Consider the following 70,660-nt stretch of genomic DNA (forward strand, 5'->3'; position numbering starts at 1 on the left):
TTGCTGTGCCAAACCAGACAGCTACACAGGTACAAATGACAGGCTTCAGTTATTCTTCTGTAAAAACTGTATCAGCAGATCCTTGCTGATCAAGCTGATCTTTCTGAGGTTGGGAAAGACCTTGGAATCCATGCCTAAAGTTGAAGATCCCCTGCAACCTGGACTTTGGCTTCTGTCACGGAAGGAACCCTCTACGGCTTCTGGACGGGGATAATTGAGCTTTTAATATGCCAGGACATTCCTTGGCAGCCAGTGAGTCAAGCTCGGGCGAGTTTGACGCCAGTTCTCACATTCTCTCCTTGAAGGTTTGCACTCAAGCGGCCGGCCGGGATTTGGAAGACACGCTAACCTGGATTGTTGCACCACGGAAAGAGCCGATGTAGTTTTGGGACGTATAATGGGACGAAGCTGGATTGCAAAGGCTTGACTGGCAAAACCACCGCCCTGCTTTTCGAGCTTCGATTCATCCGCTGTATTTTGGGGGAATTGCGTTCCAGCAAGCAGCATGACAATGGAGAACATGCGGGTTTTTTGCAGACACCTTTCCTTGAGAGGTAAGTGGTAGAACTGGGAAGAATAGAATAGAATAGAATAGAATAGAATAGAATAAAATAGAATGGAATGGAATGGAATGGAACAAGAACAGAACAGAATAAAATAAAATACATTAGAATATAGAATGGAACTGAACAGAATAGAATAATACAGAACAGAAGTATATTAGAATATAGAATGGAACTGAATAGAATAGAATAAAACAGAATAGAATAGAATAGAATATATTAGAATATAGAATGGAACTGAACAGAATATAATAAAATATATTAGAATATAGAATGGAACTGAACAGAATAGAATAATACAGAACAGGAATAAAATAAAATATATTAGAATATAGAATGGAACTGAACAGAATAGAATAATACAGAACAGGAATAGAATAAAATATATTAGAATATAGAATGGAACTGAACAGAATAGAATAATACAGAACAGTGCAGAATAAAATATATTAGAATATAGAATGGAACTGAACAGAATAGAATAATACACAACAGAACAGAATAAAATATATTAGAATATAGAATGGAACTGAACAGAATAGAATAATACAGAACAGAACAGAATAAAATATATTAGAATATAGAATGGAACTGAATAGAATAGAATATATTAGAATATAGAATGGAACTGAACAGAATAGAATAATACAGAACAGAACAGGAATAAAATAAAATATATTAGAATATAGAATGGAACTGAACAGAATAGAATAATATAGAATAGAATAGAATAAAATACATTCGAATATAGAATGGAACTGAACAGAATAGAATAATACAGAACAGAACAGGAATAGAATAAAATACATTATAATATAGAATGGAACTGGACATTCGACATACCCAATTCCAGCAACTGATACCATTTTTTCCTCTGTTCTCCTGACAGCCTGTTTCCTGGCCCTATGGGTCATTCTGGCCCAAGCCAGCAGGATCCGTATAGTGTCCATCCCAGAGACCCCGGCCGAAGGCCAGAATGTCACTTTCTCTGTGGAAAACGTGCAAGGCGACATCCAGGAAGTCAACTGGTACCGAGGGGCAGCGTCTCAGGGATCTTCAAGGATCTTCAGCTTTTTTCCCGGGAACTATCGTCCTCAGCGCAATGGGGTTCAATTTACGAACAGGGAAACTGGTTTCCACAATGGATCCATGTCGATCACTGGGCTCAAACCCAGTGACGTCGGCCAGTACAATGTTGGCATTCTACTGCGGCCCAGGGAACTTCTCAAGGCCTCCATTAATCTCAAGTTCGCTAGTAAGTACGGGTCCTTGACTTATTTAGCAGTTTGTTTAGTGGCCATTTGGAGTTACAAAGCCCCCCCCCCCCCCAAAAAAAATGACATGACAATTTTTCATACTGATGATTGACTGTCTAAAGTCGAGTTTAAGATGAGTGGTCTTAAAACATGCTGTCTAGGGAATTCTGGGAGCTGAAGTCCACCAATCTTAAAATACCCCAGCTGGGGGATTTGGGGAGTTGAAATCCACCTATATTAAACCATGTTGCTTGGGGGATTCTGGGAATTGAAGTCCATCTATCTGTCTGGGGGATTCTGGGAATTGAAGTCCACCCATCTTAAAGTACTCTAGCTGGAGAATTCTGGGAATTGAAGTCCATCCACCTTAAAATACTCTAGCTGGAGAATTCTGGGAATTGAAGTCCATCCATCTTAAAATACTCTAGCTGGAGAATTCTGGGAATTGAAGTCCACCCATCTTAAAATACTCTAGCTGGAGAATTCTGGGAATTGAAGTCCAACCATCTTAAAATACCCTAGCTGGAGAATTCTGGGAATTGAAGTCCATCCATCTTAAAATATCCTAGTTTGAAATTCTGGGAACTCAAGTCCACCCAGTGAAGGGCTACCAAAATTTTTACTACCACACTGTGGGCATGGCTTATACAGGACATCCTACATTTTCTTTCAACATCTTTCAGTGCAAATTGGGTGCTCTGGGGTGGATCTCCATTTTCGCTATCCCACTGCGTTCCCCCCCCGGTCCGGGCAGTAGCCCACCCCTTAGTTGGGGAATACTGAGTGTTAAAGTCCACTCATTTTAAAATTTCCTAGCTGGGGAATTCTGGGTGTTAAAGTTCACTCATCACTCATTCTCCTGGGAGGAAACAGTGCTGGAAAAGGTGGGAAGAAGCCTCCGTGGGGCCTCTCTAGGAATCTCCTGGGAGAAAACAGGGCTGGAAAAGGCAGGAAGAAGCCTCCGTGGGGCCTCTCTAGGAATCTCCTGGGAGGAAACAGGGCCTCCACCCTCTCTGTGGAAACAGGGCCTCCACCCTCCCTGTGGTTTTCCCAATCAAACGCCTTATTTGCTTTTACATTGATTCCTATGGGAAAAATGGCTTCTTCTTACCAACTTTTCTACTTAAGAACCTGGTCACAGAACGAATGAAGTTCGTAAGTAGAGGGACCACTGTATAGGAATGGTTGACCCTGACCCTTCCATCCTTATTCCCATTCTAGCTTCACCTCTAGCCACGTCAGCAACTTCAACAAATGCAACAACGGCGACCACGACAACAACAGGAATCCCACCCATTAAAGAGGTTCCGAAAGAGCCTTCGAAGATGGGCTGGATCGTGGCCGGAGTGCTGGTTGGCGTTTTGCTTTGCGGGGCTGTCGGAGCTATTATGGTTTACCGGTTTGTCTTACGGAAATCGGAACCCAGCACAGGGTAGGGGTTTCCCCCCTCCCCCCTCCCCACATCCCACTCCAGTTGTTTGTGAGATTCTAATCAGGTCTCTAAATGTTGAAATTCAAAATTACAGGCTGGTTGGCCAAAAACATTTCTGGCATTCAGGTCAGAGGGAGAGTTATGCCTTTCAGGTTCAGTTCCAGGCAGGAGGGGCGCCCCTCCCTCCCCAACAATGAGTAGTTGTGCAAGAGGTCAGACGTGTTGACCGGTCTTCATTCTCTTCCAGCTCACTCTCTCTCTCTTTTTTTTAGGGTAACAGGACCATCAAAGTCACCTCCATCTAAACATGGTAAGCGTATTACTGGTAGTTCTTGACTTATGACCAATCACTTAGCCACCATTCAAAGTTAGCATCCGTTCGGAGTTACGAGGGCCCCGGCAAAAATGGCATGGCCATTTTTCATACTGATGATTGACCGTTGACCTCTGGGAGCTAAAGTCGAGTTTAAGTTGAGTGGTCTTAAAGCACGCTGGCTGGGGAATTCTGGGAGCTGAAGTCCACCTATCTTAAAGCATGCTGTCTGTGGAATTCTGAGAATTGATGTCTATCTATCCGTCTGGGGAATTCTGGGAGTTGAGATCTATCTATCTGTCTGGGGAATTCTGGGAATTCAGGTCTATCTGGGGAATAATAATAATAAATAATAATAGTTATTAGATTTGTCATGAACTGTTTTATTTTGTTGTGAGCCGCCCCGAGTCTGCGGAGAGGGGCGGCATACAAATCTAAATAATAAATAAATAAATAAAATCTATCACTCTGGGGAATTCTGGGAGCTGAAGTCCAGCCATCTTAAAACACCGTTCAAAGTTATGATGGACGCCCCTAACTTGTTGCCTGTATCCTTAAGATTTTTATTAATATTGTTTCTTCATTGTTTATTTGACCCCCTTTGACAATCATTAAGTGTTGTACTACATGATTCTTGACAAATCTATATTTTCTTTTATGTACACTGAGAGCATCTGCACCAAAGACTAATTTATTGTGTGTCCAATCACACTTGGCCAATAAAGAATTCTATTCTATTCTGTTAACTAGATGACAAAGAACCCATTTATGAGGACATAGAGTCCCCAGTGGAAACACCCAAGGATCCACTCCCTAACTCCGACCCTCTTGCGGTGAGTTCCTACCTGTCTTCTCCTTGGTCTCTTCTGAGATTGAACAGCGAAGGAGGTTGATGGATCAGGAGATGGGCCAGTTCTTGAGTTGGCGACCTCCTTGGAGTAGAAGATGGAAGAGAAGGTTCCACAGACCAATGTCCCATTTCTTCCCCACTGGAAGCACAGATGCAAAGAGCAACTTCTGGTTTTGAGTTTCACTTTCACTTTTGGGGTCTCCAAACGTGACAACTTTAAGACTTGTGGGCTTCAACTCCCAGAATTCCCCAACCGGCATGAATTCTGGGAGTTCAAATCCACCAGTGTTAAAGTTGCCACGGTTGTGGAACAATGTTGCCTAGGCATTGGATTTATTCCTGTTTTCCCATTCTTTCTTTGTGGTAGGATTCCTTCCTTCCTTCCTTCCTTCCTTCCTTCCTTCCTTCCTTCCTTCCTTCTCTCCTTCCTTCTCTCCTTCCTTCATTCCTTCCTTCTCTCCTTCCTTCTCTCCTTCCTTCCTTCCTTCTCTCCTTCCTTCTCTCCTTCCTTCTCTCCTTCCTTCCCTCCTTCCTTCCTCCTTTCCTTTCCTTTCCTTTCCCTTGCTTCCTAACTGCCAAAACAAAAGCCTGCACTAAATGCCTCCATGTAATTTTTATTTTATTTATTTTATTTATTGGATTTGTATGCCGCCCCTCTCCGCAGACTCGGGGCGGCTTACAACAGTGGTAAAACAACATGAACAATCCAATTAATAAAAACAACTAAAAAACCCTTATTCTAAAAAAACCAAACATACACACAAACATACCATGCATAACTTGTAACAGCCTAGGGGGAAAGGATAACTTAACTCCCCCATGGCTGGCGACAAAGGTGGGTCTTAAGTAATTTGCGAAGTAATTTGCGAAAGACAAGGAGGGTGGGGGCCGTTCTAATCTCTGGGGGGAGTTGGTTTCAGAGGGCCGGGGCCACCACAGAGAAGGCTCTTTCCCTGGGGCCTGCCAAACGACATTGTTTGGTCGACGGGACCCAGAGAAGGCCAACTCTGTGGGACCTTATCGGCCGCTGGGATTCGTGCGGTAGAAGGCGGTTCCGGATGTATTCTGGCCCAATGCCATGTAGGGCTTTAAAGGTCATGACCAACACTTTGAATTGTGACCGGAAACCGATCGGCAGCCAGTGCAGGCCGCGGAGTGTTGCAGAAACGTGGGCGAATCTAGGAAGCCCCACGATGGCTCTCGCGGCCGCATTCTGCACGATCTGAAGTTTCCGAACACTTTTCAAAGGTAGCCCCCTGTAGAGAGCGTTGCAGTAATCGACCCTTGAGGTGATGAGGGCATGAGTGACTGTGAGCAATGACTCCCTGTCCAAATAGGGCCGCAACCCGTGCACCAGGCGAACCCGGGCAAATGCAAATGTCAATCAGGCACATCAAAGCTTCACCCATTTTAAAATATGCAAGGCAATTTACATAAAATCAGCCAAGCTTTGATCGCACCATGTGGCTACCATCTTGATTTTTATTTTTATTTTTTGTCCTGCTTGGTTTAACAGCTCTTTAACATTTCTCTTAAAGATGCAAACTCAAAAGGAAAGGGAAGAGTTTATTTGTTTTGGGTTTTTTTAAGAATCTGGTTTTCCAGCTTTAAGGAATTCCCCACCCACAACAACCCTGTGGTTATATATTTGTCTCTCTTTACAGCCTCTCCCAGGGACCTGCCCCAAGCTGGACTCAAACTACATGGTATGTTTCAACCAACGAAGGGCTGCACATTTTTTTTACTACCACACTGAAGTGACCGGAAACTAATGGGCAGTCAATGCAGGCCATTTGCATTTTGCAATTGACTGATAGCGATTTTGACAATGCCAAATTATTATTATTATTATTATTATTATTATTATTATTATTATTATTATTTATTGGATTTGTATGCCGCCTCTCTCCGTAGACTCGGGGCGGCTAACAACAGTGGTAAAAACAACATGCGACAATCCAATACTAAGACAGCTATAAACCCTTATTTTAAAACCAATCATACATACAAACATACCATACATACATTGTAGAAGCCTAGGGGGAAAGAATATCTCAGTTCCCCCATGCCTGGTGGCAGAGGAGGGTTTTAAGCAGCTTATGAAAGGCAAGGAGGGTGGGGGCTATTCTAATATCTGGGGGGAGTTGGTTCCAGAGGGCTGGGGCCGCCACAGAGAAGGCTCTTCCCCTGGGTCCCGCCAAACGACATTGTTTAGTTGACGGGACCCGGAGAAGGCCCACTCTGTGGGACCTAACTGGTCGCTGGGATTCGTGCGGCAGAAGGCGGTCCCGGAGATAACCTGGCCCGGTGCCATGAAGGGCTTTATAGGTCATAACCAACACTTTGACTGCGGAGTGTTGGTGTGACATGGGCATATTTAGGGAAGCCCATGATTGCTCTCGCAGCTGCATTCTGCACGATCTGAAGTTTCCGAACACTTTTCAAAGGTAGCCCCATGTAGAGAGCATTACAGTAGTTGAGCCTCGAGGTGATGAGGGCATGAGTGACTGTGAGCAGTGACTCCCGGTCCAAGTAGGGTCGCAACTGGTGCACCAGGCAAACCTGGGCAAACGCCCCCCTCGCCACAGCTGAAAGATGTGTAACTATATTTATTGATGTGTTTTTCTTTCTCTCTCTCTCTGTCTCTTTTAGGATTTACTCTACAGAGACAAGTCCGTTTACTCGGAAATCAAGAGATGATACTATTACTGAGAAATTCCTGAGTCATCTCGGATAATGACTCATCCAAAAATGTTGGGATGAAAAGTACTGTAATGCAAATATTTCTGTCTTTATGGGATCAAAGACTTTCTCAGCCACACTGTGAGCACAACAAATAACTTTAACCTATTGTCAAATCCAGATTTTAGTGGACCCAAGGCTGTCTCTTGGTGGAATGGAGTCGAACAGAATTGGGCAGTCAGTTGGCCATCCTCTTTCGCCCAAATTTTGGCCTACGATTTAGAAGAGCTTGGGGATGGTAGAAGAAATGGACACCTGGGGCAGTCACTCAAGATAGACTTGATCAGAGAGGTTGGACTACAAGACCTCCAAAGTCATTTCCAACTCAATCATTCTGTGATTGTGCAATTCTTCTAGACATTCTGAGGACCCCAAATAATTCAAAAGGCATAAACTCCAGATGTGTCTCTCAAGATCTCGCACAGATGTCCGACTGACCTCAACGTTTGAGACCAAGTGGTCAGCCTAGAAGATGGGCTGTTCTGAGACAGCCAAAAAGTAGTGAGGACCTCATAGGACCTCTGAGGATTTCACCAACGTTGGTTTTCTGTCTCCAAGAGGAAGCGAATTTAAACCCATCGTATGTCTGTAGCCATCTTCCATCTGATGTTCGCCTTGTTTTTCTACAAACTCAATTCCATTGAGGACCACATCTGGGCTGTGGTTGACCTTGGAGAGGGCGTGCATGCGCAGCCGACTGGGTGGGCGGGCCATCTTGACGCCACTCACTGGACGTGGCTGATTGGATGGGTGAGATCAGCTGGGTAGGCGTGGCCATTTTGACACCATTCCCCAAACTTCTGGCCTGATGTTTCACATTGGGTAGACCGGACCGAAGCAACAAATGAGCCTTGGTGGCGCAGTGGTTGGAGTGCAGTACTGCAAGCTGCTTCTGCTGACTGCTGGCTGTAGTTCACCAGTTCAAATCTCACCAGGCTCAAGGTTGACTCAGCTTTCCATCCAGTGAAGGGCTGCAAATTTTTTACTACCATACTGTGGGCGTGGCTTATTTTGTGGGTGTGGCTTGCCGGCCATGTGACCAGGTAGGAGTGGCTTGGTGATCATGTGACCGGGGATGGATTAAAGGTCATGTGACTAGCTTAAAGGTGGCTAACTTGATGTCACTCATGTCAAGGGTTTGGGTTAGGGTGCCTGGCCTCTCTTCGCCTCAAAGAGATACAATTTCCCTTACTATTACTATTACTGAACATCTAAAATATACTATTCAATTCTATGTGTATATGGCATATGTGTACATACATATTACACACAGACACACAAAAATATACATTATGTACTAGGCAAATAAACTGTATGTACACACAAGCACGCACAGTTCTAAAATTGTACACATTCAACCTCATTTACTGCGATAGGAAAAACAGACCCAGAGCCCAGAAGGGATTTTTTTTTTAAAAAATCAGATTTTTTTCTACTTGTTCTCCGTACCTGACCAAAATTTTCCTACCGGTTCTACGTACCTGACCATACCCATAGGAGCCTATCACTGCTCCATCCTTCCAAGGTGGGTCAAATGAGGATTATTTATCTATCTATCTATCTATCTATCTATCTATCTATCTATCTATCTATCATCTATCTATCTATCTATCTATCTATCTATCTATCATCTATCTATCTATCTATCTATCTATCTATCTATCTATCTATCATCTATCTATCTATCTATCTATCTATCTATCTATCTATCATCTATCTATCTATCTATCTATCTATCTATCTATCATCTATCTATCTATCTATCTATCTATCTATCTATCATCTATCTATCTATCTATCTATCTATCATCTATCTATCTATCTATCTATCTATCTATCTATCTATCTATCTATCTATTCCAATACTAAAAACAGCTAAAAACCCTTGTTATAAAACCAATCATACATACAAACATACCACGCATAAATTGTAGAAGCTCAGTTCCCCCATGCCTGACGGCAGAGGTGGGTTTTAAGGAGCTTACAAAAGGCAAAGAGGGTGGAGGATATTCTAATCTCTGGGGGGAGTTGGTTCCAGAGGGCCGGGGCCGCCACAGAGAAGGCTCTTCCCCTGGGTCCCGCCAAACAACATTGTTTAGTTGCGGGACCCAGAGAAGGCCCACTCTGCGGGACCTAACTGCTCGCTGGGATTTGTGCGGCAGAAGGCGGTCCCTGAGATAGTCTGGCCCGGTGCCATGAAGGGCTTTATAGGTCATAACCAACACTTTGAATTGTGACCGGAAACTGATCGGCAACCAATGCAGACTGCGGAGTGTTGGTGTGACATGGGCATATTTCGGGAAGCCCATGATTGCTCTCGCAGCTGCATTCTGCACGATCTGGAGTTTCCGAACACTTTTCAAAGGTAGCCCCTACCTTTGCGAACATAGGCAGGCCTCTTACATTTTCCACTGCAGGTCAGATATAACCACGTGGTGGACCGGACCCTGCCCACGGGTCTTGAATTTGACACCCCTGCCCTGCACCTCCTTGTAAACCCTTCGAAACTGGTTTATTTTCATTCTATAATTTTGGGGGTGGGGTGGAGGTTGAAAGAAAGGTCAGTTCTTTTTTTAAAGGATGGGGCACTTATCTTGACCGCTGCCTGTAGTGTCCTTCTAAAGAAGATGAAAGGATAAAAGACATTCTGTTCAGGCTAGGGAATTTCCAAGCCCAGATCAAAGGGTAAGACTCCATTAAAAAGGGTCACACAAGTCATGTTTGAGATTTGGATAAAAAAAATATGAGGTTCGCACCTTTCAGTTGAGAGAGGGCTTCGCAGAGGAAAGAAAAGTTTGTACAAGTTCAAGGAATATTACTAATTTAACCACTGCACTGTGAGTCGTGGGTGGAATGATTGATGTGGGGAAAAAGAAAAAAGGAGAGAGAGAAACATAGAAACATAGAAGACTGACGGCAGAAAAAGACCTCATGGTCCATCTAGTCTGCCCTTATACTATTTCCTGTATTTTATCTTAGGATGGATCTATGTTTATCCCAGGCATGTTTAAATTCAGTGACTGTGGATTTACCAACCACGTCTGCTGGAAGTTTGTTCCAAGGATCTACTACTCTTTCAGTGAAATAATATTTTCTCACGTTGCTTTTGATCTTTCCCCCAACTAACTTCAGATTGTGCCCCCTCTGTTGTTGTTATCACTATTATTATTATTATAATCAAGGAGAGAAGTAACCTGGAACGAAGGAGGAATTTCCTGAGAGTTAAAACATGAATGAATGGAATAGTTCGTCTCCAGGAATTGTGGGTGCTCCAACAGCTGTTTAAGAAGAGATTGGCCAAACATTTGTCCAAAATGGTATCAGGGTTCCTGCCTGGGGTTAGACTTGAAGACCTCCGAAGTCTCTTCTGCCTCGGTTATTCTGGTGTCCATTCTCCCCCTTAAGTTCAAAACTGCCCTATTCTGACTTCTTAATCTTGATCGCAAATGAACCTTTCCCTACATTCGTTTTGCTTCTCCAGAGCGTTTACTTCTGCATTTTTTTTTTTAGTGGGTTGGCTAATAACCAGTGCTTGCAATTTGAAAACTTCCCGAAAGCAGCTCATCCCATCGCAGGGCTTGTCCCCAAAACTGGAACTCATCCAGTACGAGACGCATGATTAAATTGCAGGCTGGGCCTTGCCAGGTCTCAGGCGCTTGGAATGCATGAGTGCCTTTAAGAACAGGTTGGCAAGACATTATGTAGGTGCAGCCAGGGATATCCACCACCACCCCCAGCCTGGAAAAAGGGCTGAAACTATTTTCTCTGCATGAAGAAATGAGGTAGTTTGTTCTTAAGCCTTGTGATCTGTGCGGGTCTGTTTGACCTCAAATGAAATTGGAGATCCTGTACGATGTTTTTTTCCCTGCAGATCTGAAACTTGTGATTAAAGGATCAGCGGAGGCACCAGCACATAAGTCGAGCGCCGATTCTCCCAACAGAGCTTGAAGCTGATTGGCAGGAAGGTTAGAGGGACACTCCCACTGTAAACGCCTGATTGGTCGGATTGTAAAAATATGTTCCAAGGCGCCAGAATAGAAGCTTTAGTTCCTAACAGGCAACCTCTGTGAAATGGTCATTCGACCCCCAAAAGGGCTCCCGACCCCCAACTTGAGAACCACTGCACTCCCCTCTTCTCTATGGCAGCCCTTCAAATATTGCACTGCTATTGTGATATCCTTCGATGAGCACTGTGAAGTCCACCAGAACCTGAAGTTATTTCTTTACAGAAGGGGTTCTTCTGAACTTAATTGAAAGGGAGGTACAGTGGTGCCCCTACTTACGAACTTAATTCGTTCCGTGACCAGGTTCTTAAGTAGAAAAGTTTGTAAGAAGAAGCAATTTTTCCCATAGGAATCAATGTAAAAGCAAATAATACATGCGATTGGGGAAACCACAGGGAGGGTGGAGGCCCTGTTTCTTCCCAGGAGATTCCTAGAGAGGCCCCACGGAGGCTTCTCCCTGCCTTTTCTGGCCCTGTTTCCTCCCAGGAGATTCCTAGAGAGGCCCCACGGAGGCTTCTCCCTGCCTTTTCTGGCCCTGTTTCCTCCCAGGAGATTCCTAGAGAGGCCCCACGGAGGCTTCTCCCTGCCTTTTCCGGCCCTGTTTCCTCCCAGGAGATTCCTAGAGAGGCCTCACAGAGACTTCTCCCCGCCTTTTCCGGCCCTGTTTCCTCCCAGGAGATTCCTAGAGAGGCCCCACGGAGGCTTCTCCCTGCCTTTTCCGGCCCTGTTTCCTCCCAGGAGATTCCTAGAGAGGCCCCACGGAGGCTTCTCCCTGTCTTTTCCGCTTACAGTTTCGGAAGCTCGGGTTTGTAAGTGAAAAATGGTTCTTGAGAGGAGGTAAAATTATCTTGAACACCTGGTTCTTATCTAGAAACTTTCGTAAGTAGAGGTGTTCTTAGACAGAGGTACCACTGTATACGTATTTTGAAAAATTAGATTTAGGTTTCCCAGGAGAGCAAAGCAAAACCTGGGAGCATTTCATTTATTACTTATTTTATTTATTTATTTATTAAATTTGCATGCCGCCCCTCTCCGTAGAGAGGTTCTCCAACTTGTTGGCTTGAAGATGGGTTGGACTTCAACTCCACAGAATTCCTCTGGTTGCCTAAGGCATTTGGGGAGATGGGCCACATATCTTAAAGGTGACAAGTCTGAGCAACACTGATTTAATGCTCTGATTTAATGCGCTGAATTGCTACTTGTCAAATAGGCAAGGCTGCCAGAAATAAAATGTCACACAGAAACAGCAAGTTTTGATTGATGGGCAACCTTAAAAAAATCTAGAGAAATAAAATATCCGGTAGAAAAACTAAAAGGTTCCTGGGAGAATGTCAGTAATAAAAGCCAGAAAATGAACTCGGAATTTTTAGGAAGATCAGATCTGGGAGCTTGAATTTCCATGTATAAAATATAATAATAATAATAATAATAATAATAATAATAATAATAATAATTTATTGGATTTGTATGCCACCCCTCTCCGTAGACTCAGGGCGGCTAACAACAATAATAAACACAACATGTACAATCCAATAATAAAAAACAACTAAAAACCCCTATTATAAAACCAAACATACACACAAACATACCATGCATAGCTTGTAGTGGCCTAGGGGGAAGAGCTATCTCAACTCCCCCATGCCTGGCGGTATAAATGAGTCTTGAGTAGTTTACGAAAGACAGGGAGGGTAGGGGCAGTTCTAATCTCCGGGGGGAGTTGGTTCTAGAGGGCCGGGGCCGCCACAGAGAAGGCTCTTCCCCTGGGGCCCGCCAAACGACATTGTTTGGTCGACGGGACCCGGAGAAGGCCAACTCTGTGGGACCTTATAGGTTGCTAGGATTCGTGCGGTAGCAGGCGGTTTTGGAGGTACCATGGAACCAACATGAGATCTTCCTTAAATGTTCACAAGAAGTTTAAATTAAAGATTGACGAAGATTGTACAGGCAGCAGTAATGCTATTATATAAGAGGGAACGGCTGGGTCTTGTCATTATAAATAAATGAGCACATCTTGTAGCAAAAGCATTGGGTCAGTGTTATTTACAGAGTCTGGAAGGAGTTGGGCGGCATATAAATCTACTAAATAAATAAATCTACTAAATAAATATAAGAGACAATTTGGTCCAGTGGTGAAAGAATCAGGTTAGAAACCAGGAAACTGTGAATTCTAGCTCTGCCTTAGGCATGAAAGATGGCTGCGTGACTTTGGATCAATCACCAGGAGATGCTGAATTCTAGTCCCACCTTAGGCACGAATGCTGGCTGGGTGACTTTGTGTGAATCACCAGGAGTCGGTGAATTCTAGATCTGCCTTAGGCATGAAAGGTGGCTGGGTGACTTTGGGCCAATCACCAGGAGATGGTGAGTTGTAGTCCTGCCTTAGGCATGAAAGGTGGCTGGGGGACTTTGGATCAATCACCAGGAGTCGGTGAATTCTAGTCCCACCTTAGGTACAGAAGCAGGCTGGGTGACTTTATCTGAATCACCAGGAGTTAGTTAGTTAGTTAGTTAGTTAGTTAGTTAGTTAGTTAGTTAGTTAGTTAGTTAGTTAGTTAGTTAGTTTATTCTTTGTCCAATATACAATACTGTACATATGGAAGAGAATAGACATTGAGTAATATATATAAAGATAGTAAGTAAAAAAGAAGAGAAATATATGAGAGGGAGAGAATATATATGATACACCCCTTACTGGCCTCTTAGGAACTTGGAGAGGTCAATCGTGGATAGTCTAAGGGAGAAATGTTGGGGGTTGGAGGTTGACACTATTGAGTCCGGTAATGAGTTCCACGCTTCGACAACTCGATTGTTAAAGTCATGTTTTTTACAGTCAAGTTTAGAGCGATTAATATTAAGTTTGAATCTGTTGCGTGCTCTTGTGTTGTTGCGGTTGAAGCTAAAGTAGTCGTTGACCGGAAGGACGTTGCAGCATATGATCTTGTGGGCAATACTTAAATCGTGTTTTAGGCGCCGCAGTTCTAAGCTTTCAAGACCCAGGATTGTTAGTCTATTTTCGTAGGGCATTTTGTTTCTAGTGGAGGAGTGAAGGGCACTTCTGGTGAAATATCTTTGGACGTTTTCGAGGGTGTTGATGTCCGAGATGTGGTATGGGTTCCAGACAGATGAGCTGTATTCGAGAATGGGTCTGGCAAAAGTTTTGTAGGCTCTAGTCAGTAGTGTGAGATTGCCGGAGCAGAAGCTACGTAGTTGGTGAATTCTACATCTGCCTTAGGCAAGAAAGGTGGCTGGGGGACTTTGGACCAATCACCAGGAGTCGGTGAATTCTAGTCCCACCTTAGGTACGGAAGCAGGCTGGGTGACTTTATCTGAATCACCAGGAGTTGGTGAATTCTATATCTGCCTTAGGCATGAAAGGTGGCTGGGGGACTTTGGCCCCCCCGAAAGGGCACAAAAGCCTCCCTAGCTATTTGCACAAGCTCGTTTTTCTTGCAGCCTCAAAACTCGACTACCACCCCTTCATTCTGCTGTGGATTGTGGTATTTGCAATATTTAAAGGTTGCAAAATGTTCTTGTAACCACAAGACATGGCTTGCATTTTTAACCACCTGAATTGGCAAACTGGTGGTTTTTGTGAGCCAATGCTTGGACTGTGCTAAGGCTGGTATTAAGAAATTATTGAGAAGGACTCTAAAAACAAACTTCAACTCATTGGTGACTGGAAAGGAGATATCTATCTATCCATCTATCCAATCTATCCAATCTATCCAATATCTATCCAATCTATCCAATCTATCCAATCTATCCAATCTATCCACCCACCCACCCACCCACCCACCCACCCACCCACCCATCTATCTATCTATCTATCTATCTATCTATCTATCTATCTATCTATCTATCTATCATCTATCTATCTATCTATCTATCTATCCTATCTATCTATCTGTCATCTCTATTTATCTTTCTCATTTTTATCTCTCTCTCATTTATCTATCATCTCTATCATTTCTATCTATCTATCTATCTATCTATCTATCATTATCTCTCTCCATCTATTTATCTCTTTCTCATATCTCTCTCTCATTTATCTATCATCTCTATCATCTGTCTGTCTGTCTGTCTGTCTGTCTGTCTGTCTGTCTGTCTGTCTGTCTGTCTGTCTGTCTATCTATCTATCTATCTATCTATCTATCTTCCTATCTATCTATCTTGTTTTGGGTGTTTGTATACTCTGTCTCTCATCCGGATAGGGACAGGATTGTTGCAAAAAGATAATACAGACATCCTTGACTTATAACCATAACTGAATCAAACAATAAATCTGTTCAGTGAATTTTGCTCTGTTTTACGACCTTTCTTGCCACCGTTGCTAACTGAATCACCCCAGTTGTTAAGGATGGCTTAGCGAGTCTAGTTTACCGATTGAATTTGCTTGTAAGAAGGTCGCAAACCATGACCCCGAGGCACTGCAACCCTCATCAGTTGCTAAGCTGTGATGGCTGTTGAGTGTGAAAAATATGTCACTATGTATAACTTCGATCAGTCACTAAATGAACTGTTGTAAGTCGAGGACTACCAATAGAAGGGTTAAAACAGGGAGGTGTTGGGGAGTTGAATTTCCAGCTGTTGTAAAATTACCTTGCAAAAGCTGCTGGGATTGTAGTTTAATAATCTCTCAAGTTCTTCCTTCCCCCCTAAAACATATGCAATCCAATACCGAAAGATTCATTTCAAAAATTCTTCACACTCGTTTAATTTAAGTGAAAAAAAGACCTTTTATTTTGATCAATGTTAGAATGTATAAAGGGAATTCATAGATATTTTTTTGGGGTGTTCTAAACTGGATAACATCACATTGACTTCCTAAAAAAAAAAAAAACCCTCAGGTACTTAATACAAAATGCTATAATATTTTGATTATGTGCCATCATTTTTTTGACTCCTAGATTTATTTATGCATTCACTGTTTTGTAGGTTACAAACATCCTCAAGGTTTAAAGCTGAGAATGACTTAGGCTTTGTTCATATAAACAGAAATAGAGTAAGAAGCTAATATACAGTTTGGGTCGAAGTTGAGCTTCAAAAGAAATCAGCATCAAATCCGAAAGCTTAATATCCGAGCACAACGCTGTTCAGCTTTACACACCCAGCCGCAGGATAACTTGTGTCTCTTCTCTGCAAATATCCGCAGAAAGATTTAGTGGGGAGAAAGCAAAACATTAGACAATTATTATTATTATTATTATTATTATTATTATTATTATTATTATTATTATTATTATTATTATTTATTAGATTAAAACAGTTCATGACAAATCTAATAATTTACAATTTAAAATATTTAAAAAAACCATTATTTAAGCAAACATACATACAAGCATACCATACATAAATTGAATTGAATAGGTCCAGGGGAGATGTCTCAGTTCCCCCATGCCTGACGACAAAGGTGGGTTTTAAGGAGTTTACGAAAGGCAAGGAGGGTAGGGGCAGTTCTAATCTCTGGGGGGAGCTGGTTCCAGAGAGTCGAGGCCGCCACAGAGAAGGCTCTTCCCCTGGGGCCCGCCAACCGACATTGACAGGACCCGGAGAAGTGACTCTGCCATGACCGGTACGCACCCTGGAAGGCATCTTCGGAGACCTCTCGCAAGGTCTTCGTCACGGCTGATTGGATCTCTTCTATAGACCAAAAACGGGTTCCTTTCAGGGATGGGAACAAAAAGAAGTCTACTGTGGCAACATCAGGACTATGGGAGGGGGGCAGCGTTGGCACCTGGTGTTTGGCCAGAAACTCGTGGAATCGTAGCACGTTGTGGCCAGGCGTGTTTTTCATCCATAGAAGAGATCCAATCAGTTGTGACGAAGACCTTGCGAGAGGTCCCTGAAGACGCCTTCCAGGGCGCATACCAGTCATGGCAGAGTCACTGGAAAAAATGTGGGGAAGCCCAAGGACAGTACTTTGAAGAATTTTAAGTGTTTGTGCAAATCTGTTCAATAAATTACTTTTTAAAAAATAATTGCATTACTTTTGGAATGCACCCTTTATATATTAAACTCCATCCATCTGTCCATCCGTCCATCCGTATATCTATCTATCTATCTATCTATCTATCTATCTATCTATCTATCTGCTATTTTATTATTGACAAAAGTGTTTGCAATTAAAATGAACATTGTACTCAACAAGAATTTGAAATGTAACTCTAACTTCAAGTGAATAATCTCTTTGAAGAAAGGAAAGTTAATTGTTTAGCTCAGTCGGAGATCCTCAAAACTATATCCCATTATCCCAAAGAAAGACCTGTCGAGAATCATCTAATGAACTTCCATAGTTGTGCAACGAACCTTTGTCTCTCTAATCGCAATTTGGCAGTTTCGAATCTCACCAGACTCAAGGTCGACTCAGCCTTCCATCCTTCTAAGGTTGGCAAAATATGGACCCAGATTGTTGGGGGCAAGAGGCTGACTCTATAAATCACTTAGAGAGGGCTGTAAAAGCACTGCGAAGCCGGTATATAAGCCTAGGTGCTATTGCTATCTTAATCTCTACTCCATCCTAGAAGGAGATCCTGGAATTCTTAGAATGTTAACTTCAGCAGAAGAATATAAAGTTGTTTCTCTCTCTCTCTTTCTTGGTTTGCAGGCCATTCTTCAAACATTTCCCTTTCTGGGCAAAATTAGCTGAATTGTTCATTGGTCACACATACTTACCTTTTACAAAGAAAGGAATTGCTTCCAGATTCATCATTTAGCAAAGGATGGTGACAACATGCCTACAGGGGGGAAAAATGCAATTACTATTCCAGGTGAGATGTTCCTTTTCTTTCCCCCTTTGTTTTCAAGTTGCCCAAGATCATTTTAGCATCGGAAAAAACTGAGGATGACTGTTGTTCTAAACGAAAGCAAAAGAAGGGTGAAGAAACTCACACTTCTCATCTTGATGCTGCCTGGGAAACCTTTTTTGGGAACTCTGTTTCCCCCCCCCATGTTAAGAAACAAAGGAAGGGAGAGAAGGAGGAGAGAAAAGAGTGGGGAAAAAGAAGTGTATTGGTGGTTATTGAAACGGGTGTCCAAGTGCCGCCTCTATGTTGGTTGAGGCAGGCAGGGTTCCCTTGGGTCCCATTTGTTGGGGGTCAAGGAAAAGGGAGGGTCTTGCCTTCTCTTTCTGCTCAAGATCCCCATGGACAATTGGTGGGCCACTGTGGGACACAGAATGCTGGACTCGATGGGCTTTGGCCCGATTCAGCCTGGCTCTTCTTATGTTCTTATGATAGATAGACAGACAGATATGGGTGGAGAGACAGACAGATAGACAAGTGACAGATAGAGATGGATTGATGGTGTATGAATGGATGGATGGGTGGATGGATGGGTGGATGGATGTAGAGATAGATGATAGATAGATAGGTTATTAAAACAGATGTCCAAGTGCTGCCTCTATGTTGGTTGAGACAGGCAGGATTCCCTTGGGTACCATTTATATACCTGGAAAGGGAGGGCTTTGCCTTCTCTTTCTGCTCAAAATCCCCATGGATAATTGGGGGGCCACTGTGGGACACAGAATGCTGGACTCGACAGGCTTTGGCCCGGTTCAGCCTGGCTCTTATATTCTTATGTTCTTATGATAGATAGACAGACAGATATGGGTGGAGAGACAGGTGACAGATAGAGATGGATGGATGGTGTATGAATGGATGGATGGATGGATGGATAGATAGATGATAGATAGGTTATTGAAACGGATGTCCAAGTGCCGCCTCTATGTTGGTTGAGGCAGGCAGGATTCCTTTGGGTACCACTTGTTGGGGGTCAAGGGAAAGGGAAGGTTGTGCCTTCTCTTTCTGCTCAAGATCCCCATGGACAATTGGGGGGCCACTGTGGGACACAGAATGCTGGACCCGATGGGCTTTGGCCTGATTCAGCCTGGCTCCTCTGATGTTCTTAGAATCCTATGTGCTTGGTGGTTTTGTTTCACCGTTAAACCATCCTCCCAAGCATCCTCCATCTTTCCAGTGTCTTTCCTCCAACTTGGAACTGAACCCAGATGGGTATTTCTTCCAACAGATCCTTCTCTCATTTTTCTCTGGATCTCCAGGTGTCTACCCCTGACCTCACCTTACCCAATCCCACCCCACCCCAGGCAGTGGATGGAAACATAGAAACATAGAAGACTGACGGCAGAAAAAGACCTCCTGGTCCATCTAGTCTGCCCTTATACTATTTCCTGTATTTTATCTTACAATGGATATATGTTTATCCCAGGCGTGTTTCAATTCAGTCACTGTGGATTTACCAACCACGTCTGCTGGAAGTTTGTTCCAAGGATCTACTACTCTTTCAGTCAAATAATATTTTCTCATGTTGCCTTTGATCTTTCCCCCAACTAACTTCAGATTGTGTCCCCTTGTTCTTGTGTTCACTTTCCTATTAAAAACACTTCCCTCCTGAACCTTATTTAACCCTTTAACATATTTAAATGTTTCGATCATGTCCCCCCTTTTCCTTCTGTCCTCCAGACTATACTGATTGAGTTCATGAAGTCTTTCCTGATACGTTTTATGCTTAAGACCTTCCACCATTCTTGTAGCCCGTCTTTGGACCCGTTCAATTTTGTCAATATCTTTTTGTAGGTGAGGTCTCCAGAACTGGACACAGTATTATTCCAAATGGGGTCTCACCAGCGCTCTATATAAGGGGATCACAATCTCCCTCTTCCTTCTTGTTATACCTCTAGCTATGCAGCCAAGCATCCTACTTGCTTTTCCTACCGCCCGACCACACTGCTCACCCATTTTGGATCTACTTACCAAAGAGCAATGGCATGAAGGAGAGACTGCTGGTCCAGGTGAGGGATCCGAGCAAAGCCACCGCAATGATTCCTGCACTATATTTCACAGAAGCAGATCCTGAAACGACAAATCGGTGTTAGGTTAGCTTGCAGGCATGTCTGCAATTTGCCTACATCCGCCATTGAACAAGGATTTGGGTCAATGTCTATGGAGCTTCTATGTCATCCATGTTGTATTTATTTGGACCCAAAGGTGCTTTTTTGTCCAAGAGGATTTTTTGGTTTTTTTCTTTGAAGATATTTCCCTTCTCATTCAAGAAGCTTCTTCGGCTCTGACTGGATGGTGGGGAACAGAAAGATTTATAGTCTTTGGAAAAAGGGACCAAAATTCATGTCGTCCTTGTCTTACGACCGCAACTGAGCCCAAAATTTCGGCGGCTAAGTGAACCATTTGTTTAAGTGACTTTCGTCGTGTTTGACAAAGCTTTCTTGCCGTGGCTGTTAAACGAACTACTGCATTTGTTAAATTAGCAACACAGTCATTAAAACCACCATTTGTCTGAATTGGTAGAGGGTCACCTGCTGGAGAGCAAGGGACTAGAAGACTGTGAGTTAACCATCCATGTCTACAAGAATGTGGAATGCCCTCTGTGGATATGATAGGATTAAACCTACATACAAGTAGTGGGTTTCACTTATCTTTCGTGCTGGTTCTGGAATGGGAGTGTGTGCGCACAACACTTCTGCGCATGTGCTGAAGCTTCTGCACATGCACAGAGCATTTTTGCTGACCTCTGGGCGAGTGGGCGGAGCACACTCCCACCGCTGCTACCCACCCGAACCAATGCCAGTCGGTAGCAACCCTCCAGAAAAACAACAAAATTAGCGGGGTGGAGAACATGCTGCCCCCATTTACCAGTGGTCGAGTCACAACTATTTTGGGACAGAGATACCTTCCCCCTTTGGCAGCCATTCTGGGAACATTTCCATCCCACAACAAGCTCTCGGGAACGTGTCCTGCGGCTTAGAGCAGTCACCTATTCTGTATGTTGTCCCTTTCCCCCATATGCAGAGAAAATGCAAATCTAACTATTATTCGTGAGCTTTGGACAGGAAATTCTTTATGGCTACAACGTTCTATTGAACATGCTCCATTGAACTCAGTGGCAGTTATTTTTCTGCAGATGTGACTATAAGTATGAGAAGCATTTTTTTTTTTAGTGTGTTTAAAATTAGGTGGAAGGCCTTGAACTATTTGAGAATAAGTTTGCTTTAGGGCAAATGAAACTGCCGCATACATTTAAAAGTCGGCAATTGTACGGTATAACTGAGTTGTTAGGGCACTTCAAGCTAGGACCATACCACCACTAGAATATTTATCTCTGGGTTCAGTGAAGGGCTACCAAATTTTTTACTACCACTGGTGTTGTGGTTAGCTCTGGCCCAGCTCCTGCCCCAAGGACTGTGGATGTGGGGGAGACATCCACATGCTGCAGGCCTGTTTTGCCCCCCCCCCTGGTGGAATCTGCTGATGAAGGCTCCTCTGACCAAGAAGACATGAGTGACAGGGAGGAGGAGAGTGGGGCAGACAGCTCAGAAGGAGATCAATTATCTAGCTCCTCCTTGGATTCAGAACAAGAGTTAATGATACAGCCACGCATGCGGAGAGCGATGCATAGGCAACAACAACTGAGAGATTATTATCAAAGAAAATGAGGCAGAACAAAAAAACAATACATACCACTTTTTGCAACTTTCAACACCGTTTGGCTTCTATAGCACTTCGACTGCTCTCTGTTCCCTCTGGCGGAGTTTTGGTCTGAAAGCACTTCAGCATGGAACGAGTAGTCTCCAGAATTATCTTGGGTTAACTGGTTCAGTTGCAAGGAGCAATCTGGTTTGACGAACTGTTTTGGGTTCTGCTGTTTTTTGGACTCTTGTTCTGAATGTTCGAATACTATCTCCTTTCCCGATAGAGTTCTTTGCTTCCATTGGCAGAAGGCATTGGTTGGCATTCCGTTGGGAGTCAGAACAGCGTTCTGGCCAACTTTTGGATTTTGGGGATTAATATTGATACGGATTTGTTTCACATCTGCAAATCAAGTTGATTAAAAGAACACTGCATTATCTCGGGATGGAACTAGGAAAAAGGAACACAGATGTATTTGTTTCTCATACTTTTGATCTACCTTTATAAGAGCCCTGGTAGTGCAGTGCTTTTCCTAGAGAGGCCCCATGGAGGCTTCTCCCCACCTTTTCCGGCCCTGTTTCCTCCCAGGAGATTCCTAGAGAGGCCCCACGGAGGCTTCTCCCCGCCTTTTCCTACCCTGTTTCCTCCCAGGAGATTCCTAGAGAGGCCCCATAGAGGCTTCTCCCTGCCTTTTCCGGTTACAGTTTTGGAGGCTTGGGTTTGTAAGTAGAAAATGGCTCTTGAGAAGGCAAAAAAATCTTGAACACCCACTTCTTATCTTGAAAGGTTCGTAAGTAGAGGCGTTCTTAGGTAGAGGAACCACTAAATAGATAGATAGATAGATAGATAGATGGATGGATGGATGGATGGATGGATGGATGGATGGATGGATGGATAGATAGATAGATAGATAGATAGATAGATGAATAGTTAGATACGTGGATGGATGGATGGATGGATGGATGGATGGATGGATGGATGGATGGATGGATGGATGGATAGATAGATAGATAGATAGATAGATAGATAAATAGATAGATAGATAGATGAATAGTTAAATATATGGATGGATGGATGGATGGATGGATGGATGGATGGATGGATGGATGGATAGAAAAAATTAAATGAATTAAATAAATGAATTAAATAAATAAAAGAAAAGAAAAATAAATAAAAGAAAAAAAAGAAAAAAGAAATAAAAGAAATAAAAGAAATCAGATAAATAATAAATTCAATAAATTCAATACATTCAATACATAAGGTGGCTTTTGAAAACTTACCACAGAATGTCAGATTAATGGAACCAAACAAGATCTCGGGGCCTTTTGCCCCGGGCTGCTTTGAAGCAGGGTAAGTGACTTGGATTGTATACCTCCCTTTATTGGATGACTGCAAACGTTTGATACTCAAGGAACAATTCCGATGCAGCTCTACCATTTTGGGATCAACAGTCGGGGTTATTTGTGAATCGGGAAAAATGACTTGCCCCCCGGAGGGTAGCGTCCAGACGCATCGTTCAAACCCCGCCCGGACATTCTCTAGGTTCAGGAGGACACTTTCACCCTCGGAGGGGAGTTGCGGTAGAGCCCCGACAGTTAAATTTTCCTGAGCTGGCACCAGCTGTAACAAGCAGCTTAGGATGCAACCTGCAAAGAGGTAAGGGGAGGAAAAACCAAAAGACACAAAGTTATTTTATTCTAGTAGCATCTTCTGTATAGTCTGGAGGACAGAAGATTAGATTACATTAGATTAGATTAGATTTATTGGATTTATATGCCGCCCCTCTGCAGACTCGGCGCGGCTCACAACAATGGTAAACAATACATAGTAACAAATCTAATATTTAGCAATCTAAATTACAGTAGTCCCTGGCTATATCGCGGCTTCACTTCATCGCGGGTTTTCAAGAAATATTAATGAGAAAAATCATTCGCGGATCTTTGCTGGTTCGCAGGTTTCTGAGGAAGTCGATCGGCAGGTTTTTCAAAAAATATATATCTAAAATTGTAAATACTGTATTTAAATACTGTATCTAAAATAAATACTGTGTGGGAAGGGTTTATAAACACTTAAAACAATGAAAACTTACCAAACAATTACAATATAAATACTTAAATAAGTACTATCAGTCGATAAATTCCTCATCGCGGATTTCACCTATCGCGGCCGGGTCTGGAACATAACACCAGCGATAGGTGAGGTCTTACTGTACAGTTTTAGGTTAAAAGATCCGAAAGAAACCCCAATATATATAAAACAAGCACACAGTCGAATCATACACAGAAACTACATGGGCAAGGGGGAGATGTTTCTGTTGTGGTTCAGCCTGAGTCAGATGAAAGACCAGCTGCATCTCTGCTGGCTCCATGCCCGGGGGAGGATGAGAGCGGAGAGGAAAGTGACGAGGAAGAAAGGCCTGGGAGCCCTGGGGAGGGGCTCTCTCAAGCCAGTAGCTTGGAGTCTCTGGAGTCATTGGATGACGAAGCACAAGCTGTCATGAGTATGCGACAGAGATGCATAGATCAAAGGAGGAATCAATTGAAGAGATATTATCAGCGTTGAATGAGGAACACCAGGGGGTTGGGTGTGGTCCTCATTAGCAGGGAAGGGTTTATAAGGCAGGCAAACTCTTTCGGCAGCGTGGAGTGTTATCAGAGTGGAGTTGCTGTTATCTGCATTGTCTCTCAGCATTTCTGTTCCTGGCTCGTGGCCCAGCAGTCTTGAAGACCCGTGGGAGGTGTATGTCTGTTATCTCAACAGTCTCGTCTTGGCATTAAGGATCCTGTGTTTCTGTATGAACAATTGCCTTCATGTATCTATTTGGAGTTCCAGTGTTTTCCTGATTTGTAAGGACATTTTCTGTTGGCTTCTTTTCTCTTTACCATTATAAAACTGTGTTTGGATTCTACCGGTGTGTCTGGCTTATCTTTTTGGGTTGGTCATAGCTTCCGGAGTGACCCAGATAGATCAGTTTCAATTCCCCCATGCCTGACGGCAGAGGTGGGTTTTAAGGAGTTTCCGAAAGGCAAGGAGGGTGGGGGCAATCCGAATCTCAGGGGGGAGCTGGTTCCAGAGGGTCGGAGCCACCACAGAGAAGGCTCTTCCCCTGGGTCCTGCCAGACGACATTGTTTCGTCGACGGGACCCGGAGAAGGCCAACTCTGTGGGACCTAACCGGTTGCTGGGATTCGTGCGGCAGAAGGCGGTCCCGAAGGGAAAGTGGGAGAAATGATCAAAACATTTATATATGTTAAAGGGTTAAATAAGGTTCACGAGGGAAGTGTTTTCAATAGGAAAGTGAACATAAGAACAAAGGGGCACAATCGTCAACAGGAAGTGGCTAACCTAATCCTATGTAGTTTCTGCTCCGCTAATGTCACACTACATACAAAACTTTCACCAGACCAATCCTTGAATACAGCTCATCTGCCTGGAACCCACATCGCATTTCGGACATAAACACTCTAGAAAATGTCCAGAGATACTTTACTAGAAGAGCCCTCCATTCCTTCACTTGCAACAGAATACCCTACGCAACTAGACTTACAATCCTAGGTTTAGAAAGCTTAGAACTACGTCGCCTTAAACACGACCTAAGGATAGCACATAAAATCATCTGCTACAACATCCTTCCTATCAATGACTATTTCCGCTTCAACCACAACAACACACGAGCACACAACAGATCCAAACTTAAAGTAAACCCCTCTAAACTCGACTTCAGGAAATACGACTTTAGTAACCGAGTAGTTGACGCATGGAACTCACTTCCTGACTCTGTAGTATCATCACCTAACCCCCAAAACTTTACTCTTAGACTCTCCACTGTTGACCTCACCTGATTCCTAAGAGGTCAGTAAGGGGCGTGCATAAGGGCACCAGGGTGCCTTCCGTCCCCTGTCCTAACGTTTCTCTTTTACTAGTATCATGTATATAAACATGGTTAAATCTTTGCATACCACCAATATGTACTTGACAAAGCAGGTATATAAATATAAATAAATAAAATAAGGACGTTGGAGCAGATGATTTTATGGGCTAAGGTTGTGTTGAAGGCAACGTAGTTCTAAGCTTTCTAAACCTAGGATTGTGAATCTAGTTGTATAGCACGGTGTTTCCCAACCTTGGCAACTTGAAGACATTTGGACTTCAACTCCCAGAATTCCCCAGCCAGCAAATGCTGGCTGGGGAATTCTGGGAGTTGAAGTCCAGATGTCTTCAAGTTGCCAAGGTTGGGAAACACTGGTATAGCATACTCTGTTGCGAGTAGAGGAGTGGAGGGCTCTTCTTCACTCTTCTCCATGCCCCACCCTAAAGTTCTCCGTTGAAAGAAGGAAGGTCTGAGAAGGCAACTCCATACATGGATGCTCTCTTGAGTTGGGTCCAGCCCATTCTGCTAGACTTCCCCTTCTATTCTCATCTAGGAGTTTTGACATATTTTGACATAGGATTGCGTGTCAGTGTTTGAGTCAAGAGAACAAGGGATGGGCCCTCAGGTTGGGTGGAGAAGCAAACACCCAAGCCAATGGCTGTTCTGGTTTCTGGTAGAAGTTTAGTAATTACAAATAACTCTCATTAAATGCATCATTTCATGAATAAAGCAACTCCGTTTATTTCTCTGCTCTCCTGTACTTCAACACAATCCAGACATCAACCGGTCCGTTATCTCTCTCTTAGCTGCATTTCTCCTTTTCCTGCTTCACTTAGACAAGATTTATTTCCTAACTACATAGCTTTAAAAATACAGCAGCACTGACTAAATACAATACAAGATACTTTGGCTTACTTTAGCGTGGCGAAAACACATCCATATTTCCTTGCAGCAACGTTGAACCTCCACCCTTCTTCTCCACTAGCCCCCTGACGTGCCAAATATCTCACTACAATATTTAACCCATTCCTCTCCTTAATATCTTCTTCCAGACCTTTGCTCTCTACGTTTCTGAATCCTTCTGAATTTAGGGTTAACCCAGCGAGCATCTGATTCTCCCTCGCTAGATCCTGAACTCATAGCCCCATCCTGTGGCTGGCCTCCCACCTGTTCTACTACCTGTAACCCTGGGCCCTCCACTAATCCATAAACACTATCTGAATCCGAGTCCTCAATATCTTCATCATCCTCCAACTGATCAAGAGTATGTACAACAACGGGCAAGTTATTTGGAGCCATAAGCCAGCCACTCCACAAACAAACCAACCAACAGCCTGGTATTTTGGCAGTATTTGTATATATTTGTATTTGTATTTATTAGATTTGTGTGCCGCCCCTCTCTGAAGACTCGGGGAGGCTAACAACAATTAAAAAAGACAATGTGAACAAATCTAACATTAAAAATAATCTAAAAAACCCCCAATTTAAAGAACCAAGCATACCAGGTATAAATTCTATAAGCCTAGAGGGAAGGGAATATCTCAATTCCCCCGTGCCTGACGACAGAGGTGGGTTTTAAGGACCTTGCAAAAGGCAAGGAGGGTGGGGGCAACTCTGATATCTGGGGGTAGCTGGTTCCAGAGGGTCGGGGCCGCCACTGAGAAGGCTCTTCTCCTGGGTCTCCTGGTAAAAGCTACCAGGCTGGAAACCAGAAAAAAGTCATTTCTCGTCCCACTTTAGACATGAAAACCAATTGGGTGTTTTGGGGCCAATCACCAGGAGGCAGTGAGTTCTCGTCCCACCTTAGGCATTAAAGTCAATCAGGTGTCTTTGGGTTAATCACTAAGAGGCAGTAAGTTCTAGTCCCATCCATTAAAGCCAATTCATGACTTGGCTGATTTATTATTATGAGAGAAGCAACCCTAGAATTTAAGGATAAATTTCCTGACAGTTGAAACAATTAATCAGTGGAGCAATTAGCCTCCAGCAGTTGTAAATTCTCCAACACTGGAAGTTTTTAAAAAGATGTTGGATAACTATTTGTCTAAAGTGGTGCAGGGTTTCCTGCCTAAGCAGGGGGTTGGACTAGAAGACCTCCAAGGTCCCTTTCAACTCTCTCATTTTATTCTATTCTTCTCTAACTTTTTCAGAATATGAACTATTTGCCTTCCAAGGATGCTAAGAACCTGTTCCATTTTTATCCCCTTTTAGCTGTATGGAAAGATGTACCAATTTTGTCAGATGCACTAATCCGGCAAAAATCATTTTGCTGCATTAAGGCATTTACTGTGTTCAGTTCTGGAGACCTTACCTACAAAAAGATATGGATAAAATTGAAGATCTAAAGACGGGCTACAAGAATGGTGGAAGGTCTTAAACATAAAACGTATCAGGAAAGACTTCATGAACTCAATCTGTCTAGTCTGGAGAACAGAAGGGAAAGGGGGGACCTGATTGAAACATTTAAATAGGTTAAAGGGTTAAATAAGGTTCAGGAGAGAAGTGTTTTTAATAGGAAAGTGAACACAATGATAAGAGGGCACAATCTGAGGTTAGTTGGGGGAAAGATCAGAAGCAACGTGAGAAAATATTATTTGACTGAAAGAGTCGTAGATGCTTGGAACAAACTTCCAGCAGACGTGGTTGGTAAATCCACAGTAACTGAATTTAAACATGCCTGGGATAAACATATATCCATTGTAAGATAAAATACAGGAAATAGTATAAGGGCAGACTAGATGGACCAGGAGGTCTTTTTCTGCCGTCAGTCTTCTATGTTTCTATCCTAAGATAAAATACAGGAAATAGTATAAGGGCAGACTAGATGGACCAGGAGGTCTTTTCCTGCCGTCAATCTTCTATGTTTCTAAGACGTCTTTAATCAATGGGCAGCCTTTATGCACCTCCAACCAAAAGAATACTTTGATGAAAAATAGATATTATAGAATATAACATTTGCTATTTTGGACTGACCTGCAAGTAAAATAGCTGCTTGAGATCCCCGGTGGTTTCTGGAAGGCTCCATGGATTCTTAGTCCTCCGGGCAAAATCAACGGGATCTCCTGAGATCTTTCTGCTTTCGTATCCCTTGGGGTTGATGTGATAAAGATCCTCAACCTTCTGCTTTTGACAACAGAAGACGGGAAGGAAGGAAGAGCCGTTACCCAAGGGGTGTGAGTGATGCTATATTGATCACAAGAACTTCCTCTTAAATTTGGGTTGTTTTGAGCCATTACCCCACCTAAAATGACTAAGGCAGAATCGTAATATATCTGCCACCCTATTCCACCTCCAGTGGAAATGTACCAGCAATCCCCTTGTATTTATTTTATTTGTCCGTTTGTTTTGTCAAGTACATATTGGTGGTTTACAAAGCAATTGTGGTGCTGTGGATATTGCCTACCTGGACTTCAGCAAAGCCTTTGATACGGTTCCACATAAAGAGCTGATAGATAAATTAGTGAAGATTGGACTTAATCCCTGGATAGTTCAATGGATTTGCAGCTGGCTGAAGCGTAGACATCAGAGAGTTGTTGTTAACGGCGAGTATTCTGAGCAGAGTCAGGTTACAAGCGGTGTGCCACAAGGGTCTGTTCTGGGTCCTATTCTTTTTAATATGTTTGTGAGTGACATAGGGGAAGGTTTGGTAGGGAAGGTTTGCCTATTTGCCGATGACTCTAAAGTGTGCAATAGGGTTGATATTCCTGGAGGTGTCTGTAATATGGTAAATGATTTAGCTTTACTAGATAAATGGTCAAAGCAATGGAAACTGCAGTTTAATGTTTCCAAATGTAAAATAATGCACTTGGGGAAAAGGAATCCTCAATCTGAGTATTGCATTGGCAGTTCTGTGTTAGCAAATACTTCAGAAGAAAAGGATTTAGGGGTAGTGATTTCTGACAGTCTCAAAATGGGTGAACAGTGCAGTCAGGCGGTAGGGAAAGCAAGTAGGATGCTTGACTGCATAGCTAGAGGTATAACAAGCAGGAAGAGGGAGATTATGATCCTGCTATATAGAATGCTGGTGAGACCACATTTGGAATACTGTGTTCAGTTCTGGAGACCTTACCTACAAAAAGATATTGACAAAATTGAACGGGTCCAAAGACGGGCTACAAGAATGGTGGAAGGTCTTAAGCATAAAACGTATCAGGAAAGACTTAATGAACTCAATCTGTATAGTCTGGAGGACAGAAGGAAAAGGGGGGACATGATCGAAACATTTAAATATATTAAAGGGTTAAATAAGGTCCAGGAGGGAAGTGTTTTTAAAAGGAAAGTGAACACAAGAGCAAGGGGACACAATCTGAAGTTAGTTGGGGGAAAGATCAAAAGCAACAATGAGAAAATATTATTTTACTGAAAGAGTAGTAGATCCTTGGAACAAACTTCCAGCAGACGTGGTAGATAAATCCACAGTAACTGAATTTAAACATGCCTGGGATAAACATATATCCATCCTAAGATAAAATACAGAAAATAGTATAAGGGCAGACTAGATGGACCATAAGGTCTTTTTCTGCCATCAGACTTCTATGTTTCTATGTTTCTACATAATAATATTCATATACCGTTAACCCCTCGCTCCTCACAAGAGCCTACAAAACTTTTGCCCAGACCCATCTTAGACTACTGTTCATCTGTCTGGAACCCCATACCACATCGCAGACATCAACACCCTTGAAATCGTCCAAAGATATTTCACCAGAAGAGCCCTTCACTCCTCCACCTCGAAACAGAAGACCCTACGAGACTAGACTTTCAATCCTGGGGTCTAGAAAGCCTAGAACTACGGTGCCTAAAACACGATTTGAGTATTGTCCACAAGATCATATGCTGCAACGTCCTACCAGTCAATGACTACTTCAGCTTCAACCGCAACAACACAATAGCACGCAACAGATTCAAACTTCATACGAAACCGCTCCAAACTTGACTGTAAAAAATATGATTTCAACAATCGAGTTATCAAAGCGTGGAACTCATTACCGGACTCAATTGTGTCAACCCCCCAACCCCCAACACTTCTCCCTCAGACTCTCCACGATTGACCTCTCTAGGTTCCCTAAGAGGCCAGTAAGGGGCGTACATAAGTGCACTGGTGTGCCTTTCGTCCCCTGTCCCATTGTCTTGTCCTTTCTTTCACCTATCTTATATATTCTCTTTCCTTTCATATATCCTCTCCTCTAAGTTCACTTTCACCCTCTTTTATATTATCACATGTCTATCTTTCTTCCTATGTATTTGTGTATTGGACAAATGAATAAAATAAAAAAATAAAAATAAATACTTCACGGTTCATCTTTTGTGGATTCGCTATTTTGTGGGTTTTTAAAAGGGGCTTAAATCCATTAAAAAATTTAAATCCATTAAAAAATTCATAAAATTCTTCCACAGTACTACTGTACTCTATTAAAGAAGTGGTAGGATATCACATGTAGTTCCAGCTGGGAAACATTATAGAATGACTGTTTAATGCAAAGGGTGGGTTTTAAAAGTCCAAATACTCATTACATACATAAAAAAATATCTTTCCTCTACTTCACGGAAATTCGTTTTTCACGGGTGGTCTTGGAACGCATCCCCGTGAAAATGGAGACATCATTTTAACTGTTGTAAAAAGGAAACATTGGGGCAGTGGACGGAAGGCATTCTGGTGCACTTATGCACGCTCCCTTACTGACCTCTTAGGAATCTGGAGAGGGTCAACAGTGGATAGTCTAAGGGTAAAGTTTTGGCTAAGCTATTTGGGGCCATTAGCCAGTCACTCCACAAATAAACAAACAAATAGCCTGGTATTTTTGGTGGTAAAAGCTACCAGGCTGGAAACCAGGAAACAGTCAATTTCTCGTCCCACCTTAGACATGGAAAACCAATTGGGTGTTTTGGGGCCAATCACCAGGAGGCGGTGAGTTTTCGGTCCCACCTTAGGCATTAAAGTCAACCAGGTGTCTAGCCTCCAGCAATTGTAAATTCTCCAACACTGAAAGTTTTTAAGAAGATGTTGGATAACCATCTGTCTGAAGTGGTGTAGGGTTTCCTGCCTAAGCAGGGGGGGTTGGACTAGAAGACCTCCAAGGTCCCTTCCAACTCTGTTGTTGTTGTTGTTATCATTAATCATCATCAAAGGAGAGAAGCAACCTGCAATGAAGGAGGAATTCTAGACACTCACCTGCTCAAGTATCCTGACCTCAACATGAATCAGTGGAACAGTTTGCCTCCAGGAATTGTGGGGGTGCCTGGCGGCAAAGATGACTTTTTTAAAGCTCTTTCGGAAGGCGAGGAGGGTGGGGGCAGTGCGAATCTCCGGCGGGAGCTGATTCCAAAAGGCTGGGGCCCCCACAAAGAAGGCTCTTACCCTTAGGTCCCGCCAGCCGACATTGTTTGGTCAACGGAAGCCCTAAGGAGACCGATTCTGTGGGACCTCACTGGTCGCTGGGGATTCGTGGTGGCAGAAGGCGGTCTCGGAGATAGTCTGGTCCTATGCCACGCGGGGTTTTATAGGTCATAACCAAAACTCTCACAGTTGTGAATCGGTCAGGAAGGTAAATAAATAAATTCCACCCCCTGGTAACAAAGCTAACCTCAGCTTTAACGATCCCCTAATACAGTTTTATCGACCTTAGCAAGATGAAAACCAGTGGACTTCCACTCCTAGGACTCTAGGAGTTGAAGTCCACCCGTCTTCAGGATGCCAAGGTTGAGAAATACTACCTTAGTAAAATGCAACCCCGTTTTCTCATCTCCTCCTCACCCTTCAGCCAGTTGCACAATTGCAACCCGAGGTCCATGGGGCAAGAAGTAGCTACAAGCTTTGCAGATGGAATTGAGCAAGGCGTTTTCTGTTAGTGAGCTGGTTGCTCCATCCACTGTCCCCTTCGTTTCAACCGCAGACCTGGTGAATGTTGGGCAAAGAAATGTCCATCAGAAGCGTTGGAAAGATGAGACCCATCTGTTGGGTCATCTTCACTAACATCTGAAGTCAGATTCCCCACCTGGTGGCCATGTTAGACGGTGGCCTTGTTGGTAGTAATTTGTGTTGAGTTGGGGCAAAGTTTAGACTGTTGGGCCAACTGGAAAAAGATGAACCATGGAGGCCTGTCAGAGCAAAACATAGTTTCCTGTCAACGTTTCTCTCTCCCTCTCCCTCTCCCTCTCCCTCTCTCTCTCTCGTTGGGTCTTCTTGAGTTGTAGAACCCAACCAGACAGTGACAGAGGTGCAGATGACGGTCTCAATTATTCCTCTCTCTCTTCCTCTCCTCCTTCTCTCTCTCTCTCCCTCTCCCCCTCCCTCCCTCTCCTTTCCTCCCTCCCTCTTCCTCCTCCTCTTCTTCTTCTCCTCTCTCTCCCTCTCCATCTCCCTCTCTCTCTCTCGTTGGGTCTTCTTGAGTTGTAGAACCCAACCAGACAGTGATAGAGGTGCAGATGACGGTCTCAATTATTCCTCTCTCTCTTCCTCTCCTCCTTCTCTCTCTCTCTCCCTCTCCCCCTCCCTCCCTCTCCTTTCCTCCCTCCCTCTTCCTCCTCCTCTTCTTCTTCTCTTCTCCCTCCCTCTCCCTCCCTCTCTCTCATTGTGTTTTGTTGGGTTGTAGAACCCAACCAGACAGTTATAGAGGTGCAAATGACGATCTCAATGATTCCTCTCTCTCTTCCTCTCCTCCTTCTCTCTCTCTCTCTCTCTCTCTCCCTGTCTCTCTCCCTCTCTCTCTCTCCCTCTCTCTCTTTTCCTCCCTCCCTCCCTCTTCCTCCTCTTCTTCTCCTCTCTCTCTCTCTCCCTCCCTCCCTCTCTCTCGTTGGGTCTTGTTGGGTTGCAGAATCAAACCAGACAGTTATAGAGGTGCAGATGACGATCTCAATTATTCCTCTATTCGACTAAATAATGTCGTTTGGCGGGACCCAGAGGAAGAGCCTTCTCTGTGGCAGCTCCGACCCTCTGCAGTCAGCTTCCTCCAGAGATTAGAACTGCCCCCACCCTCCTTGCCTTTCGTAAACTCCTTAAAACCCACCTCTGTCATCAAGCGTGGGGGAACTGAAACATCTCCCCCTGCCTATGTAGTTTTTTGTGTATGATATGACTGTATGTATGTTTTTATATATTGGGGTTTCTTGTTTTTTAGACTTTTTAAAATGTATTATTGTTATTTTAGATTCTAACTATTAGATTTAGAAACATAGAAGTCTGATGGCAGAAAAAGACCTCGTGGTCCATCTAGTCTGCCCTTATACTATTTTCTGTATTTTATCTTAGGATGGATCTATGTTTATCCCAGGCATGTTTAAATTCAGTTACTGTGGATTTATCTACCACGTCTGCTGGAAGTTTGTTCCAAGGATCTACTACTCTTTCAGTAAAATAATATTTTCTCACGTTGCTTTTGATCTTTCCCCCAACTAGCTTCAGATTGTGTCCCCTTGTTCTTGTGTTCACTTTCCTTTTAAAAACACTTCCCTCCTGGACCTTATTTAACCCTTTGACATATTTAAATGTTTCGATCATGTCCCCCCTGTTTCCCTCTGTCCTCCAGACTATACAGATTGAGTTTGTCATTGTATATTGTTTTTATCATTGGTGTGAGCCGCCCCGAGTCTACGGAGAGTGGCGGCATACAAATCTAATAAATAATAATAAAATAATAATAATAATCCAACTGTGCTGCAAAACACAACAGTGAATTGTATCACCCCCGGGTGACTAAGGCTCTATTGCAATCAGGACAAATCTAAAACACAAAAATTGCCAACCTCCCATCCTGGATAACACGCAAAGCTTGCTTCACTTCCTTTAAAAAAAAAAAAAATATTATTAGTATATAAACTTTAAAAAGATACAAAAAAGAAAAAATAATACCCAAAAAATTATACAAAAAGCCCAAACACCCTCGCACAAACAAAACATATGTACATACATTAATACCTTTTACGATACATATATCGATTTTAATTTTATGCTTATTTACTATTTCTATTTCTACTATTATTATAACATTTATATCTTTAAGGAAACATAGAAACATAGAAGACTGACGGCAGAAAAAGACCTCCTGGTCCATCTAGTCTGCCCTTATACTATTTTCTGTATTTTATCTTACAATGGATCTATGTTTATCCCAGGCCTGTTTAAATTCAGTTACTGTGGATTTATCAACCACGTCTGCTGGAAGTTTGTTCCAAGGATCTACTACTCTTTCAGTAAAATAATATTTTCTCACGTTGTTTTTGATCTTTCCCCCAACTAACTTCAGATTGTGTTTATTATAACACATATTAACACACACTTATATAACACATATATACACACTGCTCAAAAAAATAAAGGGAGCACTTAAATGAGTCTGCATAGAGGGGCGGCATACAAATCTAAATAATAATAATAATAATGATAATGATAATAATAATAATAATAATAATAATAATAATAATAATAATAAATAAGACAATATAACTCCAAGTAAATGAAACTTCTCTGAAATCCAACTGTCCATTTAGGAAACAACAGTGATTGACAATCAATTTCACTGGCTGTTGTGCACCTTCAACTTTGTACAGAACAAAGTATTCAATGAGAATATTTCATTCATTCAGATCTAGGATGTGCTATTTGAGTGTTCCCTTTTATTATTATTATTTTATATTTATTTTCAAAGAATCAAATATTTTCAAATATTAATTTTCAAATTCAGCAAAAACATGTCCACACACACACATATATAGAGATATTGATCTAATATAGTAGTATTACATTCATTTGCCCTTACTTGCATAGTACAGTGATAACTTGTCTTACGAACTTAATTGGTTCCGGGAGGAGGTTTGTAAGGTGAAAAGTTTGTAAGACGAAACAATGTTTCCCATAGGAATCAATGGAAAAGCGATTAATGTGTGCAAGCCCAAAACTCACCCCTTTTGCCAGCCGAAGTGCCCATTTTTGCACTGCTGGGGTTCCCCTGAGGCTCCCCTCCATGGGAAACCCCACCTCCAGACTTCTGTGTTTTTGTGATGCTGCGATTTCGCTGAGGCTCCCCTCGCTGGGAAACCCCACCTCCGGACTTCCGTTGCCAGCGAAGCGCCCGTTTTTGCACTGCTGGGATTCCGTTGCAGCATCACAAAAACACGGAAGTCCGGAGGTGGTGTTTCCCATGGAGGGGAGCCTCAGGGAAATCCCAGCAGCGCAAACATGGGCGCTTCACTGGCAACGGAAGTCCGGAGGCGGGGCATCCCAGTGGCGGCAGCTTGGGTTTGTAAGGTGAAAATAGTTTGGAAGAAGAGTCAAAAAAATCTTGAACCCTGGGTTTGTATCTTGAAAAGTTTGTATGACGAGGGGTTTGTAAGACGAGGTATCACTGTATTAATATTAGTGCTAGTGTGTTCTTTCTTTCCCTTCTTTCAAGCCACTCATATAACTGTTTTAGAGTATTCCAAATCTTCTTTTTTCTTTAATCCAACATTCAATTTATCTAGTTCTGCGCAATCCAAAATCTCTATTTATCATTGTGTTTTCGGTATGTACCCCTCCTTATTTCCAATACGGTGCCAGTACAATTCTTACAAAGCTTGCTTCACTTCTATTTCCTTTCACTGATCTTGTTTAACCATTTCTTTCTCACCGTACTTCCTCCTAGGTGTTGCTCATAGCTTATGAAAAAGGATCATTTTCCTGTTACTGACAGCTGGATGTGAATCAAGACCATGGTGGTTTATGGTCATAATAAAGAGGGGGGGCTTGATAACTTGGGGAGAACAGTAAAAGAGGAAGGAAATGTAATCCATCTGCTCTTTACAGATAGTTCCTTCACTTACAACTGTTCATTTACCGTGTTTCCACCAAAATAAGACCTTGGCCTTATTGCCATGCCCTCAAAAGCCCTGTTGGGCTTATTATCAGGGGATATCTTATTTTTGGGGAAACAGAGTAGCTAGACAGACAGACAGACAGAGACAGACAGACAGATGGATCGGATAGATAGAAAAAGAGATGATAGATAGATAGATAGATAGATAGATAGATAGATAGATAGATAGATAGATAGATAGATAGATAGATGGATATATTATTATTATTTATTGGATTTGTATGCCGCCCCTCTCTGTGGACTCGGGGTGGCTAACAACAGTGACAAAAACAGAATGTAAAAATCCAATACTAAAACAGCTAAAAACCCTTGTTATAAAACCAATCATACATACAAACATACCATGCATAAATTGTAGAAGCCTAGGGGAAAAGATTATCTTAGTTCCCCCATGCCTGGGTTTTGAGGAGCTTACAAAAGGCAAGGAGGGTGGGGGCTATTCTAATCTCTGGGGGGAGTTGGTTCCAGAGGGTCGGGGCCGCCACAGAGAAGGCTCTTCCCCTGGGCCCCGCCAACAGACATTGTTTAGTTGACGGGACCCGGAGAAGGCCCACTCTGTGGGACCTAACTGGTCGCTGGGATTAGATAGATAGATAGATAGATAGATAGATAGATAGATAGATAGATAGATAGATAGATAGATAGATAGATGGGTAGATAGAGATATAGATAGAAGAGAGATAGAGAGACAGAGAGACAGAGAGACAGAGAGACAGAGAGACAGAGATATGAATGGATGGATGGATGGATGGACGGATGGGCAGGCAGGCAAAATGCTTTATTGGCCAGGTATGATTGGACAAGTGATTTGTCTTCAGTGCACAAGTGTCCATTCCATCCCATCCCATCCATCCCTCCCTCCCTTCCTCCCTTCCTCCCTTCCTTCCTCCCTCCCTTCCTTCCTCCCTCCCTTCCTCCCTCCCTCCCTCCCTCCCTCCCTTCCTTCCTCCCTCCTTTCTCCATTCTGTTCCCTTCCCTTCCATTCCATTCTATAAAGGATTCCATTTTGTGGACGTGGTCTCGGTTTTAGACCTCAAAGTGTTTTCCTAGAATTAAGTCATGGAAAGAAGAAGAAGGAGAAATACTTGTCCAAAATGACCAACCGTGTGTCACGCATGGCATCATGAACCAAACACCGACCTTTCATAGTTGTGGCCTAACAACAGACACAAATAGTATATAAATCACGGGGGGAGCATTGGGATGCCACAATACACATTTTGTCACTTCCTTCTTTTCCTCATCGCACATGCCGATGAGTGTGGACCTTCGGGTTTTTAATTTTATTTTTTAAGACACCATGAGGTCATGTCTGCGAACAATTGTGGGCTGAATCCCAATAAAGTCTGTTTTGAAAAGGAGGAGCTGGCGGTCATTTCTCTAGGTTAGAGGAAGGGGTTGCAATTTTGTTTTTCTGTTTTTTAAAGCAGGGTATCCAAATAATTTCTTGAGCCTTTGTTCTGCCCATGGATTATAGCGCATAGGATTCAATCGCATGCCTAAAGAAGGAAGAGAAATGGGGAAGTTGAGCTTAAGATAATAAATATTTGTTTCTACACCAATTAAACAGGTCAGGGGAATCTCCGGGACCGCCTTCTGCCGCACAAATCCCAGCGACCGATTAGGTCCCACAGGGTTGGCCTTTCCCGGGTCCCATCAACAAAACAATGTCGTCTGGCCGGGCCCAAGGGAAGAGCCTTCACTGTGGCAGCCCCAACCCTCTGGAACCAACTCCCTCCGGAGATCAGAACTGCCCCCACCCTCCTTGCCTTTCGCAAACTCCTAAAAAACCCATCTGTGCCATCAGGCATGGGGAAATTGATTCCCCCGAACATTTTATGTATGGTTTGTTTGGGATGCATGACTGTTTTTATAATAAGGGTATTAAACTGTTCTTTTTTAACCATTAGATTTGTACTGTGTATTGTTGTAGTAAGTTGCTCCGAGTCTCTGGAGAGGGGCAGCATACAATCTAAATAATAATAATAATAATAATAATAATAATAATAATAATAATAATAATAATCTAATGTTGGAAGTTAAGGGAGTTTTAGAATTTTAAGAGCATTTGTGGAACAACATGGATTTAAGTTGAGGTTTGCCAGATTCTAATCTTCCTTCCTTCCTTCTTTCCTTCTTTCCTTCCTTCCTTCCATCCATCCCTGACTCTCTCTTCTCTGACCCTCCCTTCCCTTCTACCTTCTTTCCTTCTTTCCTTCTTTCCTTCTTTCCTTCTTTCCTTCTTTCCTTCTTTCCTTCTTTCCTTCTTTCCTTCTTTCCTTCTTTCCTTCTTTCCTTCTTTCCTTCTTTCCTTCTTTCCTTCTTTCCTCCTTTCCTTCTTTCCTCCTTTCCTTCTTTCCTTCTTTCCTTCTTTCCTTCTTTCCTTCTTTCCTTCTTTCCTTCTTTCCTTCTTTCCTTCTTTCCTTCCTTCCTTCCTTCCTTCCATCCATCCCTGACTCTCTCTTCTCTGACCCTCCCTTCCCTTCTACCTTCTTTCCTTCTTTCCTTCTTTCCTTCTTTCCTTCTTTCCTTCTTTCCTTCTTTCCTTCTTTCCTTCTTTCCTTCTTTCCTTCTTTCCTTCTTTCCTTCTTTCCTTCTCTCCTTCTCTCCTTCTCTCCTTCCTTCCTTCCTTCCATCCATCCCTGACTCTTTCTTCTATGACCCTCCCTCCCTTCCCTTCTACCTTCTTTCCTTCTTTCCTTCCCTTCTTCCCTTCCTTCTTTCCTTCTTTCCTTCCCTTCTTCTCTTCTTTCCTTCTTTCTTTCCTTCCTTCCTTCTTTCCTTCCTTCCTTCCTTCCTTCCTCCCTCCCTTCCTTCCTTCCTAGTCTGGTCATCTTACCTGGGCAGGTAGAGTTTCTCCTTCCAGTTTTAGGAAAGATTTTATTTTATTTTATTAAAAATAAAAAGAGAAATTATGGAAATTACCTCTCAGCAACTTTTATCTTCTGGTAGGAAAATAGACCTACAAGAACAGTGAATCCCAGCAGAGAACCCACAACTATTCCTGCTGTTTCCTTTCCCGTAAGGATGATGGTCTTAATCTCAATGTCCTTTCCGGAGGATTCTTTAAAAAAACCAAAAACAGAATGAATTTAGCGGTTGAGTTATAGTCGTAAACCAATTATTATTATTTCTTACGGGATGTTCTCAACTGACGACCACAAATTGAGTCCAAATTAGGGGTCGCAGACATAGTTCCCTCTAAGCTGAGCAGTGAGCAATCGCTCACTTAAAAATCATCATCAACTCAAGAGTTTTCCAAACCTGCCCAGAAGCCGAGAGGGAAAGAGTGAGAGGGAAGGAGAGAGAGAGGAAGAGAGGAAGAGAGAAAAACAGATAGAAAAAAGAGAGGAAGGAAAAGAGAAAGAAAAAGAATGGGAGTAAGGAAGAGAGAAAGAAAATCAAAATCTAGTTTGAAACTAGCTCAACTATTTCAGTGGCCTTTTGATATTGATAGAGTTGCCCTATTATGAGCTCACAGTTATAGACACACAGTACAGTATTTTATTTTGAAATTCTCGGAGGCAAAACAGGGTGGGTTTTTTGTTTGTTTGTTTGTTTGTTTGTTTGTTTATTTATTATTTCTGTGCCGCCCAGGGAACACTGGTCGCAGAACAAGGAGTGGTACTGACAGAGTATACATGCCCTTGTGTCTCGCAGGAGGAAGGCCATACACCCTCGCACAAACAAAACATATGTATATACATTAATACCTTTTACGATACATATATTGACTTTAATTTTATGCTTTAATTTACTATTTCTATTTCTACTATTATTATAACTTTTATATCTTTAAGGAAGTTTATTATAACACGTATTAACACACGCACATATATAACACATATATACACACTGCTCAAAAAAACAAAGGGAGCCCTTGAACAAGACAATATAACTCCCAGTAAATCAAACTTCTGTGAAATCAAACTGTCCACTTAGGAAGCAACACTGACTGACCATCAATTTCACCTGCTGTTGTGCACCTTCAACTTTGTACAGAACAAAGTATTCAATGAGAATATTACGTGGAAAAATAGGGAGTGTAAAAGAAACATAATTCTTTCTGGTGTGTAAGTTTCATTGCGTTCAATAAATAATTGTTGAAGAAAAAAATATGGTGCATTACTTTCTGGGAGACCCTCGTAAGTACCCCAACGGGCTGGATCTGGCCCCTGGACCTTGAGTTTGACGCCCCTGCTGTCGAGGGTATGAAAGCAGTAATGGGCAGCCAAAATTTTTATCGCCACAGTGTGGGCATGGCTTATTTTGTGGGTGTGGCTTAATGGGCATGTGACTGGGTAGGAGTGGCTTGCTGGCCATGTGATCAGGTGGGAGGTGCTTGAATGATCATCATCTCTATTTTTACTACCGGTGTGGCGTCCTCAAACCTACTGGTAGGAACCCGATACTGGAGGACTGTCTTCATAAGGGTTTCGGGCGGTAATGGGCAGGCAAAATTTTTACTGCTGCACTGTGGGCATGGCTTATTTGTGGGTGTGGCTTAATGGTCATGTGACAGGGTAGGAGTGGCTTGCTGGCTTGAACGATCATCATCATTCAAATGAACTGTTAAGTCCTCGACTTACAACCTTACCAGTGTCGTTTGCTGGGGTGACAATTTTCTTTGTGTTTCCCGCGCTCTCCTTCCTGGGTTGCCCCCCTGCCTCAGGCTGGGTAGCTAGAAGCATAAATGCTGCCAGCGCCGCTTCCACCGACGCCTTCTGCTTGCACCTCAGGCGGGAGGTGGCCGCAGGAGGCTGGAGGGGAGCCGGGCAGGAGAGAAGGAAGCTCGTCCGAGGCCAGGAAGGAGGAAAGAGGAAAAAAGCAACGAGCGCAGACACAGCAGCAGCAGCAGCAGGGGGGAAAAGGAGAGCTGAGTCGAGCCCGGTAATCCAGGAAGTGACAGCCGCCAATCAGCTGGAGCTGTGCACACGTATCTTCATTTCCGCCAGTGGAACTGCATTCCACCCTGTCCTGCCTGCTGCCCGCCCCTGTATGAAAGGACCCCTTACCTTTGATCTCAAGCAACACTTCTCCTTTCTCATAGACATTGTGGATATTTCTTTGTTTCAGGATGACATAGAAACCGGTGTCCTCGAAGGTTAAATTAGCGATGCTCAGAGAACAATCCAATTTTATCTGCTCACGGCCTGTGTAAGCGTTGCTGTAATTGATTCTAAGAAGGGGTGATGTTTGGTAGCTCATGATTTCGTTCTGCTTCTGGATGGGACCTCGGTACCAACAGCAGAATGAGACGTTCCCCATGCTTCCTGCTGGGATGAAGGTGACTTTTCCCCCTAGCAAGGGCCAGGAAGGTTCTTTTCTGACGGCAATAGAAGTGTTGCCAGCTTGAGACACCAAGATGCAAGATGAACTTAGAAGATAACCTATGAGGATGGGGGGAGAGAGAGGAGGGGGATCGAGAGGTTGAGAGAATAAGAGAGGAGAGGAGAGGAGAATACGATATAAAATATACATAAACAAAACATTATAAAAACATTGGACGATGTGTGGCAGTCCTGTTTCTTTTTTATACTGATACTTCTATATTCCCATCATTTGTGTTACCTCTATTAAGAACTTAATTCATTCCACGCCCAGGTTCTTAAGTAGAAAAGTTGGTAAGTAGAAGCAATTTAGGAATCAATGTAAAAGCAAATAATGCATGCAAACCCATCAGGAAAGAAATAAAAGCTCGGAATTTGGGTGGGAGGAGGAGGAGGAAGAAGAGGAGGAGGACAGTCGCTGCCCAGAGCGAAGCAAGCGTTTCTTTTCTCTGGGCGCTGGCAGAGGTTTATTCCCTCTCCAAGCGCCCAGAGAAAGGAAAATGCTTCGTTTGCTCTGGACGACCAAAGCCTCCTTAAGCGCCACCGAAAGGCTTCTCTGGCAGCCCAGAAAAGCCTGAGATGGCCGGGATTAAAGGGGGAATGGAAGGAAACTGGCCGGGCCTTCGTGCCGCTCTCAAATTTCCTGGGAAATTTTTCCAGGCTCTTAAGTAGAAAATGATTATTAAGAAGAGGCAAAAAAATCTTGAACACCCAGTTCTTATGTAGAAAAGGTCTTAAGTTCTTGCGTAAAGTTCAGACAAACTGTACGCAAAGTTCGGCCGAACCCGAACTCTAACCTGAACGGGGAATCCCTCCCACGAAGAAATTCCGGGGGCGGAATCCAGGAAGTGATCACCTTGGCGTCCTTAGCAACCTGCCGGTGACATCAAAGCTCTGCCCCCGGAATCTCTTTGAAGGAGCTGGGGAATCCCTCCCATGAAGAGAAGGGATTCCCCAGCTCCTTCAAAGGGAGGCCTTCACGTAAAAATAAACATTGTTATTTTTACGAAAAAGGACACCGCAGCGGCGCTGCAAGCAAAGGGCGGTCCTTTCATGTAAAAATAAACATGTCCACATGGACGCTCAGGGAGGGCGAAAAACAGGCCTAGCGGGAAGGCTGTGGAAATGGGCCTCTAGAGCCTGGGGAGGCCATTTTTGCCCTCCTAGAGGCTTTGCCCTCCAGCACCAGGGGAGGGCAAAAAGACACACACACAAGCTGTAGCGCAGGAGGCCAAGTTAGGCAGAGGTTGCCGCTACCGCCACTCCGAGTATGCTAGTTGCACAACTTCAGGTCTCTGGTGTGCAATGCGTACGTGCCAGTGAGATTTTGCACAGGAAACAAAATCTTGCGGGGGGAAGCGGGTGTGAGATTTCAGTATTTTTTTTTTTGCTTCTGCGTATGTGCAGAAGGAAAAAATTGCCAAAAGCTCTCATCATTATCATCATCATCATCATCATCATCATCATCATCATCATTTATTAGATTTGTATGCCGCCCCTCTCCGAGGACTCGGAGTGGCTCACAACAACAATACACAATATTCTATATTTTTTATTCTATTTTTAAATTTACCTATTCTGATTTTATGTATGGTGGGACTGGTCTCTGGGTGTCACACGACTTTCGTTGCCAATGACAATTCGTTGCTTTGACAATGGCAATAAATTTATTATTAATGATAAAAGAACAATTTAAAATCATGCATGCACAGAAGCAAAATCTCGCTGAGGCACGCACGCACGCACTCCAGATCCGGTTTTACTACCCGTTCGGCATTCTCATTCGTACCGGTGGGAACCCGATACTGGGCCGACTAGGCCACGCCCACTCAGCACCCTTGCTAAAGATTTTGACTCCTATACCTGCCGCTACCCCAAAGAGCCCCATTGTTTTACCTGCCAAGACCATTGCTGACCAGAGCTTTCTTTGTCCAAAGGGCCAGCCTGGTCCCGAGAAACCATTCGATGCTTCAACCTCTGTCAGGAACTGGACAGTACTACACATGATGGAATGAAGGTGGAAGATTATTTCTCACGCTGCCAAATTCTTTGGGAGGCTTAGTCGAGTCTTGTCCACTTAGTATCTCGGGATCTTTTCTGGCTTAAAGGGCAGCATCTCCCCCCCCCACACTACACCCCACTTGAGCCAGCCCACCCCAGGTCACAGGAAGAGGTAATAAAGCAGAGGTGTGAGCTAAGCTGACTTGGAAGTGTCTCTGTTTTGGAGGTGGCCACCTAGGGGCATTTGAACCCGGACCTCTCAGAAGCCACGGGGAGGTGGCAGAATGTAGGATGAAATCCCCGGGATCTCTTTGGTGAAATGTTGGTTTATTTTTAGGGAGACTGTGAGTAGATTTAGATTTTGGATTTAGATTCAGATGTAACAGATTCAGCCATAAAATCAAATTTAGGTTTAGATTTACATTTAGATTTAGGGTTTGGTTTTGGTTTTGGTTTAGAGTTTAGGGTTTAGGGTTTAGGGTTTAGGTGTAGGTGTAGAATTTAGATTTAGATGATTTAGATTTAGATTTAGAGGTTTAGGGTTAATAGGGTTTAGAGTTTAGTGTTTAGGTTAAGATATATAATTTATATTTAGATGTAGAATTTAGATTTAGGGTTTAGGGTTTAGGGTTTAGATTTAGAATTTAAATTTAGATTTAGATTTAGGGTTTGGGTTTAGAATTTAGGGTTTAGGTGTAGAAATTAGATTCAAATTAAAATTTAGGTTTTGTTGTGGTTAGCTCTGGCCCAGCTCCTGCCCCAAGGACTGTGGATGTATGGGAGACATCCACATGCTGCAGGCCTGTTTTGCCCCCGGTGGAATCTGCTGATAAAGGCTCCTCTGACCAAGAAGACAGGAGTGACAGGGAGGAGGAGAGTGTGGCAGACAGCTCAGAAGGAGATCAATTATCTAGCTCCTCCTTGGATTCAGAACAAGAGTTAATGATACAGCCACGCATGCGGAGAGCGATGCATGGGCAGCAACAACTGAGAGATTATTATCAAAGAAAATGAGGCCACCTGTGGTTGGGTGGGGCTGTGGTCATTAGTGAGGCTTCTATAAATAGCAGCCTGTGGGTTTGGCCATTGTGGAGGATTATCTGATTGTTGTGTTTCGTGCCTGCTTTGCTGACTTCGACTTTGGTGTGCTGATTTTTCCCCGCTTTGAAACTAAACCAGAGCAAAGTGTGTTTCACTTTGTGAAAGAAGAAGGACTGTGAATTCCCTCACAGCTTCAAGCTAAGTATCACAGAACTGATAAGGGACTTGTACAAATTACCAGTTTGTTTGGAGACGAGTGCTCTTTGCGATCCCAAAAGAGGGCTTGGTTTAAGTGAATTTTCATTATAAAGAACATTGTTTTGAATTTTCAAACGTTTGTGTGTCTGAAATTTGTACCTGTGAATTTTTGGGAGGATTCTACCAGAGAGCCCGACAGAACACTAGCCAACACTGGTTTAGCTGATAGGACCCGGCGAAGGCCAATTCTGTGGGCCCTTATCGGTTCCTGGAAGCTATGCGGTAGGAGGCGGTCTCAAAGATAGTCTGGCCTTAAGCCATGCAGGGCTTTGAAGGTAATAACCAACACCTTGAATTGCACCAGGAGACCAGTTGGAAGCCAGTGCAGTCTGTGGAGGATTTGTAGTGTGGAGGTACCTTGGGGCACCCACAACAGCTCGTGCGGCTACATTCTGGATCAGCTGCAGTCTCCGAACTCTCTTCAAGGATGCAAGGGTAGCCCCATGTAGAGCACATCGCAATAGCCCAAGTGTGAGATGATAAGGGCAGGACTTTATCAGTTTAATCACTTTTTAAAAATTTGATTTTTTTATTGATTTTTATAATATCAATAAAACATTCACCCAAATACATAACAATGTGCTCAGCGTTTAACTTATCAATTTAATCACAAGCGAAGAAACAAAAACACTTTCTGAAAAATGAGTTTGGGTCTAGGCAAAGTTTGGACACTCAGATCTTTTATTTCATCAATACAGGTGATGGAGGGGGTTTTTTTTGGGGGGGGGGTCCTGAGGATTCTGGAGGGTTTAGAATTGTTGACTTTTGGAGCTGTCAGAATGTCCCTCAAAACTTTGTTGCTCGGCCTCTGTAGATGGCATCTTTCTTTGTGGGGGGGGGGAAAGAGAGAGATGACAAGGTGGTCTGTGAGGCTGGTGTCTGATGGTTTGACGTGCCAGGCCACCAGGCTAGAGTAATCTTCATTTTCTTCTTCATTATCTGGAAGACAATGTTATTGGTGTTATTAGTCACCACTTCTGAGAGTGAGCCACAGTGGTGCAGTGGTTAGAGTGCAGTACCGCAGGCTGCTTTGGCTACCTGCCTGCAATTGGGTTAGTTCGATTCTCACCAGGCTAACAGCTGGTAGTGGGTTGTAAATGGCATTGCTACTGGTTCGTGCATGCGCTCGTGCATGGGTGCAACACTTCTGCACATGTGCAGAAACATCCCAGGTGGGTTAGCGGAGACTCTACCAATTTGCAGAACCGGACGAACTGTTCCAAACCGTAAAGAACCTACCTCTGAGGCACACTCTGACACATGTCACACCAACACTCCGCAGTCTGCATTGGTTGCCGGTTGGTTTCCGGTCACAATTCAAAGTGTTGTTTATGACCTATAAAGCCCTTCATGGCACCGGACCAGATTATCTCCGGGACCGTCTTCTGCCGCATGAATCCCAGTGACCAGTTAGGTCCCACAGAGTTGGCCTTCTCCGGGTCCCGTTGACTAAACAATGACGTTTGGCGGGACCCAGGGGAAGAGCCTTCTCTGGGGCGGCCCCGACCCTCTGGAACCAACTCCCCCCCCCGATATCAGAGTTGCCCCCACCCTCCTTGCCTTTTGTAAACTCCTTAAAACCCACCTCTGTTGTCAGGCATGGGGGAATTAAGATATCTCCCCCAGGCCTATACAATTTATGTATGGTATGTCTGTAGGTATGATTGGTTTCTTAAATTGGGTTTTGTTTTGTTTTTACATTACTTTTAGTATTAGATTTGTTCATATTGTCTTTTTGCTGTTGTTAGCCGCCCTGAGTCTATGGAGAGGGGCAGCATATAGATCTAATTAATAAATAATAAATAAATCTACTCCAGTTAAGGTCATTAACAGCTTGAAATGGAAAAATCTTGCACTTATCCTTTTACTTACCCAGGTGGAACATTTTGAATATCTGATCTCTGCTGGCCTAACCTATGACAGTGTTGGGAGAAAAATGGATTTTTTCAGAGATGTGCATTCAAAAGACATCCACCCCTCACCCCCATCTTCTTCTTCTCATCCTTTCCCCGAGAATCCCCCTTGAGTAGGTCTACATGTCCAGAGCAGGCCAAAAATATAGGTAAGGGATAACAGTTACTTTGGTGACCATTCAAAGTTACAAACCCACTTTTAAAAAAAAAAAAAAAAGTGAGACGTATACCAGTCAATACCAGCCCTAACCAGGAGATAAAATAATGTGCTGAAGCTGACCAGACTAAGTATGCTGGCCAGATGAATACCTGGTAGGTAGATTTCCCCCCCCCCCCTATTTCCCTGTCCGAAAACTAAGGTGCATCTTATACTCCGGTGTGTCTTATACTCCAAAAAATATGGTACGATTTTCCCAGTTATGACCACAGCAGCAGCCCCGTGGTGGGTCACATAATTCAAATTGAGATACAGTAGTACCTCTAGATACGAGCTGCTCCACATGCGAGTATTCCAAGTTACGAGCCGAGACGCGAGCAAAATTTCTGTTCGACACCCGAGCTCAAATTCGAGATACGAGCCGAGCTTCCACTAGGTGGCGCAAGAACTCCATGCTTCCAGTTATCTCGGCCCAGAAAAACAAAGTCTAAAGCAGTGATTTTCAACCTTTCTTGAGCCGTGGCACATTTTTTACATTTACAAAACCCTGGGGCACATTAAGCGGGGAGGGGGGAGGAGGGGGCGGCTAAAAAAAGTTTGGACAAAAAAATTCTCCCTCTCTCTCTTCCTCCCTTTTGCTCTATTTCTCTCTCTCCCTCCCTCCCTCTTTCTCTCCCTTCATCTTTCTTTCTCTCTCTCTCCATCCCTCTTTCTTTCTCTTCCTTCCTTCCTCTCTTTTTTGCTCTTTCTCTCTCCCTCCCTCCCTCTATGTCTTTCTCTCTCTCTCCTTCCCTCCCTCTCTTTCTCTCTCTCTCTTTCTTTCTCTCTCTTGCTCTCTCTCTTTCTCTCTTGCTTTCTGTTTCTTGTTCTCTCTCTCTCTTGCCTTCTCTCTCTCTCTTGTTCTCTTTCTCTCTCACTCGCTCTCTTGCTTTCTTTCTCTCTCTCTTGCTTTCTTTCTCTCTTTCTTTCTCTCTCTCTTCCTTTCTTTCTCTCTCTGAGATTCGTGGCATACCTGACCATGTCTCGCGGCACACTAGTGTGCCACGGCACACTGGTTGAAAAACACTGGTCTAAAGGCGTTCGTTCGAAATGCGAGTTGATCGACATACGAGCTTGAGTCTGGAACAAATTAGACTCGTATGTCGAGGTACCACTGTACTTGGCTTCTATTTATGATGATTGCAATACACCCAGGTTATGGGATCACCTTGGAATGCAAATGAATCCATCACCTGTATTGATGAAATCCCCTCCCCAAATGAAATCCTGGAATGCTTATGTGCCATAGTTCAGATCAGGAACTTACTTGGTTTGTGAAATCTCTGTATTTTCTGGCTCCGTACTCCGTGCAGGCCTTAGAAGAAGAAGAGAGAGAGAAAAACACACACACACACACAATGGACCCACACAAACATGGAGACACAAACACACAGAGAATGAAAAACTCAACTTATTTATTTGTTCCTACCCCAGCTTTATTGTCTTCACAAATAACTCAAGGTCGCAAACCTGTCTAGTATCCTCACCTCCTCCTCCCATTTTTGCCACCACCACCACAACAACAACCCTGTGAGGTGGGTTGGGCTGAGTAAAAGAGGGATTGCCCCAAGGACACCCAGTTGTCTCCTCTTGAAAAGCTCCAGTGTTGGAGCACCCACAACTTCTGGTGGCAAGCTATTCCACCTCATTTACTGCGATAGGAAAAACATACCCAGAGCCCAGAAAGGAAAAAAAGAAAAAAAATTCAAAATTTTCTACCAGTTCTGTTTACCTGACCGTACCTGTAGGAGCCCATCACTGCCCCTAGTCTTTCTTTTCTCTAGACTAGCTGTACCCAATTCCTGGAACCGTTCTTCATATATAGTGGTACCTCTACCTAAGAAGGCCTCTACTTAACGACTTTTCTAGATAAGAACTGGGTGTTCAAGATTTTTTTGCCTCTACTTAAGAACCATTTTCTACTTAAGAACCCGAGCCCGGAAAAATTTCCCAGGAAATTTGAGAGTGGCACGAAAGCCCGGCCAGTTTCTTGCCGTTCCCCCTTTAATCCCGGCCATCTGGGCTGCCAGAGGAGCCTTTTGGTGGAGCTTAAGGAGGCTTTGGCCAGAGCAAACAAAGCATTTTCCTTTCTCTAGGCGCTTGGACAGGGAATTAACCTGTGCCAGCACCCAGAGAAAAGAAATGCTCCCTTCGCTCTGAGCAGCCAAGGAGTCACCACAGTGAAGGAATAGGCACCAGCTACAAAGCGAGAGGAGAGGGGAGCCCTTCAGCATGGGAAGGAAGAGGAAGCAGGTAGCAGCAGCAGCAGCCAGTGTATGGGAGGCAGCCTCGCGCCCGGTGTATGGGAGGCGCGTGCTCCTCCTCGTTGCCATAGAGTCCCTCTTTTTTTTTAAGCCTTAAAGTGTTGGATTTTTTTTATTCCCCTCCCTTTCTTCCTTCGGCAGAGACTCTCCTCCTCCCCTCACCCAAATTCTGAGCTTTTACTTTTTTTTCCTAATGGATTTGCACGCATTATTTGCTTTTGCATTGATTCCTATAGAAATAATTGCTTCTACTTAAGAACGTTTCCCTGGGGGGGGGATCACTAACCCCCTCAGAGAGGGTCCGCAACTTGGGCGTCCTCCTCGACCCACAGCTCACATTAGAGAAACATCTTTCAGCTGTGGCGAGGGGGGCATTTGCTCAGGTTCCCCTGTTGCACCAGTTGCGGCCCTATTTGGACCGGGAGTCACTGCTCACAGTCACTCATGCCCTCATCACCTCGAGGCTCGACTACTGTAATGCTCTCTACTTGGGGCTACCTTTGAAAAGTGTTCGGAAACTTCAGATTGTGCAGAATGCAGCTGCGAGAGCTATCATGGGCTTTCCTAAATATGCCCATGTTACACCAACACTCAGCAGTCTGCATTGGTTGCCAATCAGTTTCCCGTCACAATTCAAAGTGTTGGTTATGACCTATAAAGCCCTTCATGGCACTGGACCAGAATATCTCCGGGACCGCCTTCTGCCGCACAAATCCCAGCGACCAGTTAGGTCTCACAGAGTTGGCCTTCTCCGGGTCCCGTCAACTAAACAATGTCGTTTGGCGGGACCCAGGAGAAGAACCTTCTCTGTGGCGGCGCCGACCCTTTGGAACCAACTCCCCCCAGATATCAGAGTTGCCCCCACCCTCCTTGCCTTTCGTAAGCTCTTTAAAACCCACCTCTGTCATCAGGCATGGGGGAACTAAGACATTCCCTTCCCCCTAGGCTTATAAAATTTATGCATGGTATGTCAGTATGTATGATTGGTTTCTTAAATTGGGGTTTTTTAAATTAACTTAACTATTAGTTTTGTTTACATTGTATTATTATTGTTGTTAGCCGCCCTGAGTCTAGAGAGGGGCGGCATACAAATCTGATAAATAAATAAATAAATAAATAAATAAATAAACAAATAAATAAACAAATAAACGAATGAATAAATGAAAGAATGAATGAATGAATGAATGATTGAATAAATAAATAAATAAACGTTTCTACTTAAGAACCTGGTCACGGAACGAATTCAGTTCTTAAGTAGAGGTCCCACTGTATATATTTTTTTGTCTCCGGGCCCTTAATCATCTTAGTTGCTCTTCTTTTTTTTTTACAAAAATAAAAATTTTTTACAAAGAAGTTATACTGGGTCTCCTTTCTTTTAAAAAGAACTCGTGAAAAAACCAGAGTGAATAATTACCTTTTAACACGGCCCACGGTCCGGTAAAGCACCAGTGCCACAATGAAAGCGAAGCCAGTACCACTGGAAACAATGATCCCTAAGATGGCATACGGAGATAACACGCTTCGTTCAATGTCGTAGTAACTTCTGTCTGGCAAGAGAGAAAGGAGAAGTTGCGAAGAACTTGGAAAGGGAGCGTTGATGCCGGAGTTGGATGAGACCTTAAAAAAGCATCTCTCAAGCTTGCCAACTTTAAGTCCACACTTCTTCTTCAAGCTTTCAAGGTTGAGAAAGAGAAAACTGGCTCTCCATTTGGCATGGCATAATAGTCGAGGTCTATGCCGGTTGGGGAATTCTGGACGTTGAAGTCCACCAGGCTGAGAAACAATGGTGGCTGGGGAATTCTGGGAGTTGAAGTCCACCCATCTTAAAGGGACCAAGGTTGAGAAACAATGGTGGCTGGGGAATTCTGGGAGTTGAAGTCCACCCATCTTAAAGGGACCAAGGTTGAGAAACAATGGTGGCTGGGGAATTCTGGGAGTTGAAGTCCACCCATCTTAGAGGGACCAAGGTTGAGAAACAATGGTGGCTGGGGAATTCTGGGAGTTGAAGTCCACCCAACTTAGAGGGACCAAGGTTGAGAAACAATGGTGCCTGGGGAATTCTGGGAGTTGAAGTCCACCCATCTTAGAGGGACCAAGGTTGAGAAACAATGCTGACCAGGGAATTCTGGGAGTTGAAGTCCACCCATCTTAGAGGGAACAAGGTTGAGAAACAATGGTGGCTGGGGAATTCTGGGAGTTGAAGTCCACCCATCTTAGAGGGACCAAGGTTGAGAAACAATGCTGACCAGGGAATTCTGGGAGTTGAAGTCCACCCATCTTAGAGGGACCAAGGTTGAGAAACAATGCTGACCAAGGAATTCTGGGAGGTGAAGTCCACCCATCTTAGAGGGACCAAGGTTGAGAAACAATGGTGGCTGGGGAATTCTGGGAGTTGAAGTTCACCAGGTTGAGAAACAATGCTGGCCAGGGAATTTTGGGAATTGAAGTCCACCCATCTTAGAGGGACCAAGGTTGAGAAACAATGCTGACCAGGGAATTCTGGGAGTTGAAGTCCACCCATCTTAGAGGGAACAAGGTTGAGAAACAATGCTGGCCAGGGAATTCTGGGAGTTGAAGTCCACCCTTCTTAAAGTGGCTAGGGGAGTTCTGTCTAACATGGCAAACGAGCAGCTATTAACTTCCAATTAAGGCTCAGGCACAGGGTTTTGAAATGAAATAGTCTATTGTACAATGAGGTTTGCTGAAAAAACACAAATTTGAACAAAGGAATGTCCTTCAGCTGCCAAAATTCAAAGCAAGTGGCAGAACTGATAAGCAAAGTTCCAAAACAAAGTTTCCAAAGCAAAATTACTCACAGATTTCTTAACCCTATATTGTTCAGAACTGCAGAAAGATACAATTTCACGAAAGGCAAAAACTCTTAACGTGCTCTTTTTCCTTCGAAGGGTCAAATGTTGATTTTCTGCAAAGGGAACCTCCCAGTCTCCTGCCCTTTTATACACCCTGGGATTGTAGACTGCACACAGCTGTGCTCAAGTCCTCCTTCTGAGTCTGCGCAACTGCTCTGGCCTCCCCCATATCCTTCTCACTCTTGCGTCTAGGATAGGATCCCTCATCTCTTCCTCATCAGATTCAGGCAAAGCCCCAGTTGGCGGTTCTATAGTCTCTGCAGGACCCTCACATCCTATCTCTCCCTCGTCCTCATTGTCCGACTCCTCTGACAGTCACATGGGCTGACCATGCCCAGTTGGACTCGGTTCATCTGGCTCAAAGTATGTTATCAAAGGACCTGGCTGCTGACTCAACGACCCTGCTGCTGACTTAACAACAGACAGTATTTGCTTAACAACCGAGGCAGGAAAGCTCATAAAATGGGGGCAAACTCGCTTATCGGACCAGAATACCTCCAGAACTGTCTTCTGCCACACGAATCACAGTAGCCGATAAGGTCCCAAAGAGTTGGCCTTCTCCAGGTCCCGTCGACTAAACAATGTTGTCTGGCGGGCCCCAGGGTTAGAGCCTTCTCTGTGGCGGCCCCGACCCTCTGGAATCAACTCCCCCCAGAGATTAGAACTGCCCTCACTCTCGTCTTTCGCAAATTGCTTAATACCCACCTGTATCGCCAAGCATGAGGGAATTAAGATATTTCCCCCAGGCTTATAAAGTTTTATGTATGGTATGCTCGTGTTATATGGTTTTAAATGACAGGGTTTTTTAGATGTTTTTTTTCAAATTAGATTTGTATTTTTTCATATTGTCATTATTATTGTTGTGAGCCGCCCCAAGACATACAAATCTAATAAATTATTATTATTATTATTATTATTATTATTATTATTATTATTATTATCAAATGTCTCACGTAACCACAATGTGGGGGCTCACTTGTGGTCACAAGTCGAGGACCCCTTGTATTTGAGAACCGCGGGGGTTACATTTCGCCGCCCTGCGTGTTTCATGCACTTGGGGAAAAAGGAATCCTCAATCTGAGTATTGTATTGGCAGTTCTGTGTTAGCAAATACTTCAGAAGAAAAGGATTTAGGGGTAGTGATTTCTGACAGTCTCAAAATGGGTGAACAGTGCAGTCAGGCGGTAGGGAAAGCAAGTAGGATGCTTGGCTGCATAGCTAGAGGTATAACAAGCAGGAAGAGGGAGATTATGATCCCGCTATATAGAATGCTGGTGAGACCACATTTGGAATACTGTGTCCAGTTCTGGAGACCTCACCTACAAAAAGATATTGACAAAATTGAACGGGTCCAAAGACGGGCTACAAGAATGGTGGAAGGTCTTAAGCATAAAACATATCAGGAAAGACTTCATGAACTCAATCTGTATAGTCCGGAGGACAGAAGGAAAAGAGGGAACATGATCGAAACATTTAAATATGTTAAAGGGTTAAATAAGGTCCAGGAGGGAAGTGTTTCTAATAGGAAAGTGAACACAAGAACAAGGGGACACAATCTGAAGTTAGTTGGGGGAAAGATCAAAAGCAACATGAGAAAATATTATTTCACTGAAAGAGTAGTAGATCCTTGGAACAAACTTCCAGCAGACGTGGTTGGTAAATCCACAGGAACTGAATTTAAACATGCCTGGGATTAAACAGAGATCCATTGTAAGATAAAACACAGAAAATAGTATAAGGGCAGACTAGATGGGCCATGAGGTCTTTTTCTGCCGTCAGACTTCTATGTTTCTATGTTTCTATGAGGACAAGTAAGCCGAAAGCGGGAATAGCAATTACCTCTGACTAATAAAGCCGTTCTTCCCACTTCAGTTCGGTTAGCCATCACCTTATACACGGAGTAGAAGTCGGAGTCGGTCATTATAAGCCTTAGGATAATTAGCGAACAATCTCCCCTGACATTCTCGCGTTGGCGGGAAGCAGGGCCGCGGACCAGGGTGTTTGTCTTGGGGCGATAAGATACGATCTCTAAAATGTTATTTTCACTTCCTCGGTACCAGTGGCATGCCAGGATGTTAATCCTCACTCCTGCCGGGATTAACACCACATCCCATCCGATGTCGGGATCGTCTGGATCTACCCTCACGGCGACAGTGATATTTTCGTCCGCCGCAGCCAACTGGAAGCCAGGAGGTTTCAGAACATGATCTGGAGAAGCGGGAAGGAGGGAAAACGCCAAAGAGGCCCCATTTAAGACGGGAGAACAGCATTTGGAGAACAGAAGCTGCGTCCAATAGCAACAGCACTTATGTGTCACTTGTCAGTGCTCTACAGCCCTCTCTAAGCGGTTTACACAGTCAGCCTCTTGCCGGTAACAATCTGGGTCCTCATTTCACCCACCTCGGAAGGACGGAAGGCTGAGTCAACCTTGAGCCGGTCAGGATCGAACTGCTGGCAGTGGGCAGAGTTATCCTGCAATGCTGCATTCTAATCATTGTGCACCATGGGTGGTTGGGTGGGAGGGAGAGAGGGAGGAAAGAAGGAAGGAAGGAAGGAGGGAGAGAGGGAGGAAGGAAGGAAGGAGGGAGGGAGGGAGGGAGGAAAGGAAGGAAGGAGGGAAGGGAGGGAGGAAGGAAGGAGGGAGGAATAAAGGAAGGAAGGAAGGAATAAAGGAAGGAAGGAATAAAGGAAGGAAGGAAGGAGGGAGGGAGGGAAGGAAGAAGGGAGGGAGAGAGGAAGGAAGGAGGGAAGGAAGGGAGGGAGGGAGGAAGGAGGGAGGGAGGGAGGAAAGGAAGGAAGGAAGGAAGGAAGGAAGGAAGGGCAATAGCATTTAGTCTCATATACCGCTTCATTGTGCTTTTTACAGCCCTCTCTAAATAGTTTACAGAGTGAGCCAATTGTCCCTCCAACAATCTGGGTCCTCTTTTTACCCACCTCGAAAGGACAGAAGGCTTGGTCAATCACTGAACCTGGTAATCCTCGACTTACAACCATAATAGAGCTCAAAGTACCGACCTCAAGAGGATGGAAGGCTGAGTCAACCGTGAGCCAGTCAGGATCGAACTGCTGGCAGTGGGCACAGCCTGCAATGCTAACCATGGGAGGGACGGAGGGAGGGAGGAAAGGAAGGAAGGAAGGAAAAATGAAGAGAGGGAGGGAGGAAGGATGAGAGAAGGAAAGAAGGAGAGGGAAGGAAGGAAGGGACAAAAGGAAGGAAGGGGAGAGAGAGAGAGAAAGAGAGAGAGAAAAGAAGAGAAAGAAAGAAGGAAGGAATGATAAGAAGGAAGGATAAGAAGAGAGGGCGTGAGGAAGGATGAGAGAAGGAGAGAAGAAGAGGGAAGGAAGGAAGGGGGAAAGAGAAAGAAAGAGGGAGAGAGACAGAACGAAAGAAAGAAAGAAAGAGAGAAAGGGGGGAGGGAGGCTAGAAGATAGTCGGAGACCCGATCGCAAAGGCAGCATGAGGCTCCACTCACCCACCCAGATGTTGCCATTTCAATTCTTTTACCCTCTGCACAGAGCACTTCGCATATGCGCAGAGGGTAAAGGAAGAACCCAAATTTCAACTTCCAAGTGGGTAGGCAGAGTCTCCCGCACCCTTCGCGACTGTGTCTCCGACGACTGACAGCCACGAGCGAACCGGGACCATTTCACCCCCTGCCTCTCGGTGAACCTCTTTTCAACCCCAAATGCCCGTTTCTTACATGTGAGAAGTAGAAAAAGCTGGTAACAGTGGCGCGTAGAGAGGGTCCGGAGGGCACAGGAGCAGGTGGCCGTTATCCCCGCCATACTTGGTGATGACGGACATCCTGAACTTATATCTCGGGGCCCATCTGGACGGCCGTGTCCCATGTTCTTCCCCCACGCCAGCGTTTCCTCTCACTAAGACTGGGAACCTTCCCTGTCTGGCCCACTGCCCTAAGCCATTGTGAGCTCACAGCCAAAGGTCACAAAGCCAAACCTGAGATAAAGACCCTGGTGAGGCTGGAGCCCACCCAGAGTCATCCAAGTAACCTAACATCAAAAACATCATCAAAACTCAAACTCAACCCGGATAAGACGGAGTGGCTGTGGGTTTTGCCTCCCAAGGACAATTCAATCTGTCCTTCCATTACCCTGGGGGGGGATTATTGACCCCCTCGGAGAGGGTCCGCAACTTGGGCGTCCTCCTCGATCCACAGCTCACATTAGAGAACCATCTTTCAGCTGTGGCGAGGGGGGCGTTTGCCCAGGTTCGCCTGGTGCACCAGTTGCGGCCCTATCTGGACCGGGACTCACTGCTCACAGTCACTCATGCCCTCATCACCTTGAGGTTCGACTACTGTAATGCTCTCTACATGGGGCTACCTTTGAAAAGTGTTCGGAAACCTCAGATCGTGCAGAATGCAGCTGCGAGAGCAGTCATGGGCTTCCCAAGGTATGCCCATGTTACACCAACACTCCGCAGTCTGCATTGGTTGCCGATCAATTTCCGGTCACAATTCAAAGTGTTGGTTATGACCTTTAAAGCCCTTCATGGCACTGGACCAGAATATCTCCGAGACCGCCTGCTGCCGCACGAATCCCAGCGACCGATTAGGTCCCACAGAGTGGGCCTTCTCCGGGTCCCGTCAACTAAACAATGTCGGTTGGCGGGCCCCAGGGGAAGATCCTTCTCTGTGGCGGCCCCGACCCTCTGGAACCAACTCCCCCCAGAGATTAGAACTGCCCCTACTCTCCTTGCCTTTCGTAAGCTCCTTAAGACCCACCTTTGTCGTCAGGCATGGGGGAACTGAGACATCTCCCCCGGGCCTATACAATTTATAAATGGTATGTCTGTATGTATGTTTGTTTAGAAAATGGGTTTTTAAAAATATTTTTAAACTGTAATTTAGATTTGTTGTAAATTGTTTCACTTTGTTGTGAGCCGCCCCGAGTCTGCGGAGAGGGGCGGCATACAAATCTAAATAGATAGCTAGCTAGCTAGCTAGCTAGATAGATAGATAGATAGATAGATAGATAGATAGATAGATAGATAGATAGATAGATAGATAGATAGATAGATAGATAGATAGATAGATAAATAAAAAAGCACAACAAAGAATGTTCTTTCTGCGCCAGCTCAGGAAGCTCAAACTGCCCAAGGAGCTGCTGATACAGTTCTAACACATTCATACAAATTGTTGTATTCTGTTGTGAGCCGCCCTGAGTCTGCGGAGAGGGGCGGCATACAAATCTAAATAATAAATAAATAAATAAATAAATAAATAAATAAATAAATAAATAAATAAATAAATAAATAAATAAATAAATAAATAAATAAATAAATAAATAAATAATTCGTTACTGTTGAACATGCTTCTTTTAGCTTATATGGTAACATAACGGAATATCACCAAACAAGAACTAGTCCTTGACAAAGTACTTTTCCAGTGTGAATGTCCTGTTTGTGCCTTCCAGAGGCCTCCTGAACCCTGGGTATTTAAAGTAACGATTAAAAATCCACAATCTCAGGATTAGACACTGCAATGGTTTAATTTTTTTTTCAGTGCATAGAATGTTGGTGTTCTTTTCAGATCTTAATGGGTTCCAGGGGTGGGTGGGTGAGAAGTTGCTGTAGATTTGGACACTGGGAGGGATAGATATAGATTTGCACGTCGAAGGCGGGTTTTTTCCGTATTGAAGAAAAAGGATCCATAATTGTTCTTGAAGGCTGAACGGAGATCTGTTCTTTTTTACCTGAAAGAGAGTCCATGTCAAATCACACACAGCAACCATAAATGAACTATACTTAGCCCTTGACAAACAACCACAACTGGGCCCAGATTTCTGTTGCTAAGTGAGACAGCTGTTAAATGAATTTGATGCCAGACGTACCGTGTCCAACCCTCTACTGGTTAGAATGCAGTATCGTAGGCTGTTTCTGCCCACTGCCATCAGTGCAACCCTGACTGATTCAAAGTGGACTCAGCCTTCCATCCTTCCGAAGTGGATCAAACGAAAACTCAGTTTGTTGGGAACAAGAGGCAGACTCTGTAAACCGCTTGGAGAGGGCCGTAAAGTCCCGTGAAGCAGGATACAGTGGTACCTCTACCTAAGAACTTAATTAAAGGATAAATGCTGCCAGCGCCGCTTTCATCCCCGCCCTCTGCTTGCACCTCAGGCGGCAGGTGGCCACGGGAGGCTGGAGGGTGTTGTGATTCAGCCTGAGACTCCTCAAGGACCGGCTGGAGCTCTGTCGAATCCATGCCCAGAGGAGGAGGACAGTGATCAGGAGGGGGAGGACCAGGCAGACGGGGAGAGGAACATCAGGAAGAGGAGGAGGGAGAGCAGCCTGAGACCCCCGGGGGGGGGCTCTCCCCAGCTAGTAGCCTGGATTCATTGGATGAAGACACACAGGCTATAATAGACATGAGGCAGAGACATGCAGCTCAAAGAAGGGGCCAATTAGAACGGTATTTCCATCCCTGAATTGGCAACAGTTGCGTTTGGGTGTGGTTCTCCTCAGCAGGGTTGAAAAGGCAGGCCCGCCCTTACAGTCTTGTGGAGAGTTATCAACTGGGAGTCCTGTGACGTTGCTTCGATTCTTGGCGTCTCTGATCTTGGCTTGTGGCCTAGAAGGCTGAAAGACTTGGGGGAGGCGTGGGTTTTATTATCTCCAGTGTTGTTTTTGCCAGCAAGAATCCTGTTTTATTGCCTGGCCTTCGTGAAACCTCTGTGAAGCTTCATCGTGTTCCTGTCTGTAAGAACAGTTTTTGTTACCTGTGTTTGCTTTCCAGTATATAAACTGCCTTTGCTTTTTACCAGTATGTCTGGATACTCTTTTTGGTTGGTTTCGGCGTCTGGGGGGGACCCAGACAGAACAGAGGGGAGCCGGGCAGGAGAGAGGGAAGCTCGTCCGAGGCCAGGAAGGAGGAAAGAGGAAAAAAGCAAGGAGCGCAGACACAGCAGCAGCAGCAGAGGAAAAAAGGAGAGCTGAGCCGAGCCCGGTAATCCAGGAAGTGACAGCCGCCAATCAGCTGGAGCTGTGCACACATATCTTCATTTCTGCCAGTGGAACTGCATTCCACCCCGTCCTGCCTGCTGCCCGCCCCTGTATGAAAGGACCCCTTACCTTTGATCTCAAGCAACACTTCTCCTTTCTCATAGACATTGTGGATATTTCTTTGTTTCAGGATGACATAGAAACCGGTGTCCTCGAAGGTTAAATTAGCGATGCTCAGGGAACAATCCAGTTTTATCTGCTCACGGCCTGTGTAAGTGTTGCTGTAATTGATTCTAAGAAGGGACGATGTTTGGTAGCTCATGATTTCGTTCTGCTTCTGGATGGGACCTCGGTACCAACAGCAGAACGAGATGTTCCCCATGCTTCCTGCTGGGATGAAGGTGACTTTTCCCCCTAGCAAGGGCCAGGAAGGTTCTTTTCTGATGGCAATAGAAGTGTTGCCAGCTTGAGACACCAAGATGCAAGATGAACTTAGAAGATAACCTATGAGGATGGGGGGAGAGAGAGGGAGGGGTCGAGAGGTTGAGAGAATAAGAGAGAATGGGAGAATACGATATAAATATACATAGGAAACATAGAAGCCTGACGGCAGAAAAAGACCTCATGGTCCATCTAGTCTGCCCTTATACTATTTCCTGTATTTTATCTTTCAATTGATATATGTTTATCCCAGGCATGTTTAAATTCATTTACTGTGGATTTACCAACCACGTCTGCTGGAAGTTTGTTCCAAGGATCTACTACTCTTTCAGTCAAATAATATTTTCTCACGTTGCTTTTGATCTTGCCCCCAACTAACTTCAGATTGTGTCCCCTTGTTCTTGTGTTCATTTTCCTATTAAAAACACTTCCCTCCTGAACCTTATTTAACCCTTTAACATATTTAAATGTTTCGATCATGTCCCCCCTTTTCCTTCTGTCCTCCAGACTATATAGATTGAGTTCATGAAGTCTTTCCTGATACATTTTATGCTTAAGACCTTCCACCATTCTTGTAGCCCGTCTTTGGACCCGTTCAATTTTGTCAATATCTTTTTGTAGGTGAGGTTCCCAGAACTGAACACAGTATTCCAAATGTGGTCTCACCAGCGCTCTATATACATAAACAAAACATTATCAAAACATTGGACGATGTGTGGCAGTCCTGTTTCTTTTTTATAGTGATACTTCTATATTCCCATCATTTAATATTTCTAATACAGTGATACCTCTATTAAGAACTCTGAATCTACGGAGAGGGGCGGCATACAAATCTAGTAAATAATAATAATAATAACTTAATTCGTTCCACGACCAGATTCTTAAGTAGAAAAGTTTGTAGGTAGAAGCAATTTTTCCCATAGGAATCAACGTAAAAGCAAATAATGCCTGCAAACCCATTAGGAAAGAAATAAAAGCTCAGAATTTGGGTGGGAGGAGGAGGAAGAAGTGAAGGAGGATAGTCACTGCGAAGGAAGAAGGGGAGGGGAATAAAAAAAAATCCAAAACTTTAAGGCTTAAGGCGGCAAGGAAGAGCACGCGCCTCCCATACACCCGGCGCAAGGCTGCCTCCCACACAATGCGCCAGAGAGAGAAACCCAGGGGGAATGGCAGGAAACTGGCCGGGACTTCGTGCCACTCTCAAATTTCCTGGGAGATGTTTCCAGGCTCGGGTTCTTAAGGAGAAAATGGTTCTTAAGAAGAAGCCAAAAAACCTTGAACGCCTGGTTCTTATCTAGAAAAGTTCTTAAGTAGATGCATTCTCAGGTAGAGGCACCACTGTATAAGTCTTCAGTTTTATGGCTTTTGCGTGAACGTGCATGATGTTTTCCAAAGAGTGAGATTTCACAGATTGTTTTTACATCGTCCTTTCCCGGGTCGGTTGCTTACCCTCCTCTATTGGGGGCAGTTCCTGTGACACCACTGCCTGCACCTTTCGTCCCTCGCGGTGCGGCTCCTCAATGCGGTGCGGCGCCTCCACGTACTGCAGATCCTCCACGTGCTGCGGCGCCTCCACGTACTGCAGATCCTCCGCGTGCTGCGGCGCCTCCACGTACTGCAGATCCTCCGCGTGCTGCGGCGCCTCCACGTACTGCAGATCCTCCGCGTGCTGCGGCGCCTCCACGTACTGCAGATCCTCCGCGTGCTGCGGCCCCTCCACGTACTGCAGATCCTCCGCGTGCTGCGGCACCTCCACGTACTGCAGATCCTCCGCGTGCTGCGGCACCTCCACGTACTGCAGATCCTCCGCGTGCTGCGGCGCCTCCACGGGGAGGAACTGTTGGTTTCCTTAGAGAGACACACACACACAAAATGAACATGGCTCTGAACACTAAGTTGCAATGGAGCCATCTTGGCCCTTAGTTTTAAACTAGATTTAGATTTAATTGGATTTATATGCCGCCCCTCTCCGGGGACTCACCGGGGTGGCTCACAGCATGTACAGAAAAACAAGAAACAATAATAACAATCCAACTAATACATTAAAAAACAATCTTTAAAATTCTAAATAAAAAAACTATCAATATCATTTGTTCAACAATCAAACTAAAGCGTCCATTGGTCAGGGGGGAAGATCTAGGGAACCCCAGGCCTGGTGGCAAAGATGAGTTTTTAAACTCTTTCAGAAGACGAGGAGGGTGGGGGCAGTACGAATCTCTGGGGGGGGGTTATTTAAGAGGGCCGGGGCCGCCACAGAGAAGGCTCTTCCCCTAGGCCCCGTCAGATGACATTGTTTGGTCGACGGGACCTGGACGGGTCCCAACTCTGTGGGACCTGGGATGTATGCGAAAGAAGGCAGTCCCGTAAGTAGCTAGTGACATCACCATTGCCGAGAGGATATTCATGGGAGCGCCTTTTTAGGTCTCCACCAAGGGGGTGGGGCTAATAACAGGCATTCACCCCTCCAGGCAGCAGCATTCAAGTCTTGAACACAGGCTTGTTGTTAACCTCCCACCCAGCATCCTAAACATGTAAGCTACCATGCTCTTTATGATCCATGCTATTTGGTGTAAGCAAGATTATTCAATGACTATGGAATTGGATAACAACTTACTTTGCTCGTGCTTTAGGTGCTGGTCCTGGTGCTGTAGGTGGAGGTCGTGCTACTGCCGCCGTGCTGACAGCCCGGGAAGATGGAAGAATACTACTGAAGAATCAGAAAAACAAGAAGCGTGAAAATTCCTTTGAATGATGCTGTTCAATGTGTTGTATTTTGCTTTCCTGTGCTTGCATCTAAGGAACATTGGGAACGGAATAACTGCCGCCACTTTGCCATGGCCAACTCACCATAGGACAATGCTTCTCAAATATTGGGGTTTTTAATCACCAACTTATTAACAATATTACCCCTTGAACAGGTGTGCTCACTTATCTTATGAGATGCCTGCTCAACTGTTCCCTTCTTGCCACAAGCCTGCGCGCACGGGCCTCCTCTGATTCTGATGACTCACTAATTGGAGCACTGACTTGTGGGTTCGTTGTACCCATCTCCCTATCTGTTTCCTCTCCCCACTGTCTGTCCCTAGCTGTGAGCCAACTTCTTTGTCCGAGTCTGCTGGCAACAAAACAGGTCTCTGAAAAACCAAGGATTCCCATAAACCAACATCAAAATTCCCCGCTGCAGGAGCTGCCCCAGAGTCAACCACAACAGGGCATAGGATGTGTGTCCTACCTGATGCTTGTACCGGTACCTCTGCCGTATTCCTCGGCATTGTGTCCAGGGTGGGACACAAACGTCTAGAAGAATACATCTTGTGAATTCAATCAAATGTCTCAAACTTATGAGACATTTTCTTTTAGAATGGGCTACCCCGGACACAACGCTGGACACTGAAGGGCTGCACTTATCTTTCCCTACCAGATCGGTCCCAGAGGCCAGCGCGGGCCTGTGCATGGGTGGTGGCAGGTACACGCACCCCCATGTGAGATTTGCTTCCGTGCATGTGTAGTAGCAAAGGAATCGGTGAAATTGATAAAATCTCGCGTGAGGATGTTCGCACGTCTGAGATTTGGGCAATTTTGGGCGATTTCTTCCGCGCTTGTGCAGAAGCAAAGAAAGTCCGAACATCATCAAACTCTCACATATCTCCTGGCACGAGATTTTGGTGTTTTATCTGATTTCTTTCCTTCTGCGCATGAGCGGGAGCAAAATCTTGAAGGGGGTGCATGGGGGCACATGGGAACGCGGTGCGGACATAAAAATGTGCACGCATTGCGAGACCCCATTTGGAGTACTGTGTTCAGTTCTGGAGACCTCACCTACAAAAAGATATTGACAAAATTGAACGGGTCCAAAGACGGGCTACAAAAATGGTGGAAGGTCTGAAGCATAAAACGTATCAGGAAAGACTTCATGGACTCAATCTGTATAGTCTGGAGGACAGAAGGAAAAGGGGGGACATGATCGAAACATTTAAATATGTTAAAGGGTTAAATAAGGTTCAGGAGGGAAGTGTTTTTAATAGGAAAGTGAACACAAGAACAAGGGGACACAATCTGAAGTTAGTTGGGGGAATGATCAAAGGCAACATGAGAAAATATTATTTCACTAAAAGAGTAGTAGATCCTTGGAACAAACTTCCAGCAGACGTGGTTGGTAAATCCACAATAACTGAATTTAAACATGCCTGGGATAAACATATATCCATTGTAAGATAAAATACAGGAAATAGTATAAGGGCAGACTAGATGGACCATGAGGTCTTTTTCTGCCGTCAGTCTTCTATGTTTCTATGTTTCTATGTTTCCTCTACCGGATCAGCGATCCCAGGCATATCAGGGGAAGCCTGATACCGACACTGAGTAATGTGACAGAGGTACCAATACAAGTGTCAGGTAGGACGCACATCTCGCAGTGGGGCACAAACCATGAAAGAGGCTCCGTCAGTGGAAGGGATGTTAGATGGCTTCAGATTCCTGGAATAGAACAGAAGGGGGCCACCATCAAGCAGGCTCACGCCAAACTCCCACCACCACCATGAAGGACACGTAGAATTTCCTTTCATCAGAACGGTGGTTAAACAAATATATGGTTAGCTACAGAAGCCGTTTTGCTAAAAAAAAAAAACCCCACCTCTTAAAACCGTCATAAAATGGCAGGTGCTGTTTTGCTGAGCCACAGAAGTTTAATTGTGTGACCATGGCTGACCTTGACCATTGGGACATCTAATCCAGCTAGCCCGCAACATCTGAAAGATTAGATCCGATTAACAGAGTTGGAAGGGACCTTGTAGGTCATCTAGTCCAGGAGTAGGCAAAGTTGGCTCTTCTATGACATGTGGACTTCAACTCCCAGAATCCCTGAGCTAGCATGATTGGCTCAGGAATTGTGGGAGTTGAAGTCCTCAAGTCATAGAAGAGCCAACTTTGCCCACCTCTGATCTAGTCCAATCCCCCTTCTCATTCCTTATTTCCAGGTTGAATCTCTCCTTGGTCAATTTCCACCCATTATTCCTCGTCTGGCCTTTGGGTGCTTTGGAAAATAGCTCGATCCCCTCCTTTCTGTGGCAACCCTTCAAATTTTGGAAGACTGCTATCCTATCTCCCCTGGTCAGGCGGGCCGGGCGACGAGACGCACGTCGGCGGAGAGTTGGGTGCGTGTGAAATGAGTGTATGAGCTGAGGTGACCGGTCACTGGGACTCATTTAAAATAAATGCAAAATATTTTAATGGTTGACATTCACATTTCGCCCTGCCCCTCCTTTTCCATCCTTCCTTTAATTATTCTATTCCACCACTTCTTTCATAGCTGTGTAACCCTTGACCCCAGTGCGTTGTCCCGCAGCGGGTTGACGGTGGTGAGTTGGCTGTAGAAAATTGTCATCGACCCAGTAATGATGGCCCCTTCATGGCTTGTGGACTTCAACTCCCAGAATTCCCAGGTCAGCATGTAGATGTTTCAAATACAGTGGTACCTCTACTTAAGAATGCCTCTACTGAAGAACTTTTCTAGATAAGAACCGGGTGTTCAAGATTTTTTTTGCCTCTTCTCAAGAACCATTTTCTACTTAAGAACCTGAGCCTGGAAAAATTTCCCAGGAAATTTGAGAGCAGCACGAAGGCCCAGCCAGTTTCCTGCCATTCCCCCTGGGTTTCTCTCTCTGGCGCAATGTATGGGAGGCAGCCTCACATCAAGTGTAAGAGAGTCGCATGCTCCTTCTCACCGCCTTAGAGTCCTTCTTTTTTTTTTTAAGACTTAACGTTTTGGATTTTTTTGATTCTCCTTCTTCTGTCGGCAGCAACTGTCCTTCTCCTCTTCTTCTTCCTCCTCCTCCCACCCAAATTCCAAGCTTTTATTTCTTTCCTAATGGGTTTGCATGCATTATTTGCTTTTACATTGATTCCTACAGGAAAAATTGCTTCTACTTACAAACTTTTCTACTTAAGAACCTAGTCACTGAATGAATTAAGTTCTTAAGTAGAGGTACCACTGTACCTTTTTTTTTTTTTACTTTAATTAATAGAGTCTAAATATTACCTTCGAGAACTGGCCAGCCGAAAAGCAGTTAGGGTTATAATCATTGAGACCACAAAAAATGAAGCCAGTGCAATTCCCACGATGCCTGGGGTAGTAAGCCGTCTTTGTGTCCTGCCAGTTAGACCTTCAACAGAACAGAATATATGTAACTCAGGGTTGAACTTTGGAGTTCTTGGTGCTTGGTTCTTTCCTTATCCAACTACTGGTGGGTAACATTTTCAGGGCTAGAAGGAGTGGGGTTTCATTTCCATTTATATTCAATAGTCTGCTCTAACAGTATTGGTCAGAGTGTGATTTCTTTTTTATTCATTTTCATTTGTAGGGGAAATCATGGACATTTGTGTTATAAAGATTGGAAGTCACATCTTTACTTTTCCCTTCCTTCCTTCCTTCCTTCCTTCCTTCCTTCCTTTCTTTCTCTGTAACGTTTCTGCCACTTTTCTTATCTTTTTCTATGTTCTCTTTATGTACCTATTCTAATGTTTAATTATGAAAAATATTTCAATAAAAGCACACACATATGAAATTAATCTGGGTATGCCCTTCCATCCTTCCTTCCTTCCTTCCTTCCTTCCTCCCTCCCTCCCTCCTTCATTCCTTCCCTCTCCCTAGCACCACATTGGCAATGCCTTCACATGGATAAAACACCTGGTAAAGTGCATCTACAAAGCCAGCTGATTTGCACATCCAAAGGATGCCAACTGGACTTTTTCAATCCTACTATAAACAACCCTGTAGTGCAGTGTTTCCCAACCTTGACAACTTGAAGATATCTGGACTTCAACTCTCAGCATTCGCTGGCTGGGGAATTCTGGGAGTTGAAGTCCAAATATCATCAAGTTACCAAGGTTGGGAAACACTGCTTAGTGAACCAGATCTATGTGTTGCTCGGTTTTATCCTACAGAGAGAGAGGGAGGGAGGGAGGGAAGGAAGGAGAGAGAGAGAAGAAGAAGAGGAAGAGGAGGAGGAGGAAGAGGAAGGGAGAAAAGGAGAGGGAGAGGGGGGGAGATGGGGAGGGAGAGAGAGATTGAGATTACCATGGAGACGGAGGTATACTTTCCCCACTCTCTTCTCTTCGTTCTTCACCATCACCACTTTGTATAAGTCGTCGTCCTCAGCTTTCAGATTTTGGATGTGCAGGGAACAATCGGAGTTAATAAATTCCCGTCCCGTGGAGCCCTCTTTGAAGGCCAGATTAGACAGAGGGGGTGGATTATAAATCATGATTTGTTTTGGATCGTCATCACCCCCTCTAAACCAGCTGCAGGAGCTGAGGGTGTGGGTGTCTCCAGAGGGGGTGATAGTGACATGCCCTCCTATTCTGGGTATCTTGGGGTCCAGTGCAATACTAGAATCCATGAGAACGCCAGGAGGGAGAAGGGAAGGGAAAGGAAGGGGAGAAGGTGAATAGGAAGTGGGATGAGGAGAAGGGGAGGGAGGGGAATGAGGTTTAGGGAGAGTGGGAGAAGGAGTAGGGGGAGTAGGGAGTGAAGGGGATGGAGGAGTGGGAGTGGGATGAGGTTTAGGGGGAGTAGGGAGTGAAGGGGATGGAGGGGGAGGAGGGGGAGGAGGGGGAGGAGGGGGAGGAGGGGGAGGGGGAGGAGGGGGAGGGGGAGGAGGTTTAGGGGGAGGAGGGAGTGAAGGGGATGGAGGGGGAGGAGGGGGAGGAGGTTTAGGGGGAGGAGGGAGTGAAGGGGATGGAGGGGGAGGAGGGGGAGGGGGAGGAGGTTTAGGGGGAGGAGGGGGAGGAGGTTTAGGGGGAGGAGGGAGTGAAGGGGATGGAGGGGGAGGAGGGGGAGGAGGGGGAGGGGGAGGAGGGGGAGGGGGAGGAGGTTTAGGGGGAGTAGGGAGTGAAGGGGATGGAGGAGTGGGAGTGGGATGAGGTTTAGGGGGAGTAGGGAATGAAGGGGATGGAGGGGGAGGAGGGGGAGGGGGAGGGGGGAGTGAAGGGGATGGAGGGGGAGGAGGGGGAGGGGGAGGGGGTTTAGGGGTAGGAGGGGGAGGGGGAGGAGGTTTAGGGGGAGGAGGGAGTGAAGGGGATAGAGGGGGAGGAGGGGGAGGAGGAGGGGGAGGAGGGAGTGAAGGGGATGGAGGGGGAGGGGGATGAGATTTAGGGGGAGTAGGGAGTGAAGGGGATGGAGGGGGAGGGAGGGGAGGAGGGGGAGGGGGATGAGGTTTAGGGGAAGGGGGTGGAGAAGGGGGAGGGGGTGGAGGAGGGGGTGGAGGAGGGGGTGGAGGAGGGGGTGGAGGAGGAGGAGGACGAGTGAGAAGTGGAATGAGAGGAGGGCGAGGAGGAGGGTGAGGAGGAGGGGGAGGAGGTTTAAGGGAAGGGGGTGGAGGAGGGGGAGGGGGTCGAGGAGGGGGTGGAGTGAGAAGAGGTTTAGGGAAACGTGGAGGAAAGAGAGTGGGTGGAGGAGGAGGGGGAGAATGAGGGGTAGGAGGAGGGGGTGGAGGAGAAGGAGGATGTGGAGTGAGACGAGGTTTAGGGGAAGGCAGAAGAGGGGTAGGAGGAGGGAGAGGGGGTGGAAGAGGAGGGGGAGGGGGTGGAGGAGCACGGGGAGGAGGTTTAGAGGAAGGGGGTGGAGGAGGGGGTGGAGGGGGAGAAGGAGGAGGAGGACGTGGAGTGAGATGAGGTTTAGGAGAAGGGGGAGGGGGTGGAAAAGGATGGGGAGGGGGTTTAGAGGAAGGGGTTGGAGGAGGGGTTGGAGAAGGAGGAGGACGTGGAGTGAGATGAGGTTTTGGGGAAGGCAGAGGAGGGGGAGGAGGGGGAGGAGGGGGAGGAGGTTTAGGGAAATGGGTTGGAGGAGGGGGAGGAGGACGTGGAGTGAGACGAGGTTTAGGGGAGGAGGAGGGGGAGGGGGTGGAGGAGGAGGAGGTTTAGGGAAATGGGGTGGAGGAGGGAGAGGAGGGGGAGGGGGACCTGGAGTGAGACGAGGTTTAGAGGAAGGTGGGGGAATGGGAGGGGGTGGAGGAGGAGCAGGAGGAGGTTTAGGGGAAGGGGGTGGAGGAAGGTGAGGAGGAGGTGGAGGAGGAGGACGACGTGGAGTGAGAGGAGGTTTAGGGGAAGGCGGAAGAGTGGGAGGGGGTGGATGGGGAGGAGGTTTAGGGAAATGGGGGGGAGGAGGAGGAGGAGGACGTGGAGTGAGACGAGGTTTAGGGGAAGGAGGAGGGGGATGCGGAGGGGGTGGAGGAGGTGGAGTTAGGCGAGGTTTAGGGGAAGGCGGAAGAGGAGGAGGGGGTGGAGGGGGAGGGAGGTTTGGGGAAATGGGGTGGAGGAGGGGGAGGAGGAAGAGGAGGATGTGGAGTGAGACGAGGTTTAGGGGAAGGAGGAGGGGGATGGGGAGGGGGTGGAGGAGGGGGTGGAAGTGGAGGAGGATGTGGTGTTAGACGAGGTTTAGGGGAAGGAAGAGGGGAAGGGGGTGGAGGGGGAGGAGGTTTAGGGAAATGGGGTGGAGGAGGGAGAGGAGGGGGAGGGGGACCTGGAGTGAGACGAGGTTTAGAGGAAGGTGGAGGAATGGGAGGGGGAGGGTGTGGAGGAGGAGCAGGAGGAGGTTTAGGGGAAGGGGGTGGAGGAAGGTGAGGAGGTGGTGGAGGAGGAGGAGGACGTGGAGTGAGAGGAGGTTTAGGAGAAGGCAGAGGAGGGCGAGAAGGAGGTGGAGGGGTTGGAGGAGGATGGAGAGGAGGTTTAGGGGAAGGGGGCGGAGGAGTGGGAGGAGGGGTTGGAGGTGTAGGAGGATGTGGAGTTAGACGAGGTTTAGGGGAAGGCAGAAGAGGAGGAGGGGGTGGAGGTTTAGGGAAATGGGGTGGAGGAGGGAGAGGAGGAGGAGGACGTGGAGTGAGACGAGGTTTAGGGGAAGGAGGAGGGGGCTGGGGAGGGGGTGGAGGAGGTGGAGGAGGAGGTAGAGGAGGAGGTGGAGTTAGGCGAGGTTTAGGGGAAGGCGGAAGAGGAGGAGGGGGTGGAGGGGGAGGAGGTTTAGGGAAATGGGGTGGAGGAGGGGGAGGAGGAGGAGGAGGACGTGGAGTGAGACGAGGTTTAGGGGAAGGTGGAGGAGTGGGAGGGGGTGAAGGATGAGGGGGAGGAGGTTTAGGGAAATGGGTTGGAGGAGGGGGAGGAGGACGTGCAGTGAGACGAGGTTTAGGGGATGGCGGAAGAGGGGGAGGGGGTGGAAGGAGAGGAGGTTTAGGGAAATGGGGTGGAGGAGTTGGTGGAGGAGGAGAAGGACGTGGTGTGAGATGAGGTTTAGGGGAAGGCAGAGGAGGAGGTGGAGGGGGTGGAAGGGGAGGGGGAGGGGGTGGAGGAGGGGGTGGAGAAGGAGGAGGACGTGGAGTGAGATGAGGTTTAGGGGAAGGTGGAGGAGGAGGAGGGGGTGGAGGTGGAGGAGGTGGAGGAGGGGGTGGAGGGGGAGGAGGTTTAGGGAAATGGGTTGGAGGAGGGGGAGGAGGACGTGGAGTGAGACGAGGTTTAGGGGAAGGAGGAGGGGGATGGGGAGGGGGTGGAGGAGGGGGAGGAGGGGGAGGAGGGGGAGGAGGATGTGGTGTTAGACGAGGTTTAGGGGAAGGCAGAAGAGGAGGAGGGGGTGGAGGTTTAGGGAAATGGGGTGGAGGAGGGAGAGGAGGAGGAGGAGGACGTGGAGTGAGACGAGGTTTAGGGGAAGGAGGAGGGGGATGGGGAGGGGGTGGAGGAGGTGGAGGAGGAGGTGGAGGTGGAGGAGGAGGTGGAGTTAGGCGAGGTTTAGGGGAAGGCGGAAGAGGAGGAGGGGATGGAGGGGGAGGGGAGGAGGTTTAGGGAAATGGGGTGGAGGAGGGGGAGGAGGAGGAGGAGGACGTGGAGTGAGAGGAGGTTTAGGGGAAGGAGGAGGTGGAGGTGGAGGAGGAGGTGGAGTTAGGCGAGGTTTAGGGGAAGGCGGAAGAGGAGGAGGGGGTGGAGGGGGAGGAGGTTTAGGGAAATGAGGGGGAGGAGGAGGAGGACGTGGAGTGAGACGAGGTTTAGGGGAAGGAGGAGGGGGATGCGGAGGGGGTGGAGGAGGT

The 70,660-nt window shown here is 45.2% G+C and overlaps 3 protein-coding genes across 4 annotated transcripts in view; 1 reads left to right on the forward strand and 2 right to left on the reverse strand.

The window, feature by feature from the left end:
* The first annotated feature begins 305 nt into the window (after positions 1–305).
* LOC139174463 (cell adhesion molecule CEACAM19-like) lies at positions 306–8,261 on the forward strand. The gene is made up of 7 exons (XM_070764854.1): positions 306–554; positions 1,453–1,818; positions 3,041–3,251; positions 3,524–3,561; positions 4,315–4,397; positions 6,079–6,120; positions 7,067–8,261. The coding sequence occupies exons 1-7, from the start codon at positions 506–508 to the stop codon at positions 7,112–7,114; spliced, it is 837 nt and encodes a 278-aa protein (XP_070620955.1). The 5' UTR covers positions 306–505; the 3' UTR covers positions 7,115–8,261.
* Positions 8,262–15,876: 7,615 nt separating this feature from the next.
* LOC139174493 (uncharacterized) lies at positions 15,877–28,603 on the reverse strand. 2 transcript variants are annotated; one of them, XM_070764904.1, is made up of 6 exons: positions 28,443–28,603; positions 22,880–23,245; positions 21,651–22,001; positions 19,929–20,027; positions 17,833–17,894; positions 15,877–16,296 (listed from the first exon to the last, which is right to left on the reverse strand). In XM_070764904.1, the coding sequence occupies exons 1-5, from the start codon at positions 28,492–28,494 to the stop codon at positions 17,866–17,868; spliced, it is 897 nt and encodes a 298-aa protein (XP_070621005.1). In that variant the 5' UTR covers positions 28,495–28,603; the 3' UTR covers positions 15,877–16,296; positions 17,833–17,865. The 2 variants fall into 2 exon arrangements, with proteins under 2 accessions (XP_070621005.1, XP_070621006.1); XM_070764905.1 differs by having other exon boundaries at positions 16,224–16,306; positions 28,443–28,587.
* A 32,408-nt stretch (positions 28,604–61,011) lies between these two features.
* Positions 61,012–70,660, reverse strand: part of LOC139174319 (uncharacterized) — a 15,582-nt gene continuing 5,933 nt past the window's right edge. Inside the window, exons 2-9 of the mRNA XM_070764616.1 lie at positions 69,405–69,717; positions 68,899–69,236; positions 68,472–68,825; positions 67,545–68,256; positions 67,171–67,475; positions 66,535–66,570; positions 65,632–65,640; positions 61,012–61,442 (exon numbers count right to left, since the gene is read on the reverse strand). Of these exons, the coding sequence (XP_070620717.1) occupies positions 61,012–61,442; positions 65,632–65,640; positions 66,535–66,570; positions 67,171–67,475; positions 67,545–68,256; positions 68,472–68,825; positions 68,899–69,236; positions 69,405–69,717 (2,498 nt within the window). The remainder of the gene's footprint in view (positions 61,443–65,631; positions 65,641–66,534; positions 66,571–67,170; positions 67,476–67,544; positions 68,257–68,471; positions 68,826–68,898; positions 69,237–69,404; positions 69,718–70,660) is intronic.

The sequence above is a fragment of the Erythrolamprus reginae genome, chromosome 11 (assembly GCF_031021105.1).
Source record: "Erythrolamprus reginae isolate rEryReg1 chromosome 11, rEryReg1.hap1, whole genome shotgun sequence".
In the NCBI taxonomy this organism is placed as follows: domain Eukaryota; kingdom Metazoa; phylum Chordata; class Lepidosauria; order Squamata; family Dipsadidae; genus Erythrolamprus; species Erythrolamprus reginae.

Coding starts and splice junctions, on each gene's coding strand:
- LOC139174493 (XM_070764904.1), bottom strand. CDS start 28,494: ATGGAGCCTTCCAGAAACCACCGGGGATCTCAAGCAGCTATTTTACTT. Junction 20,028..21,650: donor GTTGAAAGTTGCAAAAAGTG/GTATGTATTGTT, acceptor TTGTCGTTTCAG/GATCTGCTTCTGTGAAATAT. Junction 17,895..19,928: donor CTTCATGCCATTGCTCTTTG/GTAAGTAGATCC, acceptor TCCCCCCTGTAG/GCATGTTGTCACCATCCTTT.
- LOC139174463 (XM_070764854.1), top strand. CDS start 506: ATGACAATGGAGAACATGCGGGTTTTTTGCAGACACCTTTCCTTGAGA. Junction 3,562..4,314: donor GTCACCTCCATCTAAACATG/GTAAGCGTATTA, acceptor TCTGTTAACTAG/ATGACAAAGAACCCATTTAT. Junction 4,398..6,078: donor CTAACTCCGACCCTCTTGCG/GTGAGTTCCTAC, acceptor CTCTCTTTACAG/CCTCTCCCAGGGACCTGCCC.